The 72,089-nt window shown below is 38.0% G+C and overlaps 2 pseudogenes; both read right to left on the bottom strand.

Annotated features, from left to right (window-relative positions):
* Window positions 1–47,443: 47,443 nt before the first annotated feature.
* LOC137732560 (uncharacterized) lies at window positions 47,444–54,751 on the bottom strand (annotated as a pseudogene).
* A 7,587-nt stretch (window positions 54,752–62,338) lies between these two features.
* Window positions 62,339–65,543, bottom strand: LOC137732843 (uncharacterized; annotated as a pseudogene).
* Window positions 65,544–72,089: the final 6,546 nt, after the last annotated feature.

Genomic DNA, 72,089 nt, shown 5'->3' with positions numbered 1-72,089 from the left:
ATGAATGCATGTGCACGGCATGGGTATTTTCTGGAATGTTGAATGTGCATGTGAGGTGGCTGATTAGAATCTAGGGTGCATGTGGAGTGGCTTTGTGGCTGAAATGATGAAGTGAGATGCATGTGAATGCAAAGGGAGGCCACGGCAATGAGTGGTGTGAATGATTGAATGTGCATGTGGGTTGATTATTTAAAGGGAGTGCATGTGGATTAAAGGTTGGAATGAACATGAAATGCACGGTTTTGAGAGGATTTCTGGTGGTGAATGGGTGTATGTTTGAATGATTAAAGGGTGTGGAAGATGGCTGGAAAGTGTATGAATGGTGGAGGAAAGGTGGAAGTGCATGTGGAATGTGATGGGAATGCAAGAGGGGGGAGCTGGAAATGCATGTGTGATGCACGGCTTTTGGGCAGATTGTTGGTGAAAATGTGTTGATGGTTTATGGAGATGCATGTGCAATGGATAAAGAAAAGGTTTAAATGTCCTAGAACTAAAGAGAACAAGGTTCCAACACTTTGGTCTTCAATTAGGTCTTCAATTTCGTCCAACACTTTGGCTCCAAGCATAAGCTATCCATCCTTAGCCCAAAAGTGCTCCAAAAGTCTCCAAAATGCATCTTTTTGCTCCTTTAGCCCTTTGGACCTACAAACACACGAAAATAGCTTAAAGTACTAAAATAACTAAAGAAACATAACGTAAATGCACGAGAACAAGCCATTTAAGTCGCATGAATATGCTCCTATCAAATACCCCCACACTTATCTTTTGCTAGTCCTCGAGCAAAACAAAACAAGAAAAGAACACGAATCTAGACAAAACGAACAAAACACCACCTACACCTTCCAACAATCGTCTCACGGATTTCCAATGCACATGACAAGTTAAAAATCATTAGTCCCATAGATTTTAGTCATCTTCACACTTAAGTACATTCTTAATCATAGTCACCACATACTATTTCACAATTAAGCATTTAAAACCATGTTTTGAATGTAGTAACATGCCTTAGAGAATTTGCTCAAATCCTTACAAGATATGCACTCGTTTTTCACACAGATTTTCTGACTACACTCCCTACACTAGGTATATGTGAGAAGATTGATGTAAACATGTAGACGAATACTCACATATGTTATAACAAGGAAAGCATTTTCTGGAATTATTAACATGTATATATATGATCTCATGAATGGAATGCCACTACTTAGACGCAAGAACCAGGGATACCATAAGCTCATATCAATTCCAAACTCCACATTTTGAAACACATAACACTCAAGATAGAAGTCAAAGGGGTGTAACGGGGCTAAAGGTGTTTGGATACAAAGAAGGAATATGGAAAACAAAGGTTCTTAAAGCAATAGTGAGCAAAGTATTGAATTAGGCACTTAGAATTCCCTTTAGAACGCAGAAGTCAACTTTGATCACTCAAGGGGGAATCACACAAAACTTAGGGCCATATTCAACTTTTTGGACCCTTTCTTCAACCATCAACACTCGTGAGTTCATTCTTACTTATTTTCACTCCTTTTCTTTCTTTTTTTTTTTTCTTCTTTTTCTTTTGAATCTCAAAACATACATATAAACGTAAGAACAAACTTTTACTCCCCCCACACTCATTTTCTTGCATAATGTAACTCAAAAGGAATTCATTTAAGTCATGCTCACTATACTTCAAGAACAAGGGTATAGGAAAGTCCTATTCAAGGCTAGGTAAGGGGTGATGTGGTTAGCAAAGAAAATAGGCTAAACGAGGCTCAACGGGGTTAAAACTAATATATACGAAATATGGGAAGTAAGGCTATTTGGCTAAGGTGGCAACTACACAACTTCATCTTGATATATGTTATGCAATTCAATGTCATGCTTTGAATGAAACGGATATAAGTTCTAGCATTTAGTTCTATCATGATACAATTGCATTCTAAGTAGCAACCAAGCAAGGATAATGAGATCATGCAACAACTTTAGAAAATAAAGAATCACAGAAAATAACTCTCCAAAGAAAGTAATGGCTCGAGTCTCATAGGGATGTAGCGTTATTATGAGTTTCTTCCTTCAAGCATGTTACAAAAACGAATTTTTCTTTTATGATTGCATGTGAAGTCATACATTATAACCATAACCAAGCATATACCAAAAGTAAATCAAACTTTCCTCTATGTTTATAACTCTTTTTAACAGTCATGCAATTACAAACCAAATCCTTATCATTGTGTTGGAAGGTACCCAAAGACACAAACACACAAAAACGACTCAAAACACTCTTTTTAGGCTTTTTAAAACATGTTTTTCAACTTTTTATGTGATTTTCGAAGTTATAAAACAAAACATACTAAAAACACTCTAAAACAACTTAAAAACACCTTAAAACAGCAAGGAACAACATTTGAAGTAATGGGTGATAAAATCCCACGAATTTGCATTAAATATACTTAGTTACCCCCCCCCACACTTAAATCAAACATTGTCCTCAATGTTTTAAGCATAGATTCACACAAAACATAAGTAAACACACAAAAAGCAACTAAACATACTAAACATGGCAGAATGTCACTTAACAAAGAGAAGAGTTTAGGGACGCAAATCTGGTTATGGAGTGTAAATTCCATCTTCTCCTTGGTAATTGCATTGAGGCATTGATCTTGGTGATTCCACAGGCTTTCTCTTGAACTGGTTTCTGCCCATCGTTGATTTTCCTTTGTGCTACTCTTGAACTGGGCAGCAGGATTCTTTTGGGTCTCCTCCACTTGTTGATTTTCCTTTGTGCTACTGGGCTGGAAGATTCTTTTGGTCTTCCCCGAAGGTCTGAGCTTACCCCTTTGGTCTGTTTCTTTGTTCAATCTTTCCAATTCGTATTGAAAAGGGTTGGAGGATAACTCAGCCTATGTTTGTCTCCACATGCTTCAATGTATCATTTTCACTTGCCTTACTTGCTCCCCTTTGCAGAAGTGGTCCCTTCTCCGGAAGTGTATCAACCGTTGAAGATGACTACTCGAGAGCAACGCTAGGTAAGCAATCAGGAATAGATTCCAGGCAGTTGGCTCCAGATCGGAAAACTGACTCCAAGTGCCGGCTAATTGCTTCCTTTACTTTGCCATGCGAGTAAGAACAAGGACAAAGAAAAAGACAGGGAAAGAGCATGATATGAGATACTTTTGCTTTTGACCTTGATGATATGAGATACCTTTGCTTTTGAAGAAGCGGTGAATGAATCAGCACACTTCAATCCGCCGTTTCCTCCTGGGTCATCTGTACTCCAGGCATCTGGTATCATCTTTGGGGAAGAAGAAAGAATTGAGTATTTCGAAAGGCTTTGCTGGGAGTGCGCCCTCAGAGGTGAGGGAGAGTTGGGCATTTTCTTCAGGTTTTCCTTGCCATAAAAGACGAAGGTCGATATATATAGAGATAATATCAAGTGGTGGTACTGTTCTTTTACCCTTGTCGACAAATGTCTCTTCGATATCAGAACGACGCCTCTTCGATTTCTGAGCAGGCGCCCCTTCGATTTCTGAACGACGCCCCTTTGCTTTCTGAACGACACGTAGTAGTGCGGATGCGGCTCCTTTTGACAAAGCTGCACGCGTTTTCTGAAAAGCAGAGAAAGCGTCGCCGAACTTTGCGCTTGTCGGCTAAAGACGTGTAGTTGCGATGATGGCCTCCACGTGTTTTCAGCTTTGTCAGAAATCTTTTGACAAAGTTGAACGCGTTTTCTGAAAAGCCGAGAAAGCATCGCCTAACTTACGCCGGAAATTCCGGCTCTTTGAATCGGTGGACGCGTCACCTTGGCTTTTTATAGAGCTATCGATCACCGCCAACATACACACTCTGAAGATTTCCCATTCTTGAACATCGTCTCTGGCCCTTTGAAATTTTAACTCCATCCACCCCTTCTCTTTGAACACTTTCGAAAATGGCAAACTCATCGAACCTTAGCTTAGATTTGAGTCTCAGCAGCGATCCGGTTGCGCCCCGTCAAGGTAATGTATGGCGCCCTTCTTTTTTATCTTCTAACGGTCTTCTTACAGGTGAAGACTCCGTGATGCAGGACGCCACAACAGCTACAATAGTAGCTAGGAACCTCCTCACTCCAAAAGATAGTAGGCTGCTGTCAGGACGGTCCGACGAGTTGGCCGTTCAAGAGTCCCTCGCACTTAGTGTTCAGTGTGCGAGCTCTGTGTCCAACATGGGCCAACGCCTGCTTGCTCGGTCCCGTCAGGTGGAATCATTGATGGCAGAGGTGGAAGGTCTTAAGCAAGAGATCCAGCAGCTTAAGTACGAGAATAGAAGTTTGCATGTGCTTGTAAATAACTATTCGTCGGGCATGAAAAGGAAGCTTGATGAGCTGCAAGAATCTGAGGGTCGAATTCACAGTGACCGTCAAAGGCTTGCGTCTTATCTCCAGAGGCACCTTTTTCCTGGGTCATCAAGCGTTTGGCCAAGTATTGAGGCCTGGAATGCTCTAGCTCCGATGCCTCCCGCTCCGATGCCTCCCGCTCCGATGCCTTCCGCTCCGATGCTTTCCGCTTCGATGCCTCCCGCTCCGATGCCTTCTGCTTCGACGCCTCGTAGTGGGGCTTCACGTAAACATCCTCTGTGAAGGCTCCATCTTTCTCCATGTTTAGTATCTTTTCTTTTCTTTTTTTTTTCTTTTTTTTTTTTTACATAAATAAAATCAAACGGCATGGAATTGGTCCTTGAATGGAAGGTGATACTTGAAGTGAACCGGCATTGGTTTGAATTCTAGTGTAGGTGCCTGATTCATAAAAAACAGCAAGTTAGTATAAAATGTAATGGAATTTGGAAAAAAAAACTTACTTGTTTTGTCCGATAAGAACTCAATGACAAACACCACTCCTTTGAAAGTTTCAGGGATATTGGACTTGGCCAGATTGCAAGTGATGGTTATGACTTGTCCAATGTCATCAAATTTAACTTCTTTGGATTTTGTGGTTTCAAGAACGTCCTCTTTGATGAATTCATGACATTCCCTACTTTGCACCTTTGGAAGGGCTTCCAAGATGTCTTTTTCACTTTCTTCTTCCTTGGAATTCATGAACCCGCAAGGAATAGGGATATTTGTTGGAATGGGGTTAGAACTAATTGGAACAACCTTACTTGAATTAGATGGCGTAGGAGCAATAAGTGCTTCTGACAAAGGTGCTTCAAATCCTCCCTTCGGATTTACAATGGTTGAACTAGGGAGTTTGCCTTGGTCGCAAAATTGTCCTACGAACTCCGCTATCTGCCCAATTTGCTTTTCCAAGTGGTCCAACCTTTTGTCTTCTTGTCGAGCCTCATTGTCTTGATTTTGTGAGCCCTGCACCAAACAAATTAATTCGTTAAGCTTTTGATTATAATCTATTGACGAACTTAAATTTGGTTGGGCATATTGAATATGAGGTTGTGGTGGGTGTATAGGTCTTGAATAGAACTCCTCATATGGCTGCCAATATCCTTCTTCTTGAACATGTTGAGGTTCCCACCACATAGAGTTTGAATGATCACTCCAATCTGAACTGTAAGTATTGGAAAACACGTTATTCCTTGATTGAAGATCAAATATATCAACACTTTGCATTTGAGACCTTTCCATGAGCTGTGACAAAAGAGAAGCATTATCAAGTGCCATGTTGTTCTTCTCTAGTATTTGAATTCAACAAACAAAACAAAAATCAAAAACTAAAACTAAAATACATAACAGAAACAAACAATCCAAGAGATTAGCAAATTTGCTAATCCCCGGCAACGGCGCCAAAATTTGATGCGAGATTTATACGCACACAAATTAAACCCTCTTTTCGTCAAATTGTAGTATATTTATAAGTAGGGATCGTTCTAGACCGGGGATTAGGAGGGATTGTTAACCACTTGGATTTGACTCAAAAACGTAAAATAACAATATGAAACACTATACTAGACTCAAAGAATGCAAAACTAAACTTTAAAACACTAAAACAAACCAAAAGACTCAAAACAACACAAACACACTCAAATCTGCCTAAAAACCACTTTCTGGGCAGATTTGAGCACAAACACAAATTTGGACGAATTTGTGTAACAAAATGACTCAAAACTCTTATAAACACAAACTAAGACACTTTCTAACTAAATTAGACAATAAAGTAAAGGGGGATTTTAATTTGACGAATTTAAACTAAAAGAACAGATTGTAAGTAAAAGCAAAATGTAAATGTGAATGTGTGATAGAATTGAATGGAATGAAGGCTAGCTAAGGGGTTCATCTCCATACATGTTATACTTGCATAATAAAATGATTTCCAATTGCATTTCAATAAACTATGATACTCAACACCCCAAGTTAACCGTGATGCACTAATTAACCTTCAAATCTTCCTAACGTTATTGAATTGGATGATGCATGCGACAATTCAATACATTCCCCACAAATCCTCAACATGAATGCATAGAAGAGGTACAAGCAAGAATCATTACGCTCTATGAAAATTATAAGTGTTGACGAGGCATTCGTTACTATGATTGCATGAAACTTATGCCAAGAATTTGTTTAACACGATTGTTTATAAGCAACCTCCACTACTTGCGAATATAAGTTCGTAACTATTAGGTGAAACTCACTTATATTCTAGCGTCATATTCATGCATGAAAATTAAGCGCGCATTCTCAATAAACATACATAAATAAGTTATCAATCAAACGGTTAAACAAATTGAATCCACAACTTATGAAACGCAATTAGAAGTAATCAAATCAAAATGCAAGCATAAACATATATTTCGAATCCCCCCCCTAGCCAAGGGGGGTTTAGTTCTTCATAATATTGAAATCAAAGAAACATCTAAACATTCCAACAACTCAAACTTGAATTGTATGAACGTTTAGGCACTCTTCTCTTCCATTCCTCATACGTACAAAACAAAGAGTATTGAAATTAAACATTGAAATCAAAGAAACACCTAAACATTCCAACAACTCAAACTTGAATTGTATGAACGTTTAGGCACTCTTCTCTTCCTCTTCGTTGTAGCACAAGGTCTAAGGATAGTTTGATGGTGTGAATGGTTTGGGGAGTGATGGAAATGGAAGAGGAGTGGTGTTTGGATTTGTAGGGAATTGGTGGATTTGCACGGCAAAGGGGGAGGGGTTTTGGTGAATTTCTGAATATGGAAGAATGAATATGAGAATGAATGCAATGGATGCTTATTTATAGATGAAATGGGGGGAACATGACAGCTAGGAAAGCATGTGAAAGCTGGAATTGCATGTGTGTGCATGTGAAATCTGCCAAGATGCATGTGGTTTGGCTGAATTGAAAGGAGAATGTGCACGGTTTTGAGAAGTTTGAATATGCATGTGAATTAAAGCTAGAGTGATGATGATGAATGCATGTGCTTTGACAGGAAATGAAGGACATAATGCACGGTTTTGAGAGGAATTGTGCTGAAAATGAATTAAAGGATGCATGTGAATTATTTATGAAGGGAATGCATGTGCAAGGATGGAAATGGGATGCTGGAAAGTGGAGGGAGAGCCACGGCAATGATGATTTCTGGTGGTGTATGTTTGAATGGTGCATGTGGGTGAATGTGTGGCTGAAATGTAAAAGGGGGAAGCTGATGAATGCATGTGCACGGCATGGGTATTTTCTGGAATGTTGAATGTGCATGTGAAGTGGCTGATTAGAATCTAGGGTGCATGTGGAGTGGCTTTGTGGCTGAAATGATGAAGTGAGATGCATGTGAATGCAAAGGGAGGCCATGGCAATGAGTGGTGTGAATGATTGAATGTGCATGTGGGTTGATTATTTAAAGGGAGTGCATGTGGATTAAAGGTTGGAATGAACATGAAATGCACGGTTTTGAGAGGATTTCTGGTGGTGAATGGGTGTATGTTTGAATGATTAAAGGGTGTGGAAGATGGCTGGAAAGTGTATGAATGGTGGAGGAAAGGTGGAAGTGCATGTGGAATGTGATGGGAATGCAAGAGGGGGGAGCTGGAAATGCATGTGTGATGCACGGCTTTTGGGCAGATTGTTGGTGAAAATGTGTTGATGGTTTATGGAGATGCATGTGCAATGGATAAAGAAAAGGTTTAAATGTCCTAGAACTAAAGAGAACAAGGTTCCAACACTTTGGTCTTCAATTAGGTCTTCAATTTCGTCCAACACTTTGGCTCCAAGCATAAGCTATCCATCCTTAGCCCAAAAGTGCTCCAAAAGTCTCCAAAATGCATCTTTTTGCTCCTTTAGCCCTTTGGACCTACAAACACACGAAAATAGCTTAAAGTACTAAAATAACTAAAGAAACATAACGTAAATGCACGAGAACAAGCCATTTAAGTCGCATGAATATGCTCCTATCACTTGTCTTGATGTCACACACACTAATGACTCGAGACTAGTCACTCTCCCTGAGAGAAGACATGGCACGTACTGATCTTAACGGACTGTCAATGCCCAATTGACAATCCTATGACTAGGAACGTTTAGGATGTGTCAACGAAAGAATGGTCTCATGAATCTAACTTCTTTAGATCGCATTCTTCCAATCACATATTCCTTGGACTTATCGTTTAAGCATATAACATTTAAATGAGACGGCTCAAACAATAATCTTTGCCCTTTACATTTAAACTACATTAGTTTAACTTTGTGAAATGTCCGTAAAGTATCATCATATGATTGGTTTTAGGGCACATTTCCAACACCAACCAGTTTCTCTAGTCAAACAATTAAAAGAAGAAACTAATGTGCATCCAAGACTTGGTCTAAGTAAAGATTAAAAAATTAAAGCTTGACCAAGAACATAATACAAAAATGTGAAGACAATGCAACCTTGGTATACAACGATTTAAGTGTTAATGCATAAAAGTAGTTTTGTGGCTAGGCTAGCTAACAAGAACAAAAGAGGAAGCACTAAGCTCAAAAACATTATATTGAAAAATGCAAAATATCCTAGTCAAAAGAACAAGGGAGGCAGCTAAGGTTTTTAACGTGGGAGCTGCAAGTTTTGTGTCCACATAGGGACAAAAGACACTTGTCAATGCAGAACACGATCAGAGCAAATGTAAAGCTGAGTTTTCAACCTTGGACTGAAATTGTCAGTAAGCCCATGTGGGTTGACTTAAAATGTGTGTCCAGACAAGTGGACATCAGTGAGAATTTTTTACCAGACAACATAACTAGATAGAATGAACTCAAGTTTATGCATGAGGTGTATATGAATAAACAAACCTTTTGTGTTGATGATTGTTTTCAGCTAATTCCCATGGACACATAATCCAGCAAAATAAACCCATAACAGAGTTGTAGTGTCAAACTATCTAGGGGCATGTATGGTATCATTTACAAGTTTTGACAAAGAAAGCCAAACATTTAATTCTAGACTTTACAATAATCATGTTCAAATATTTCTTTATCAAATTCTTCTATTTTATTATGCTCATCATTTTCTTTTAAGTTCTCTATATAATAATGATCTTGACTACTCGATTCTTCTATTCCTATGCTTTTATATGCTTCTAAAGTATTACTTTGATCAATTATGGTTATACCGCTCTTAAAAAAATGTTACGTTACAGTTCATAAACAAAAAACTTTGCAAACTTTTCATAAAGTTTAAGCCTAAAATAAATGGGTATGATCCCACTGGTGAAACAAATGTTCATGGTAAATTAAATTGTTGTTTGTCTATTCTGAGAGACTCATTATTAATTCAATGTGTCAAATAAGCTAATCTCTCATCAAACTGTGTTATTATAACTGGTTTTGCTAATTTATGCCTACATTTTTTCGGTACTAATTATTCTCTTACAAGACTTCTAATACTTACTGTATCTATCATTGCAGTTGTTTGCATTTTGTAATCTTTTGCTCATTCTATTTCATAATTTAAGGTAATTAAAGAACTGTTGTTTGGTTTTCTATACTAGGAACAATATTTCCTAATATTTCAGTACTCTCCTCTACTGAATTAACTTTTAATAACCTATTATTATAACACTTTTTACATAATATTGAATATGTATTACAGTATTTATTTGCAACAGCTTATGTAACATCCCACATCGCCCAGCGGAGTGATCCTTAAATGTATATTCCCATCCCTACCTAGCATGAGGCCTTTTGGGAGCTCACTGGCTTCGGGTTCCGTAGGAACTCCGAAGTTAAGCGAGAAGGGGGCTAGAGCAATCCCATGATGGGTGACCCACTGGGAAGTTGCTCGTGAGTTCCCAAAAACAAAACCATGAGGGAATGGTAAGCCCAAAGCGGACAATATCGTGCTACGGTGGTGGAGCGGGCCCGGGGAGTGATCCGCCCCGGGCCAGGATGTGACAATTTGGTATCAGAGCCTAACCCTGGTCGTGGTGTGCCGACGAGGACGTCAGACCCCTAAGGGGGGTGGATTGTAACATCCCACATCGCCCAGGGGAGTGATCCTTAAATGTATATTCCCATCCCTACCTAGCACGAGGCCTTTTGGGAGCTCACTGGCTTCGGGTTCCGTAGGAACTCCGAAGTTAAGCGAGAAGGGGGCTAGAGCAATCCCATGATGGGTGACCCACTGGGAAGTTGCTCTTGAGTTCCCAAAAACAAAACCGTGAGGGAATGGTAAGCCCAAAGCGGACAATATCGTGCTACGATGGTGGAGCGGGCCCGGGGAGTGATCCGCCCCGGGCCGGGATGTGACAATTGGTTCCACATCACCCAGGGGAGTGATCCTTAAATGTATATTCTCATCCCTACCTAGCACGAGGCCTTTTGGGAGCTCACTGGCTTCAGAGTTCATCGGAACTTCGAAGTTAAGCGAGTAGTGCGCGAGAGCAATCCCATGATGGGTGACCCACTGGGAAGTTGCTCGTGAGTTCCCAAAAACAAAACCGTGAGGGAATGGTAAGCCCAAAGCGAACAATATCGTGCTACGGTGGTGGAGCGAGCCCGGGAAGTGATCCGCCTCGGGCCGGGATGTGACAATTTGGTATCAGAGCCTAACCCTGGTCGCGAGTGTGTCAACGAGGACGTCGGGCCCCTAAGGGGGGTGGATTGTGACATCCCACATCACCCAGGGGAGTGATCCTTAAATGTATATTCTCATCCCTACCTAGCACGAGGCCTTTTGGGAGCTCACTGGCTTCGGATTTCATCGGAACTTCGAAGTTAAGCGAGTAGTGCGCGAGAGCAATCCCATGATGGGTGACCCACTGGGAAGTTGCTCGTGAGTTCCCAAAAACAAAACCGTGAGGGAATGGTAAGCCCAAAGCGGACAATATCGTGCTACGGTGGTGGAGCGAGCCCAGGAAGTGATCCGCCCCGGGCCGGGATGTGACAACTTACTACACTTTTGACATTTTTCTGGCCAACCTAAATTAATGTATTTATACTCTTCTTCATGTTCTTCTTCTATAAATGCATACATATACTCTTTTAAATCACTATTTAAACTACTTAAATCTTCTGAATTTGAATTTGTCATATTAATACTTTCTATGTTGTATATACTCTCATTATCACTCAAATCATCTAAACTATATATTGATTGTATATCTTCATCTTCTTTTAATTTAAATAACTCTATGAAATTTACTTTATCACTTGGTTGTTTACCTAATTTTGGACACTTTGGTCTAATATGTCCAAAATAACACTTACGATTACTTTTATCTTTTGGTGCTTTATATTTTCCTATCCATGGTCTACCACTTATTTTCCTAAATTGTTTGGAAATTTATTTTCTCTTCTGATATGTTCTTGAAGGTCTTATGTTGAAATTCTTATGTTGTTTTTATGGTTTGTATGACTTATAGTTCTTTTTGTATATTTTCTTATGCTTATTCTTCTTATAACAACCATACTGTTGTGGTAAATCTATATTTTTACTAATCATGTAAAATAGTTTCCTAATCTGTCTCTTAACTTTTATTTGGCTATACTCTTGTCCAGGTATATCATATATATGTTGAATTCTAGATCATATTGCAATATCATTTTTCTATGGATGTTTTTGTCATTCATTCCAAATCTTTTCACCTATTGGTCCTTTTATTTTTGTCATACAAGTATCTAATAAATTAATATCACTAATTCTACATGTCGTTCCTAAATATTTAAAGAAATCTGATGACACACCCCGACCCAGAAAGTCCACTAGGACTCCGAATTGAGTTGTGCTGGCCGACACCTGGAAGGTGACGAAGCCATAAAGTGCAGTGATGTGGAAAATATGAATAAATTTGAACTTAAAAGTGCCTAAATATAAGAGTGCGCTGTGAGTAAGAATGAACCTATTTCACACATGATATCAGAGCATAAGTACAGTACAGTAAGATAAGGTGAGAATTATACCATCGAAGGAAATCGTCTACACCAAGATTTGCCAAGAATCCTCGTCGATACGAAAGCTCAACTATTAAAACCTAGAGGGGTGAAAAACAAGGGTGAGTAGGCCTGAAAATAAAGTTTTATAAAAACCTTTTTGAAAATGTTATAACCCCTCGCTATAAAACCAGTATAGTTTCCAAAATAAACATACTACGTATAGTAAGAAAATACTTACTGTAGCCTGCAAAATCTCAAGAATTCATTACGGCACAATATCTCCTAAATAAGGGCATGACATCCATAATCACAAAATCTCACATAAGTAACATATCATATCGGGTGCTCATCAACACATCCTGACACACGAGTTTATGCAGAGGTATTCTGACATGAACAGGACTGGGTGTAATAATAATATACGCTCTAGTACGTACTACAATCACGTGAAGACTGGCGATATGCGCATCACATACAAGTCGAAGTTGCCTATGGCAACCTGTACAACAAGACTAGTATCTACAATGAATCCAAAGTGAGCGTACGGTGCGATGTACACATACACGTGAAAAACTGGCCTTGGCCTGGACAAGTACCAACACCGGTGTAGCAAACGATGAGCAGATAATATCAATATAGTCATGGTACAGTGACAATTCTAATTAGCATCACATCATTCAAAGTCGTAAATTTAGCTAAAATAGCTCGTACGATTTATAATGACTTACTAAATCTCATTGCTACGTCATTTATCATAAATGTTAATTTAATTATGGCAATCATAAAGAAGGTTCATTATTAGATGTATATATGTAAACTAAACATATATATATATATATATATATATATATATAAATTAAAGAAAAGACCCTCTCACATGACCACAGCGTGCTCGCCCTCGATGAGCCTTGTCGTTTGTCAATCCAAACAAAAGCTTGTACCTATACCAAGTCACCTTGACTTTAGCAAAGTACTTAAACAGAAATCCTACACAAAATGGACAGATTAACTATAATCTGTCCAAATTTCACATTTTATTACAAATTCCATTACATACAAGTTTGGGGAGTCCAGGCAATACAGACGTAATGGTTAGCTCAAATTCGAAAAATCTAGATCTCGCTCATGCACGATTTTGGGCTTAAATATCAGTGGGTACATGCAAGCACCCAAGTACAGATTCAAGAGTATGCAGGTATTAAGATCATTCCATGGAGACATGCATAGAGATCAGATATGCAATGATTTTCTTTTAAGGTTTTCAAACTGCTGCACTTTCTGAACAAGAACAAAGATGAAAATCATGGGTTATACCTTGAGATTACGAATCTGAGCTGAGAGGAACTCCGTAGTTCCTTTCTTGCATTGCGATTTGGGGTTGGACTCGTAACTCCATCATCCAGTCTCTTTTTGGATCCCTAGTCCCCAAACAGACCAACACATGCATGAGGTTTCAAATATTTCCACCATTAATTGCCAATGGACCAGAAATTTTTTATACATAATGAGGATTCTTACCTTTCAATGAGGGTTGAGGCTGTGATTTAAGGGTTTCAGAGATGAGCCAAGCAGAAATGGGGAGTGCAGAGAGACAGAGCTACGAGAGGCAGAGAGTAAAGATGTGAGGAAGATGAGTGGAAAGAGAGAGTCTGGGATAGAGAGAAAATATAGAAGTTGGTGTGGTTGGTTCCAGGCCTTTTAGCCTCTCTGTTTTCAGAGAAGAAGATGGTGTTGAGGAGGGAAAAAGAGCTGACAAAGAGATGAGGGAGCTGGTGATGAGGAGGGAAAAAGAGCTGACAAAGAGATGAGGGAGCTGGAGGGAGTTAGGTGAGAGAAAGTGTTTGGAAAGAAATGAGAGAGAGTTGTCCGGGAGAATGGGAAGGAGAAGACACAGAAGAGAGGGATAAATAGGGTGTGGGCCCCACATGGGTCACATAACAAGTCACAAAATATCTCCCAAACATGAAATTATCAAATTGCCTTTTGTGTTCGTAAGTCCGGAAAATCTCCATTGTAACTCTAAATTCGATTCCGCTTGCGCTAACTCCAACTATGTACTATAAATCACAAATTTGTAATTGTTATAAATTTCTTATAGCTCTTATTTGTTCCTATTCACTTATGTCATCCAACCCGGTATGATTTAAAAAATTCTTGTTTAATTAATGTAACAAAACCATCAATATTAAAATGTGTTTTAGCTACCTGATGTTATTCTAGACTTTGAACTTTCCATGATTGAAAAGAATAAAAAACTAATCAATCTAACGTATACTCAAAATAACCTAACATATGTTGTGAATTACAAAAATCTAACATTAATGCTGCATATATACAACATTTTTCCTATCTTTCAATTGTCTTCTCCCAATCGTGTGGATCTACATTATCTACGTGTAATATATTTCTTGCTATATTAATTTATTCTAATCTTTTTAAATATAGAATCATATTTTTTCTAGGTGGTCTCATCATTATTTCATCCATATAATCTACTCATCCTTGTTCATTATATTATTCATTTGTCTAAAAATTGTTGATTTGTTCTAACTGTATATCCTGGATTATTTTCAACTCCTGATGTACTACTCTCTTCTATTGGATTATATTAAATTTTTACTTCTAATACAATAATGTATTCTTTTACTTCTGATAGATTAGTGTATTCTTTTGCCCCTAAAATGTGTTATACTCCTATGTCTAAAATTAATTTTTTTCATTTCCTCATCTGAAATCCTATGTAATCCTAAATCATATGTCTTATATTTTTTGAAAGTATTGTTCTTCATCTAAATTATCAGTATTTTCTATGAGTTTATCTATAATATGATTACAATTTTGTCCTATTATATTAACATCTAAATTACCAAAAGTCATATGAATACTTACATTTTCAATTTCTTTCTCATCATTTTCTAAATTTTCTAATTGCTTATAATTACTAAATCTAATTGCTGCTTCTCCTGTATTGTTTTCCTATATTTGTACACTATCTGGTTGTTTATTTCTTACTACTTGTAAATTAAGTAATATCAACTGAGTTCCTTCTAAATAACTATTATCTACGGGTTTTGCTTCTATCATATTTACATATTTACTACCAAATGTTTGAACTAAATTTTGAAATTCTAAATTAAACTTACAATTATACTTATCAGACACTTTTTTCCTATATACATTAAACTAATACATGAATTTTTATATTCTCTTTTCATATTATAATTTTTTTGTTCGCTTACTTTAATATATGAGTAAATTGTAGCAATGGTCCTTCAACTTTAATCAAATTGGAGCAATGGTCCCTCAACTAAAAATCCATTACCATTGGTCCCTCAACTCATCAAAATGTGTAGCTATGGTCATTTTCATCAACTTCGTCAAAATTTTGTCAAAATGAGTTATGTTGGAAAGACTGTTGCTACAAGTGGGGTCCCTCAACTCATCAAAACGTGTAGTTATGGTCCTTTTTATCAACTTCGTTAGAATTTTGTCAAAACGAGTTATGTTGGAAGGACTATTGCTACAATTGGGTTAAAGTTGAGGGATCATTTCTCCAGTTGGATTAAAGCTGAGGGACCAATAATAATGGATTTTTAGTTAAGGGACCATAGCTACATGTTTTGATGAGTTGAGGAACCAATGTTAATGGAATTTTCGTTGAGGGACCATTTCTCCAATAGAATTAAAGTTAAGGGACCATTGCTACAATTTACTCTTAATATATTTACTAAATTTATTAATTGTCATTACATAATTTGGAATACAACCTATAACTGCTAAATTTGAACTTAGTCCACTTCAGCTGTTGCTATTGTTTCTTGCTGCTGATTATCCCATCTATCATCATATATATGCACAAATACTTTTGTGCCTACTTGTGCTATAGTTAATCCTACTATTCCAATTAATATTATCCCTATGTGAATTTGACTAAAGTGTGATTTTCTCAAATGGGATTGCTTATTTACGAACTAAATTAAGTGTAACTTCTTTATCAATACAGCTAACTTCATGTTAACTGATGCTACTTACAATTCTACTTATATTTTTATATAAACCTAATTGGTACAAATTATATTTATATTTCTGTGTTTTCTCAAAACCTCTTTCAATAAATCCTTGTGCTTCTTCTTCATTTGGACAAATATTTTATGCTCTCTTAATTTTCTTCTAAAGAGTTCCATTTTCTATTATCAAAAGGATTGATTTTAGGTCTTCTAATATGGTTATTAGTACTTAAAGTTAGATTTTCTAATTTTTTTTTTAACAAAGGTGGTGGAAGTGATGAAGATGTTATGTAAAACTTGATTTATTTTTGCTATTTGTTTTTCAACTTGATATAATTTTTCAACTAAATTTAAAACTTAACTAAAAAAGTAAATGCTTGAGCTTGAGAAGTTTATGGTACAATGGGTCCATAAAACTCACTATGATAGGCGGTATTATTGAATCAAACAAAGCAACCAAAAATAGAACCAAACAAAGAGAACCGAACAAAGCAACAAACAATAAAACCAAATATGGATAAAGCAGCTAAACTATAAGACAAGTAGGCATCTCTAGATCATACAAGTGCATGGCGAGCTCATGCAAAGGGTTTGGCTAAGATATGCTAGAAATTGGAGAATTAAAGTATTTTGTCTAATAGGGATATTACTGCTAGCTACTTATGCTGAAAAATCTGTTAAATTTATTGGTTTTTTATCTAGCTTACTGATTTGACACACCCCGATCCGGAATGTCCACTAGGACTTTAAATCGAGCTATGCTGGTTGACACCTAGAAGGTGACTAAGCCATAAAGTATAGTGATGTGGAAAATGTGAATAAATTTAAACCTAAAGTGCCTACAGACAAGAGTGCGCTATGAGCGGGAATGTACCCATTTCACACGCGAAGTCAGAGCATAAGTAAAGTACAGTAGTTTGGGTAAGCATCATACCCTCAGAGGTAGCCACCTATACTGAGATTCACCAAGAATCCTCGTCGATAAGAACTTTCACAGGTAAAACCTGGAGGGGCGAAAAACAAGGGTGAGTGGACCTGAAAATAAAGTTTTAATAAAAACCTTTTGAAAACGTTATAACCGCTCGCTGTAAAACTTGTATAATTTCCCATAAAATAATAATACATACGTATATAGAAATCATGTTCGAGAGTAGAGAGAACCGAGTATATGCCATGTCAAGTGTCTCAGCAATAAAATAAGTAAGCTAGGTGAAATAAACCGATGTAAAATGATATACCAGCCGGAGTCACCTAACTGACCTGTACTGCTAAACCTATAGCTCATTAAATATGCCTACACACGAGTCAGAACCACCTATTGTGGTCTGTATGACAGGGTTGGATGTAAATAAGTACGCTCAAGTGCTACAATCACGTAAAGGCTATGCGAATAATCGCGAGTCACCTACGAGTCGAAACCACCTAATGTGGTCAGTACAATAGGGATGTGCACCAAACTTGGATTCAAGATGAGTGTGCGGTGCAGGAGATGAACTTCACGTGAAGGACTGTACCCTGGCCACGGGCAGGAGCACTAACATCGGGGTGCAAGATAATGAGCTCTACATGCCTCTATGTATAACCATAACCAATGCAACCACTAACATCATACAGTACTCACCTGAAACTTACCTGGCCTCTGCAGTGTCATACAATAGTATGCACATACATACCAATGCATATAATAAAATGAAATGCAAGCATGACATGGCACTTAAAACGTAAATCCATTTAAAACAATTTCTGGGAAAAATGGAAAACATATATATATGTATATATAGAAAACCAAAAGCCCACTCACCTGGAGTCCGCACTATAACTCCCTAACACAAACATCAAGGCGTCACGAACGATCGGTGTCTAGAACAATTATCAAATCATGTCTTAGAATTCTCATCAATAGAACATATAACTTACATATCCTATTCGGGAAGATCCATATGTCAAATTCCCAATCCATAAGTTTCTAATATCCTTAAATATTATGTATTATAACGTACCAAATTTTGATGACGATCAAACGGTCGAATTGTCGATTACTATAATAATCAAGCAGCAGACCTTAATGAAACTACATTCAAATGATGGAAATTCGTCAATCGGACTTCACCAATGGAATCAGGGTATTCAAATTTAGCCTAGGAAGGTCAGGGGACGTCTTGGCCCACGCACCGCCATAGGTGGCGGTCGGCCGCCCCGACTAGCTGGAAAATTCTACTATTTCTAAAAATTCTTAAACTTTACAAGAATGAAGATCTCAATGAGAAGAGCAACTTTCATACCTGTGACTAAGGCCAATTTGGTCGGGAAAAGCCTTAATTTCATGAAAACCCGTCGGAAACCCTTAAATTTGGTGTTCTTGATTCAACTGGCAAAACAACTCCGACGCCCCAACCAATGCATGGGATTTGTTCCAAGCCTCCAGGGAAGTCAATTGATGGTGGTGGTTGACTGAGGTTCCTTCGGATTTGGTGGATTGCAACTCCGTAGCCGTTGCACCCACCAGTGCAAAACCCCTCAATTCCAAACCCAATCCTCTCAAATTTGAAGTGTAAATGGTAGAGAATGAGTAGAATTGATGATTGGAAATGATGAATTGGCCCATTTCATTGGAAAAATGGTGAAATTCACCGGAGAACCCACCGGTTACAACCTGGGTCGCAGGTCGAAGGGGAACCTGACCAGTTCCTCTCCTTTCCCCCTCTCTCCTTTCCCCTCTTTGCTCTCTCTTCCCATTGGTCACTCTCTCTTTCTCTTCTTTCTCATTGGTCCGGTTCCTCCTTCCTTTCTCTCCTTTGTATTTCATCTCCACCACCCAACTTTCCTTTCTTTAAATCTGGGCCACACACGTGGCTGTCCAGATTAAGCTCCAAAAATCTGGAGCTTTCTAGAAAATAACCAATTTACTAAAATGCCCCTGACTTTAAACGTTAATATCTCATTCGTTATAACTCCAAATCACAATCGGTTTGCGCCCACGCGTTCGTAACAACGAGCACTACGAGGATACACCAAGAAAATGAATCTTACGTAACTTGACAAGGTAGTCCACAAAAGTCAATGCATTTTCCTTGATGGGCATTTTCATAAATTCACTTTATAAAATCGTAATAATTGGGGACGGGTTGTTACAATAATCATTTATGAAATCATAATAATTGGGGACGAGTTGTTATAGATTTCTTTCAAAACTTGTATATGTTTTCTATTAATTCTAGAATCGGTCATTAAAATAATAATCTAGCTATTTTGCTATGTAACTTATTTACTTGTTCACTCGAGTCTTTTTGTACTAATTGAATTTTTTGAACTTCTAATTTTAATTATTCAACTATTTCTAATGATCTAAGTTCTACTTGCTTAAGCTTACTATCTATAATATCAATAAGTTTTTTTATATTTCTCTTTTGCTAGGAAACCTTTGAATATTTTTATTATTAACTTTTAACTGGGATGTAATATAACTAAATTTTGCATAATTATTTTTATGAAATTTTTTCTGAAAATATATAACTGGTTTAATAAATAATTTTGCTTAATATTTTCGAATTTTATATGTTCTGAAATCTACAATACTATTTGCTTGTGGATTTTCTTCACTATGTAAAATGTGATCATACTTTCTCAATGGAAATAACAAACTAAACTACTTTGGTCTAGAGTGATTTTTCGCTTTTGTGATTTACTAATTTATAAATTAAGGTAATCTATCATAAACTACAATCTACATTTTTGTAAAGTTTTGGCTAACTGGTTTCTTAGAAACTCTCTTTCTTCTCTCAAATTCCCTAAAGTATGATTTGTTGCTCTTTTTTGCTTATAATACGTTATGATGTACTTCTATATTTTTATATTTGCTAATAAATGAAGGGTGCTCAAGCTAATCAAGATACAACTTCTGCTTTTTCAAAGTCTTGCTAACTCTCTTACTAATATATGCTAATCTTCTCTTAATGCTAGTTATAGTAAGGTGTCTAGGACAATAAATGTCTGGTGGTTGACAAGGTCTACAAAGACAATAATATATAGTGTTCTTAGAAAATTAAACAAGTGTGTGTTATCTGTTGTGTTGATGATTTTCGTCCTCAAAGTACTTTACTATTATATTTACTATTAAAATGCTAAACTTGGCTTTGATACCAAATTCCAAGGTGATGCTCAGTTAAATAGTCAAATGACCATTATAACAACTAGACATAAAATATTGCACATGGAACTCGACATGTTTCAGCTTGACGACCACTTACAATGCACGTATATGATCTTAAAGGCTGAACTCAGAGGTACGAAGAACTCAGAGGTATCCTGGTTAATATCTAGTTATTTGTATGGCATGCATTCAACTATAACAAAGTGCTTGAGCAAAGTATAATCGTCAATAATATAACTATAATAGTGTTTTCTCATTTTGGACTAGAAGTCTAATTGAAATAGCACACTAAAGAAAGAAAGAAAGAAAACTTATTTGAACTTTTATTGATATATAAAATGTTTACAAGGAAGTAGGCAAAGGGAACAGGAAGTGTTTACAAGGAAGTAGGCAAAGGAAGCAAGAAGGCTAAGAGAGCTAAAGGCTTCGACTGTAGGTGTGGTAGTTGTGTGTACATGTTGTGGTGTGTATGTGTCTTTACAATGAATGAAACTCTTTTTTATATATGTATGAGAGTGCTATAGTTTACAAAAGAAAAACTTTACGGATGGATGATGTAAAATATCTTCAACTTTTTTACACTATTTTTTAATTTGTCACTTTTGGATACTGTTTCTGAATCTGTCTCACTATTTCTAAAAGTGTTGGTGTGTCAATGTCGCTAGTTTTGAAACTTGTCATTTTCTTTCTTTTGTGGCTGCCATGATTTTGTCTTCTTCTCTTTTTTTGGATTTGCTTTAATGAAGACTACGTGAATTTTTCCGTATGCTTGTTGATAGGAGCATATTTATGCGACTTAATTGGCTTGTTCTCGTGCATTTACGTTGTGTTTCTTTAGTTATTTTAGTCCTTTATGCCATTTTCGTGTGTTTCTAGGTTCATATGGCTAAGGAAGCAAAAAGGTGCATTTTGGAGCATTTTGGAGCAAAATTGGGCTTGGAATGGATAGCTTATGTTTGGAGCCAAGGTGTTGGACGAAATTGAGGCACTTTAGGACACAAAACAATGGCCCTAGCCCAATTTCATAACCTTGCCATGGCTTATCCCTTCTCCCCTTACCTTGCCATGCAAACCACCCTATTTTAGGCCCATTCTATGTACTTAAACCCTAGCCCTTTAACCTTGCAGCCCTATCCCCTCTTTTATCCACATGCATTCATAATCATTCATAATCATTCACCACCAATTCAGCCACATGCACTTGTTCAATTCATCATTGCATATCAACACATTCCAGCATTTCCACATGCATTCCCCTTACAATTTCAGCCAAGCCACATGCATTTCCAACCCACATGCACCCTTTAATCATTCAACCATGCAGCACACATCACCCATTCACATCCATTTCAGCACACTCCACATGCATTTTGAGCTTTCCACCAAGTTCCTAGCTGTCATGTTCCCTCTTTTTCACCTATAAATAAGCATCCATTGCAGCCACAAATCATTCACTCTTCCATTCACAACAACAACCATTCACGCCAGAAATTCATTCCCTCTCTCTAACACAGCCATACTTCACCATTCTTCATATTTTCTGCCCAAAACACTTCTTGCCTTCCCCTACATCCATCCCTACCCTAAACACATCATTCTACATCATCCATAACCCCCAAAACTCACCAAAAAACCCTTGTGCCGCAACAACAAAGAGGAGGAGAAGAGGCCTAAACGTTCATACAATTCAAGTTTGAGTTGTTGGAATTTTTAGGTGTACTTCCTTTCCTTGTTTTCAATGTTTACTTTGTTATTACTCTCTAAGTTTGTTGTAATCATGAGGAACTAAACCCCCCCTTTGTTAGGGGGGGATTTGAAATACATGTTTATGCTTGCGTTATGATTTGATTACTTCTAATTGCGTTTCATAAGTTGTGAATTCAATTTACTTATCTATGTGAATTACACTTATTTATGTATGATTTATTGAGAGTGCACGCTTAATTTTCATGCATGAATATGACGCTAGAATATAAGTGAGTTTCACCTAATAGTTATGAACTTATATTCACAAGTAGTAAAGTTTGATGATCTCAATCGTGTTAAGTAAATTCTTGGCATAAGTTTCATGCAATTCATAGTAACGAGTGCTTCGTCAATGCTTATGGTTTTCAAAGAACTTAATGATTCTTGCTTGTATCTCTATTATGCAATTCATATAGGGAACTTGTGGGGAATGTTTTGGGTTGTCGTATGCAATCATCCAATTCAATAACGTTCGGAAAATCTGAGGATTAATTAGTGCAATTCACGGTTAATCTGGGGCGTTGAGAATTCATGGTTTATTGACAAGCAATTGGAAATCGTTTTATATGCAAGTATAACATGTATGGAGATGAACCCCTTAGCTAGCCTTCCCATCCATTCAATTCCATCAAATTCATCTTTACAATATGTTTTAATTAGAATCTGTGCATTTAGTTTAATTTCGTCCAAAAATCAATCCCCCTTTACTTTATTGTCCAATTTAGTTAGAAAGTGTCTTAGTTTATGTTTCTAAGTGTTTTGATTCAATTTATTTCACAAATTCGTCCAAATTCACCAAAGTGCTCAAAACTGCCCAGAAAGTGTTTTTAAGGCAGTTTTGAGTGTTTTGGGTGATGTTTGAGTCTTTTGGTTTGTTTTAGTGTTTTAAGCGTTTAGTTTCGCATTCTTTGAGTCTAGTTTAGTGTTTTAAACTTTATTTTACGTTTTTGAGTCAGTTTCCAAGTGATTTGCAATCCCTCCTAATCCCCGGTTAAGAACGATCCCTACTTACATACTTACTACAATTTGACAAAAAGAGGGTTTAATTTGTGTGCGTATAAATCTCCCATCAAATTTTGGCGCCGTTGCCGGGGATTAGCAAAATTGCTAATCCCTTGTGTTTTTGCCGTACGTTTTTAGTGTAATTTACCTAGTTTTCTTATTTTGTTTTGTTTTCTTGGTTTAGGTACTAGTGCATGACGCGGAGTTCTCAAACTGTGCATGCACATATCTTGGACTTTAACGACGATTTTGAACGTGATTTGAGAAGAAAGAGGAGGCATCCCGAACCTAGTGAACCTAGTTCAAGTTCAGAGGCCGAATCTGAGTTTGAAAGTGTGGAAGAAGAAGTAATGGCAGCGGACAATCGGACCATTAAAGAGCTTTCGGCCTCAGGGTTGGCCAATGCCGCACCATTATGCATTCAATACCCCGCGGCTGCCCAAGGCAAGACCGATGAATTCGAGTTGAAGTCAAGCTTGTTGCACCACATTCCGAAATACCATGGGCTTTCCATGGAAGATCCCAACAAGCATCTCAAGGAGTTCGAGGTTGTTTGTTCGAGCATGACACCCATAAATGTCGATGGGAACATTCTAATGATGAAAGCTTTTCCATTCTCTCTTGTGGAAAAGGCTAAGGATTGGCTTTATGAATTGGCACCCGGGACCGTTACTTCTTGGGAGAGCATGAAGAGAGCGTTCTTGGAGAAGTTCTTCCCTACTTCAAGAGTCATTCTCTTGAGGAAGAAAATTAGCGGAATCCAACAAAGTCAAGGAGAATCTTTTCCGGCATACTACGAGCGTTTTAAAGCCCTTGTTGCATCATGTCCTCAACATCAAATGAAGGAGGAGCTTCTCCTTCAATATTTCTATGAGGGCCTTCTTCCCATTGAAAGGAAAATGCTCGATGCTTCGGCAGGAGGTGCATTGGTAGACAAAACTCCTATGGCAGCCAAGACCCTAATCGCAAACCGTGCTCTAAATGCACAACAATATGAAGGACTTGGGCAAAGGGACCCCCCACGGCAACACTTGAATGAGGTAAGTTCTCAATCCGATATTCAATCTCAGATAGCTAATCTTACTTCTATTGTGTCTCAGATGGCCGAAGGAATGAAGATACAAGAACCGATTGTATGTGGTGTATGTTCTATCCAAGGACATCCTTCGGAAAGATGCCCTCAATTGATTGAGAATGGGGGATGGGAGAGTGCAAATGCCATTAGATTTCCAAGCCACAATCAACCAAGGAATGATCCATATTCCAACACATACAATCCGGGTTGGAGAGACCATCCAAACTTCAAGTGGAGGGAGCCTCAACAACCTCAACAACAAGGAGGCTTTAGACAACAACCCCCGGGGTTCTACACCAAGCCATTCGGCCCCAATCCAAACCAAGCACAACCTGCCCAAAACAATCAAGGTACGTCGTTGGACAATGAAACACTTCTTAAATTACTTACCAATTTGTCTCAGGGGCAAGAGAATCAAACCAAAGCCATGCAAAACCAAGACAAAAGGGTGGATCACTTGGAGAAACAAATTGGGCAGATTGCGGAGTTTGTAGGACAATTCCGAGACAAAGGCAAGCTCCCTAGCTCAACCATTGTCAATCCAAAGGGAGGATTCGAATCTGCCAAGGCAATCATGTTGAGAAGTGGTAAGGAGGTCGGAACCACCCCAAGCACGTCCAAAACAAGTCAAGAAGAGGACGTGTTGCTGCAAGAAGAGGAGGAAGAAGGAATAAATGCCACGGCAAAGGTGAAAGAATCTTTGCCGCAACCCCCTATTATGCCAAAACCGTCCAACATGCCTAAGGTAAGTCCAAATTCGACTTTGTCAAGTTCTATTCCACTAAACGTGCCCTTTCCTAGCAGGTTTAGGCAATCAAAGAAGGAGGAGAGTGAAAAGGACATTTTGGAAACCTTTAGGAAAGTTCAAGTCAACATTCCGCTCCTTGATGCAATCAAGCAAGTCCCTAAGTATGCCAAGTTCTTAAAAGAGCTTTGCACAACGAGGAAGAGGATTTCAAACAAGGAGGTGGTCCAGGTAAGTGAAAATGTCTCTGCTGTGTTACAAAGGAAATTACCCCCTAAATGCAAAGATCCAGGTAGTTTTACAATTCCGTGCGTTATTGGTAATACTAAGTTTGAACAATGCATGTTAGACTTAGGGGCTTCGATTAATGTTATGCCATACTCTATTTATGCATCTATGAACTTAGGTGAGCTTAAAAATGATGGTGTGATAATTCAATTAGCCGATCGTTCTAATGCATATCCAAAGGGTGTTTTGGAAGATGTTTTGGTACAGGTTGGTAACTTGATTTTTCCAGCGGATTTCTACGTGCTTGACATGGAGGATTCACCCCATTCCACCCCATTACCGATTCTATTAGGGAGGCCCTTCATGAAAACTGCCCGCACCAAGATAGATGTGTTTAAAGGAACTTTAACGATGGAATTTGATGGGGAAGTCATTGATTTCAATCTTTCTGAAAGTATTAAATTTCCTAAGGACGATCATTCTTGCTTTTCTATTGATATAATTGATGATTTGGCGCAGGAATTTCTCGATTCTTTGGAGAGGGATACACTTGAAACAACAATTGCACAAGGAATTGGGCAAAAATCTGGTTTTGCCGTGCCTAGAAGTGAAGATGAGGCCGAGATGGTTGCTGCACTTGAGTCATTGCCACAACACTTTGGTAAGCCTCCAAACCCGATTCCAATTCCTGTTTCGACTAACAAGTTGTTACCTTCAGTGATTCAGGCACCCATTCTTGAGCTTAAACCATTGCCGGATCATTTGAAGTATGTCTATTTGGGAGACAATGAGACGTTGCCCGTCATAGTTTCCTTATCCCTCACGGCAATGGAGGAGGAGAAATTGATTCGGGTGTTGAAAGAGCACAAGACGGCCATAGGATGGACCTTGGCCGACATAAAGGGTATTAGTCCTACAACTTGCATGCATCGCATACTTTTAGAGGAGGGGGCTAAACCAACTAGAGAGGCTCAACGCCGGCTCAACCCTCCAATGATGGAAGTTGTGAAAAAGGAGATTATCAAGCTTCTAGATTGTGGGGTGATCTATCCTATCTCGGATAGCCGTTGGGTTTCACCGGTTCAAGTTGTGCCAAAGAAATCTGGAGTGACTGTGGTTAAGAATGAAGAAGATGAACTTGTGCCTACACGCATTCAAACCGGTTGGAGGGTGTGCATTGACTATAGGAAGCTAAATGCCGCAACAAGGAAAGATCACTTCCCTTTGCCATTCATTAATCAAATGCTTGAAAGGTTAGCCGGTCATTCTTTTTATTGCTTTCTTGATGGTTATTCGGGTTATAATCAAATTGTCATAACGCCGGATGATCAAGAAAAGACAACATTTACTTGTCCATTTGGTACTTTTGCATATCGTCGTATGCCATTTGGTTTATGCAATGCACCGGCCACTTTCCAACGATGCATGGTAAGTATCTTCTCTGATTATGTTGAAAAGATAATTGAAGTATTTATGGACAATTTTAGTGTGTTTGGAGACTCATTTGATGCTTGTTTGCATAATCTCACTTTAATCTTGAAAAGATGCATGGAAACTAACCTTGTTTTGAATTGGGAAAAATGTCATTTTATGGTTAAACAAGGTATAGTTTTGGGTCATATCATCTCTGAAAAAGGAATTGAAGTTGATAAGTCTAAAATAGATCTTGTACGTCACTTACCCTCTCCTACTTCGGTTAGAGAGGTCCGTTCTTTTCTTGGCCATGCAGGATTCTATAGGCGATTTATCAAGGATTTTTCTAAGATTGCACAACCACTATGCCATCTCCTACAAAAAGAAGTGGCGTTTGAATTCACTAAGGAATGCACGGCATCATTCAACCAACTCAAGGAGTTGTTGACCACGACACCCATTATTGTTCCCCCGGATTGGAGCCTCTCGTTCGAGCTTATGTGTGATGCGTCCGATTATGCTTTAGGGGCTGTTTTGGGACAAAGAAAGGACAAGAGGCCGCATGTCATCTACTATGCCTCACGAACGTTGAACGATGCCCAGTTGAACTACTCCACTACGGAAAAAGAACTTCTTGCCGTTGTCTTTGCTTTAGATAAATTTCTATCATATCTAATTGGTACTAAAGTAATTGTTTTCACTGATCATGCAGCTCTAAAGTACTTGCTCACCAAAAAAGAGGCCAAGCCCCGGCTAATTCGGTGGATATTGTTACTTCAAGAGTTCGACATCGAGATTCGTGACAAGAAGGGAAGTGAAAACGTGGTGGCTGACCACCTAAGCCGAATGGTGCATAATGAGGAGTCCCTACCCATTGCAGAAACATTCCCCGATGAACAATTGCTGTCCATAAAGGTTAGTACACCTTGGTATGCCGATATAGTCAATTTTTTGGTGTCAAAACGTATTCCAAGTGAGTTCAATAGGCACCAACGTGACAAACTTAGGCATGATGCACGGTTTTATGTATGGGATGATCCATACTTATGGAAATTTTGTCCCGATCAGATTATACGTCGTTGTGTGCATGATTCTGAATGTCATTCAATTTTGAGTTTTTGTCACACATATGCATGTGGAGGGCACTTTGGTACACAACGCACAGCCCTCAAGGTGTTACAAAGTGGATTTTATTGGCCTAGTATTTTTAAGGATGCTAGAACGTTTTGCTTAACATGTGATAAATGCCAAAGAATGGGTGGTAATAGTGCAAAGGACCAAATGCCGCAGGTTTCTATCCTAAATGTTGAAATTTTTGATGTTTGGGGCATTGATTTTATGGGTCCTTTCCCTTCATCGTATGGTTTCATGTAAATTTTGCTTGCGGTGGATTATGTGTCAAAATGGGTGGAAGCCAAGGCCACCCGGACTAATGATTCTAAAGTGGTTGCAGATTTTATTAGAACTAACATTTTTGCAAGGTTTGGAATGCCACGAGTGATCATTAGTGATGGAGGGTCACACTTTTGCAATCGGACCATTGAAGCGTTATTGAGGAAATACCATGTCACCCATAAGGTTTCTACACCTTACCATCCTCAAACGAATGGCCAAGCCGAGGTTTCCAACCGAGAGATCAAGCAAATACTTGAGAAGACCGTTGGGCCAACAAGGAAGGATTGGAGCTTACGGTTAGATGATGCATTTTAGGCGTATCGTACGGCGTACAAAACCCCCATTGGGATGTCCCCCTTTCGACTTGTCTATGGCAAGGCGTGCCATCTTCCCGTTGAATTGGAGCACAAAGCACTTTGGGCCATCAAGAAGTTTAACATGAACCTCGATGAAGCAGGAAGTCAAAGGAGATTGCAATTAAATGAGCTTGATGAGATAAGGCACGAGGCGTACGATAATGCAAGCATTTACAAGCAAAAGACCAAAGCTTTCCATGACAACATGATCCGTGGGAAATCATTCTCAATTGGGCAGAAAGTGCTATTGTTCAATTTCCGTTTACGTTTGTTTCCCGGTAAGTTACGTTCTAAGTGGATTGGACCATTTGTTATTACTAATGTTTTTGTTCATGGTGCAGTCCAAATCCAAAGCTTGAAAACGGGACACGAATTCAAGGTGAACGGGCATCGTTTGAAGCCCTATTATGAGACCTTTGTGGAGCATGCCGTGGATGACATACCCTTGGAAGCCGTGGGCCCTAGTAAGGAGTGAATGAGGTCTTCGTCCGGCTGTACGACGTTAAAGCAAGCGCTACTTGGGAGGCAACCCATGCATTCAACAAAGGAAGACCTAGAAAGCACTCCAATTCCAGATTTGCGTTCCTAAACTCTTCTCTTTGTTGCTATTTCGTTTCTGCCATGTTAGGTTGTTTAGTTGTTGTTTTGTTTGTTTGTTTGTTTGTTAATTGTGTGAGTCTATGCTTGAAACATTGAGGACAATGTTTGATTTAAGTGTGGGGGGGTAACTAAAGTGTTTTGATGCAAATTCGTAGGGTTTTATCCACCATAACTTCTAATGTTGTTTCTTGCTGTTTTTAAACTGTTTTAGTGTGTTTTGACTTAAAAATTCGAAAATCCCATAAAAATTTGAAAAATTGTTTCAAAAAACCCAAAAAGAGTTGTTTTTGTGTCTTAGGGTACCTTCCAACACAATGATGAGGATTTGGTTTTAATTGCATGACTATTAAAGAATGTTGTAAACATGGCTGGAAGTTGATTTGTGCTTTGGTTTATGCTTGGTTATGGTTATAGCTTATGAATTCACATGTAATCACAAAAAGAGAAAATCAGTTTTTGTAACATGCTTGAAGGAAGAAACTCAAACTAAAGCTACATCCTTGTGAGACTTGAGCCTATAACGTTCTTTGGAGAGTATAAATCTGTGATTTCTTGTTTTCTAAAGGCGTTGCATGTTCTCATCATTCTTTGCTGAGTTGCTACTTGGAATGCATTTCATTATAGTTCCAAATACTAGAACTAATGCCAATTTCATTCAAAGCATGATATTGATTGCATAACATACAATAAGATGAAGTTGTTAGTCAAGCCAAAGCCAAAAAGCCTATCCCTTTTCACATGTATTGTAGGATTACCCCTTTTTGAGCCTTTTCAAGCTTATTTTCTTTGTTGGCCACATTATCCTTACCTAGCCTAGATTAGGACTTTCCATACCCTTGTTCTTAAAGGATAGTGAAGCATGACTTAGAATGAACTCCTTTTGATCAATATATTGCAGAAAATAAGTGTGGGGGAAGATAATAGGGCACGACCAAAGAATGAAATAAAGAAAAAAAGAAAAAAAAAATTCGTGGAAAAATAGAAAAGTGTTGAAAAGAAAGAAAAAGAGTTGAAAAATAAGTGAGAATGATCTCACAAGTATTGGTTGTTGAAGGAAGGGTCCAAAAGAGTGAATTTGACCCTAGTTGTTGCCTGAATCTTCCCTTGTGTTTAAAAGTTGATTTCTGCCATTAAAAGTGAGTTTAAGTGTCAATTTCATTACTTCGCTTCCTATTACTTTAAGAACCTTTGTTTTACTTTACCTTTCTTTGTTAAACCATTACCCTTAGCCCCGTTACAACCCTCAACTTCTATCTTGATGTTATGTGTTCAATTTGTGGGAGTTTGAATTTGGTATGAGCATATGGAATCACTGGTCCTCATTCTAAGTAGTAGCATTCCATTCATGAGATCATATTCATGTCATTGTCGTAAATCCAGAAAATGCTTTCTTTGATATAACATATGTGAGTGTTAGAATTCATATTTACATCAATCTCCTCACATATACCTAGTGTAGGGTGTGGAGTTAGAAAATCTGTGTGAAAATTAAGTGCATTCTAGTAAGGAATTGAGGGAATTCTCTAAGGCATGTTACTACATTCAAAATGTTGTTTTAATTGATTAAATGTAAAATAATAAGTGGTAACTATGATTAAGTGTTTGTTGAAGTGTAAAGTAAGCTAAATGTCGTAGGAATGATGTTCTATATTGAGTCATGTTCATTGGAAATCCCTGAGGTAACGTTGGAAGGTTTAGATTGTCTTTTGTTTGTTTTGTTTTGTTTCGTTTTGTTTAGTTTGTTTGTTTTGCTCGAGGACTAGCAAAAGCTAAGTGTGGGGGAATTTGATAGGAGCATATTTATGCGACTTAATTGGCTTGTTCTCGTGCATTTACGTTGTGTTTCTTTAGTTATTTTAGTCCTTTATGCCATTTTCGTGTGTTTCTAGGTTCATATGGCTAAGGAAGCAAAAAGGTGCATTTTGGAGCATTTTGGAGCATTTTGGAGCAAAATTGGGCTTGGAATGGATAGCTTATGTTTGGAGCCAAGGTCTTGGACGAAATTGAGGCACTTTAGGATACAAAACAATGACCCTAGCCCAATTTCATAACCTTGCCATGGCTTATCCCTTCTCCCCTTACCTTGCCATGCAAACCACCCTATTTTAGGCCCATTCTATGTACTTAAACCCTAGCCCTTTAACCTTGCAGCCGTATCCCCTCTTTTATCCACATGCATTCATAATCATTCATAATCATTCACCACCAATTCAGCCACATGCACTTGTTCAATTCATCATTGCACATCAACACATTCCAGCATTTCCACATGCATTCCCCTTACAATTTCAGCCAAGCCACATGCATTTCCAACCCACATGCACCCTTTAATCATTCAACCATGCAGCACACATCACCCATTCACATCCATTTCAGCACACTCCACATGCATTTTGAGCTTTCCACCAAGTTCCTAGCTGTCATGTTCCCTCTTTTTCACCTATAAATAAGCATCCATTGCAGCCACAATTCATTCACTCTTCCATTCACAACAACAACCATTCACGCCAGAAATTCATTCCCTCTCTCTAACACAGCCATACTTCACCATTCTTCATATTTTCTGCCCAAAAACACTTCTTGCCTTCCCCTACATCCATCCCTACCCTAAACACATCATTCTACATCATCCATAACCCCCAAAACTCACCAAAAAACCCTTGTGCCGCAACAACAAAGAGGAGGAGAAGAGGCCTAAACGTTCATACAATTCAAGTTTGAGTTGTTGGAATTTTTAGGTGTACTTCCTTTCCTTGTTTTCAATGTTTACTTTGTTATTACTCTCTAAGTTTGTTGTAATCATGAGGAACTAAACCCCCCCTTTGCTAGGGGGGGATTTGAAATACATGTTTATGCTTGCGTTATGATTTGATTACTTCTAATTGCGTTTCATAAGTTGTGAATTCAATTTACTTATCTATGTGAATTACACTTATTTATGTATGATTTATTGAGAGTGCACGCTTAATTTTCATGCATGAATATGACGCTAGAATATAAGTGAGTTTCACCTAATAGTTATGAACTTATATTCACAAGTAGTAAAGTTTGATGATATCAATCGCGTTAAGTAAATTCTTGGCATAAGTTTCATGCAATTCATAGTAACGAGTGCTTCGTCAATGCTTATGGTTTTCAAAGAACTTAATGATTCTTGCTTGTATCTCTATTATGCAATTCATATAGGGAACTTGTGGGGAATGTTTTGGGTTGTCGTATGCAATCATCCAATTCAATAACGTTCGGAAAATCTGAGGATTAATTAGTGCAATTCACGGTTAATCTGGGGCGTTGAGAATTCATGGTTTATTGACAAGCAATTGGAAATCGTTTTATATGCAAGTATAACATGTATGGAGATGAACCCCTTAGCTAGCCTTCCCATCCATTCAATTCCATCAAATTCATCTTTACAATCTGTTTTAATTAGAATCTGTGCATTTAGTTTAATTTCGTCCAAAAATCAATCCCCCTTTACTTTATTGTCCAATTTAGTTAGAAAGTGTCTTAGTTTATGTTTCTAAGTGTTTTGATTCAATTTATTTTACAAATTCGTCCAAATTCACCAAAGTGCTCAAAACTGCCCAGAAAGTGTTTTTAAGGCAGTTTTGAGTGTTTTGGGTGATGCTTGAGTCTTTTGGTTTGTTTTAGTGTTTTAAGCGTTTAGTTTCGCATTCTTTGAGTCTAGTTTAGTGTTTTAAACTTTATTTTACGTTTTTGAGTCAGTTTCCAAGTGATTTGCAATCCCTCCTAATCCCCGGTTAAGAACGATCCCTACTTATATACTTATTACAATTTGACAAAAAGAGGGTTTAATTTGTGTGCGTATAAATCTCGCATCACTTGTCTACTTGCTGCAACCACTTCTTTATAGCATTTATTTATTTCTGATATCTTTTGTTTCTGATTCTATAAGGGACCAAACTATCTGAATACTTAGAAGGATAGTGTAGGTACTTTTAAAAACTTTTGTCCTAAATGTTAAATGGAAGTTTTTAAGGACTTTTCATTAGTATTCCCACCCCACTACAAAAAAAACAAAAAGCAAACCAAAAATCATGAATTCGTTGCCACCATCAACGTCTTCATTTTTTTGCATTCAATAACCAATCAAAACCTTCAAATTTGCGAAAGCAAACCTCCAATTATTGATTGGTGCTTGCTCACTCAGCAAGCAGAAATTCCACACCTGATAGGAGCATATTCATGCGACTTAAATGGCTTGTTCTCGTGCATTTACGTTATGTTTCTCTCGTTATTTTAGTCCTTTATGCTTCTTTTGTGTGTTTTCAGGTTCTAAGGGCCTAGGGAGCAAGTAAGTGCATTTTGAGGCCATTTGGAGCATTTTTGGGCATGGATTGGATAGCTTATCCATGGAGCCAAGAGGATGGACGAATTTGAAGGCCTTGTATGCACTTGAAGACACAAAACAATGGCTCTAGCTCAATCAAACACATTATGCCATACAAACCAACCTATTTTAGGCCCATTCTATGTACTTAAACCCTAGCCCTTTAAACTAATTCATTTATCACTTATCAAACCATTCACTTATCACTCACCACATATCATTCACTTATCACTTAACATATCATTCATTTATTTCACTTCCATACTCCTCTTAATTCCACATGCATTCTCACACATGCACATCATTCACTCACATTTCCACCATTCATTCTTTATTCCTTTCCAAACATCTCACATGCATTTCCACCTTCCTACTTCATCATTTCACCACATTCTCCCTCTTTAACTCACATGCATTCATCATAATTCACAACACAAAACAACTTCATTGCCGTGGGTTCCCATTTCCTTTCCAAACATCTCACATGCATTTCTTCATTATTTCCTAACCCTACATGCATTATTTATTGCATCAACACATGCACTTCCACCTTTCATCCACAATGATTCATGATTCATTCACTTTGCATCCTTTAAATCACATACTTTTCCATCATTAATTAGCCACTTGCATCTTAAACAAACAACCATATGTTCCCTCCACTACTCCTATAAATACCCTTGCATTCATTCATTCAAGATCATCTCATTCACAACACAACACCCCTCAAACACTTCCATTCTTTCCTTAGCCGTGAGTCCCCCCTCCCTACTAATCCAAACACCAACCATCTTTCCATTTCCATCACTCCTCACTCCATTCCACACTTCCATTCCCCCAAACCAACTATCCTTAGACCTTATGCTACAACAACGAGGAAGAGAAGAGGACCTAAACGTTCATACAATTCAAGTTTGAGTTGTTGGAATGTTTAGGTGATTCTTTGATTTCAATGTTTCATTTTAATTCTCTTTGTTTTGTACGTATAAGGAATGGAAGAGAAGAGTGCCTAAACGTTCATACAATTCAAGTTTGAGTTGTTGGAATGTTTAGGTGTTTCTTTGATTTCAATGTTATGAAGAACTAATCCCCCTTTAGCTAGGGGGTAATTCGAAATAAATGTTTATGCTTGCATTTTGATTTGATTACTTCTAATTGCGTTTCATAAGTTGTGAATTCAATTTGTTTAACTATTTGATTGATAACCTATTTATGTATGTTTATTGAGAGTGCACGCTTAATTTTCATTCATGAATATGACGCTAGAATATAAGTGAGTTTCACCTAATCGTTATGAACTTATATTCACAAGTAGTGGAGGTTGCTTATAAACAATCGCGTTAAACGAATTCTTGGCATAAGTTTCATGCATATTCCATAGTAACGAATGCCTCGTCAACACTTATAGTTTTCAAAGAACTTAATGATTCTTGCTTGTACCTCTATTATGCAATTCATGTAGGGAACTTGTGGGGAATGCTTTGGGTTGTCGTATGCAATCATCCAATTCATTAACTTAAGGAAAACTTGACGGTTAATTTAAGCGGACCTAATTAACCCGGGGTGATGAGTTTCATAATTTATTGAAATGCAATTGGAAATCTTTTTATTATGCAAGTGTAACATGTGTGGAGAAGAACCCCTTAGCTAGCCATACCATCCATTCATTTCCGTCAATTTCATATTTACAATTTGTTTTCTTTACAATCTATCCATTTTAGTTTAAATTCGTCCAAAATCAATCCCCCCATATTTCGTTTAAAGTCTTAGTCTTAATCTTTCTTATTTTTAATTTTGAATTCTTCGAGTTTAGTATAGCATTTTAGTTTGTGTTTTTAAAAGCATTTTGAGTCTTTTGATTTGTTTTAGTGTTTTAAAGTTTAGTTTTACATTCTTTGAGTCTAGTTTAGTGTTTTATATTATGTTTTTACGTTTTTAAGTCAAATCCAAGTGATTAACAATCCCTCCTAATCCCCGGTCCAGAACGATCCCTACTTATACTTATACTACAATTGTCAAAAAAGGGTTTAATTTGTGTGCGTATAAATCTCGCATCAAATTTTGGCGCCGTTGCCGGGGATTAGAAAATTTGCTAATCCCTTGGATTGTTTCTCTGTATTGTCTTTTAGATTTAGTTTTTTTATTTTTTTTTATTTGTGTTTTGTTTGTTAAGAACAAGATGGCACTTGATAATGCTTCTCTTTTGTCACAACTCATGGAAAGGTCCCAAATGCAAAGAGTTGATATATTTAATCTTCAATCAAGGAATAACGTGTTTTCCAATACTTACAATTCGGATTGGAGTGATCATTCAAACTCTATGTGGTGGGAACCTCAAAATGCTCAACAAGGAGGATATTGGCAGCCACCACAACCTCATATTCAATATGCCCAACCAAATTTAAGTTCGTCAATAAATTATAACCAAAAGCTTGATGAATTAATTTGTTTGGTGCAGGGCTTACAAAATCAAGACAATGAGGCTCAACAAGAAGGATATTGGCAGCCGTATGAGGAGTTCTATTCAACACCTATGCAGCCACCACAACCTGCCCAAAGTAATGTAGGTAATTCAAATGATAATGATACGATTTTTCAATTACTTACTACTCTGGAAAAGCAAATTGGGCAGATAGCGGAGTTCGAAGGACAATTTTGCGACCAAGGCGAACTCCCTAGTTCAACCATTGCAAATCAGAAGGGAGAATTTGAAACTGCCAAGGAAATCATGTTGAGAAGTGACAAGGAGGTTGGAACGGACCCTCAACCATCAAAATCAAATCACAAGGAAGAGGAATACACCCAACCCACGGAAAGGGTGGAAACACCTTTACCGGAGGCTCCTATTGCTCCTATGCCATCTAATACAGGTATGGTTGTTCCAAATTTCATTATTTTTAACCCTATTCCTTGCAGATTCATGACTTCCAAGGAAGAAGAAGGTGAAAAAGACATCTTGGAAGCCCTTCCAAAGGTGACAAGTAGGGAATGTCATGAATCCATCAAAGAGGACGTTCTTGAAACCACAAAATCCAAAGAAGTTAAATTTGATGACATTGGACAAGTAATAACCATCACTTGCAATCTGGCCAAGTCCAATATCCCTGAAACTTTCAAAGGAGTGGTATTTGTCATTGAGTTATTGTCGGACAAAACAAGTAAGTATTTTTTTCCAAATTCCATTAGATTTTATACTAACTTGCTATTTTTTTTGAATCAGGCACCTACACTAGAATTCAAACCAATGCCGGTTCACTTCAATTATCACCTTCCATTCAAGGACCAATTCCATGCCGTTTGATTTTATTTATGTTAATAAAAAAAAAATAATAATAATAATAAAAAATAAAAAAAAAAAAAAAGAAAAAAAAAGAAAAAAAAGAAAGATACTAAACATGGAGAAAGGTGGAGCTTCACAAAGGTTGTTTGCGTGAAGTCCCACTACGAGGCGCAGAAGCGGAAGGCGCAGAAGCGGGAGGCATAGAAGCGGGAGGCATCGAAGCGGAAGGCATCGGAGCGGGAGGCATCGGAGCTAGAGCATTCCAAGCCTCAATACTTGGCCAAGCGCTGGATGACCCAGGAAAAAGGTGCCTCTGGAGATAAGACGCAAGCCTTTGACGGTCACTGTGAATTCGACCCTCAGATTCTTGCAGCTCATCAAGCTTCCTCTTCATCCCCGACGAATAGTTATTTGCAAGCACATGCAAACTTCTATTCTCGTACTTAAGCTGCTGGATCTCTTGCTTAAGTCTTTCCACCTCTGCCATCAACGATTCCACCTGACGGGAGCGGGCAAGCAGGCGTAGGCCCATGTTGGACACAGAGCTCGCACACTGAACACTAAGTGCGAGGGACTCTTGAACGGCCAACTCATCGGACCGTCCTGACAGCAGCCTACTATCTTTTGGAGTGAGGAGGTTTTTAGCTACTATTGTAGCTGTTGTGGCGTCCTGCATCACAGAGTCTTCACCTGAAAGAGGACCGTTAGAAGATAAAAAAGAAGGGCGCCATACATTACCTTGACGGGGCGCAACCGGATCGCTGCTGAGACTCAAATCTAAGCTAAGGTTCGATGAGTTTGCCATTTTTTTCAAAAGTGTTCAAAGAGAAGGGGTGGATGGAGTTAAAAATTTCACAAAGGGCCGGAGTCGAGTTTCAGGAATGGGAAATCTTCAGAGTGTGTTTGTTGTGGTGATCGATAGCTCAATAAAAAAGCCAAGGCGACGCGTCCACCGATTCAAAAAGCCGGAATTTCCGGCGTAATTTTGGCGACGCTTTCTCTGCTTTTCAGAAGACGCGTGCAGCTTTGTCAAAAGATTTCTTCTTTTCAGACAACACGTGGAGGCCATCACCGCAACTACATATCTTTAGCCGACAAGCGCAAAGTTCGGCGACGCTTTCTCTGCTTTTCAGAAGACGCGTGCAACTTTGTCAAAAGGAGTCGCATCTGCACTACCACGTGTCGTTCAGAAAGCGAAGGGGCGTCGTTCAGAAATCGAAGGGGCGCCTGCTCAGAAATCGAAGAGGCGTATTCAAAGATCGAAGAGGCGCCACTATTTCAAAAAGCCGGAATTGCGGGATCAAAACGTTTGTCGACAAGGGTAAAAAGTACCACCACTTGATATTATCTCTATATATGTCGACCTTCGTCTTTTATGGCAGGGCAAACCTGAAGAAAATGCCCAACTCTCCCTCACCTCTGAGGGCGCACTCCCAGCAAGGCCTTTCAAAATACTCAATTCTTTCTTCTTCCCCAAAGATGATACCAGATGCCTGGAGTACATATGACCCAGGAGGAAACAGCACAACAAATACATGTGCTGATTCATTCACCGCTTCTTCAAAAGCAAAGGTATCTCATATCATCAAGGTCAAAAGCAAAAGTATCTCATATCATGCTCTTTCCCTGTCTTTTTCTTTGTCCTTGTTCTTACTCGCATGGCAAAGTAAAAGAAGCAATCAGCCGGCACTTGGAGTCAGTCTTCCGTTCTGGAGCCAACTGCCTGGAATCTATTCCTGATTGCTTACCTAGCGTTGCTCTCGAGTAGTCATCTTCAACGGTTGATACACTTCCAGAGAAGGGACCACTTCTGCAAAGGGGAGCGAGTAAGGCAAGTGAAAATGATACATTGAAGCATGTGGAGACAAACATAGGCTGAGTTATCCTCCAACCCTTTTCAATACGAATTGGAAAGATTGAACAAAGAAACAGACCAAAAGGGTAAGCTCAGACCTTCGGGGGAGACCAAAAGAACCATCCTGCTGCCCAGTTCAAGAAGTAGCACAAAGGAAAATCAACGATGGGCAGAAACCAGTTCAAGAGTAAGCCTGTGGAATCACAAAGATCAAAAGCCTCAATGCAATTACCAAGGAGAAGATGGAATTTACACTCTATAACCAGATTTGCGTCTCTAAACTCTTCTCTTTGTTAATTACATTCTGCCATGTTTAGTATGTTTAAGTGCTTTTTGTGTATTTACTTATGCTTTGTGTGAATCTATGCTTAAAACATTGAGGACAATGTTTGATTTAAGTGTGGGGGGGTAACTAAGTATGTTGATGCAAATTCGTTGAATTTTATCACCCATAACTTCAAGTGTTGTTCCTTGCTGTTTTAAATGTTTTTAAGGTGTTTTTAAACTGTTTTAGCGTGTTTTGTTTTATAACTCCGAAAATCACTTAAAAATTTGAAAAACATTTTTTTGAAAAGCCTAAAAAGAGTGTTTTGAGTTGTTTTTTTGTGTCTTAGGGAACCTTCCAACGTTATGATGAGGATTTGGTTTGTAATTGCATGACTGTTAAAAAGAGTTATAAACATGGATGAAAGTTTGATTTACTCTTGGTATATGTTTAGTTATGGTTATAATGTATGACTTCACATGCAATCATAAAAGAAAAATTCGTTTTTGTAACATGCTTGAAGGAAGGAACTCATAATAACGCTACATCCCTGTGAGACTCGAGCCATTACCTTCTTTGGAGAGTTATATTCTGTGATTCTTTGTTTTCTAAAGTTGTTGCATGATCTCATTATTCCTTGCTTGGTTGCTACTTAGAATGCAATTGTATCATGATAGAACTAAATGCTAGAACTTATATCCGTTTCATTCAAAGCATGACATTGAATTGCATAACATATATCAAGATGAAGTTGTGTAGTTGCCACCATAGCCAAATAGCCTTACTTCCCATATTTCGTATATGTTGTAAGTTTTAACCCCGTTGAGCCTTGTTTAGCCCATGTTCTTTGTTAACCCATATCATCCTCACCTAGCCTAGATTAGGACCATCCGTACCCTTGTTCTTGAAGCATAGTAAGCATGACGGATAATGAATTCCTTTTGATTAATATGTTGCAGAAAATAAGTGTGGGGGAAGGGATTTTTTTTTTTGTGTATGTATGTGCCTAAGTCTTAAAGGAGGCACGGGAAAAAGAAAAAAAAAATGTGAGAAAAAGAAGAAGAAAAGAAAGAAAAAGAGTGAAAATAAGTGAGAATGGACTCACAAGTGTGATTGTTGAAGAAAGGGCCCAAAAAAGTTGAATATGGCCCTAAGTTTTGTGACTTCCCCTTGGGTGTTCAAAGTTGACTTCTGCGTTCTAAAGGGAATTCTAAGTACCTAATTCAATACTTTGCTCACTATTGCTTTAAGAAATGTTTGTTTATCCTTCACCTTTCATTGTTAGCCAATACCCTAGCCCCGTTACAACCCTTTGACTTCTATCTTGATTGTTATGTGTTTCAATTTGTGGAGTTTGAACTTGGTATAAGCTTATGGTGTCACTGGTTCTCGCTTCTAAGTAGTAGCATTCCATTCATGAGATCATACCTAAACATGCTTATTAACTCCAGAAATTGCTCTCTTTATGATACATATATGTGAGTGTTCGTTTTCATGTTTACATCAATCTTCTCACATATGACTAGATTAGGGTGTGTAGTTAGAAAATCTGAGTAAAAATTGAGTGGATATCTTGAAAGGAATTGAGCAAATTCTCTAAGGCATGTTACTACATTCAAAACATGGTTTTAAATGCTTAATTGTGAACTAGTATATGGTGACTATGATTAAGAATGTACTTAAATGTGAAGATGACTAAAATCTGTGAGAATGATGATTTTTAACTTGTCATGTGCATTGGAAATCCCTAAGACGGTTGTTGGAAGGTTTAGGTTGTGTTTTACGTGTTTAGTGTCGTTTTGTTTATTTGTTTTTATTCTGTTTTGCTCGAGGACTAGCAAAAGCTAAGTGTGGGGGTATTTGATAGGAGCATATTCATGCGACTTAAATGGCTTGTTCTCGTGCATTTACGTTATGTTTCTCTCGTTATTTTAGTCCTTTATGCTTCTTTTGTGTGTTTTCAGGTTCTAAGGGCCTAGGGAGCAAGTAAGTGCATTTTGAGGCCATTTGGAGCATTTTTGGGCATGGATTGGATAGCTTATCCATGGAGCCAAGAGGATGGACGAATTTGAAGGCCTTGTATGCACTTGAAGACACAAAACAATGGCTCTAGCTCAATCAAACACATTATGCCATACAAACCAACCTATTTTAGGCCCATTCTATGTACTTAAACCCTAGCCCTTTAAACTAATTCATTTATCACTTATCAAACCATTCACTTATCACTCACCACATATCATTCACTTATCACTTAACATATCATTCATTTATTTCACTTCCATACTCCTCTTAATTCCACATGCATTCTCACACATGCACATCATTCACTCACATTTCCACCATTCATTCTTTATTCCTTTCCAAACATCTCACATGCATTTCCACCTTCCTACTTCATCATTTCACCACATTCTCCCTCTTTAACTCACATGCATTCATCATAATTCACAACACAAAACAACTTCATTGCCGTGGGTTCCCATTTCCTTTCCAAACATCTCACATGCATTTCTTCATTATTTCCTAACCCTACATGCATTATTTATTGCATCAACACATGCACTTCCACCTTTCATCCACAATGATTCATGATTCATTCACTTTGCATCCTTTAAATCACATACTTTTCCATCATTAATTAGCCACTTGCATCTTAAACAAACAACCATATGTTCCCTCCACTACTCCTATAAATACCCTTGCATTCATTCATTCAAGATCATCTCATTCACAACACAACACCCCTCAAACACTTCCATTCTTTCCTTAGCCGTGAGTCCCCCCTCCCTACTAATCCAAACACCAACCATCTTTCCATTTCCATCACTCCTCACTCCATTCCACACTTCCATTCCCCCAAACCAACTATCCTTAGACCTTATGCTACAACAACGAGGAAGAGAAGAGGACCTAAACGTTCATACAATTCAAGTTTGAGTTGTTGGAATGTTTAGGTGATTCTTTGATTTCAATGTTTCATTTTAATTCTCTTTGTTTTGTACGTATAAGGAATGGAAGAGAAGAGTGCCTAAACGTTCATACAATTCAAGTTTGAGTTGTTGGAATGTTTAGGTGTTTCTTTGATTTCAATGTTATGAAGAACTAATCCCCCTTTAGCTAGGGGGTAATTCGAAATAAATGTTTATGCTTGCATTTTGATTTGATTACTTCTAATTGCGTTTCATAAGTTGTGAATTCAATTTGTTTAACTATTTGATTGATAACCTATTTATGTATGTTTATTGAGAGTGCACGCTTAATTTTCATTCATGAATATGACGCTAGAATATAAGTGAGTTTCACCTAATCGTTATGAACTTATATTCACAAGTAGTGGAGGTTGCTTATAAACAATCGCGTTAAACGAATTCTTGGCATAAGTTTCATGCATATTCCATAGTAACGAATGCCTCGTCAACACTTATAGTTTTCAAAGAACTTAATGATTCTTGCTTGTACCTCTATTATGCAATTCATGTAGGGAACTTGTGGGGAATGCTTTGGGTTGTCGTATGCAATCATCCAATTCATTAACTTAAGGAAAACTTGACGGTTAATTTAAGCGGACCTAATTAACCCGGGGTGATGAGTTTCATAATTTATTGAAATGCAATTGGAAATCTTTTTATTATGCAAGTGTAACATGTGTGGAGAAGAACCCCTTAGCTAGCCATACCATCCATTCATTTCCGTCAATTTCATATTTACAATTTGTTTTCTTTACAATCTATCCATTTTAGTTTAAATTCGTCCAAAATCAATCCCCCCATATTTCGTTTAAAGTCTTAGTCTTAATCTTTCTTATTTTTAATTTTGAATTCTTCGAGTTTAGTATAGCATTTTAGTTTGTGTTTTTAAAAGCATTTTGAGTCTTTTGATTTGTTTTAGTGTTTTAAAGTTTAGTTTTACATTCTTTGAGTCTAGTTTAGTGTTTTATATTATGTTTTTACGTTTTTAAGTCAAATCCAAGTGATTAACAATCCCTCCTAATCCCCGGTCCAGAACGATCCCTACTTATACTTATACTACAATTGTCAAAAAGAGGGTTTAATTTGTGTGCGTATAAATCTCGCATCAACACCTTGTAGGGGAATCGCTGCATCCAAAAAACCAGACAAAAAAAGCCAATTTTGAATATCTAATCTGATAAGTCAATATTTTACTACATATTTTACCCTAATCTTAGTAATAATTTATTGATTGTTGAAATTTTGATACTTTGAGTTATATTTCTAACGTAGGACATTCGACTTCCTCCTAAGCATAAAGTAACCAAATGAATAAATTTTGGAGTGATTCCAATTGGAGGATGTTTGTGAGTCTTTCAAGATGATTTTATCAAAGTTTTAGATTTTTCCACCAAGCCGTTTGGCCGTGGCAAATAAATAAATACCCGGCGTGCAGCTTTCCAGTTTGATGTTTTTGGATATTTTGGGTATTTTGGAGCTCAAGATGGCATATTTTGAGGAATATTCCTTCTAATGATTTGTAGGGGATGTCTTTAGCTTTTAAAAGAGACTTTTTGGGACCAAATCGAGGTTGACTTGGTCAGTCAAAAGTCTGATTTTCTGAGAAGTCTGAATTTTAATTCAAATAGGAAACCTTTTATTTTCTGTTGTAATATTTTATTATGTTTTCTAATTTTATTCTAAGACCTTTTAGGATTTTATTTTGTAGTAGTATAAATAAATATATTTAGCCATTAGGGTTTGAGAAGAAGACGAGGAGAACACGCGCACTACTTTAGAGAGCTTTTGAAGTTTATCTTCAAGGTGCTTTTCTTTCTATGTTCTTAATAATAGGGTAAATTACATTTTACCCCCTCAGGTTTGGGTTCGATTTTTAGAGAGCTTTTGAAGTTTATCTTCGAGGTGTTTTTCTTTCCATGTTCTTAATAATAGGGTAAATTACATTTTACCCCCTTAGGTTTGGGTTCGATTTCAATTCCTTACAACATATTTAAAACATTTCAATTTCATACCTCAAGTACTATTTTATTTCAATATAATACATCTGTTACATTTTCCATCCACTAGTCCGTTAAAAGCTGACGTGGCTGCCACATTTGTGCTGACGTGGCTGCTAAATTTATGCCACGTGGCATTTTTTTTATGCATTTAAAATATTATAATAATTTACCCTATTAAAAGAATAATAAATAAATAAACTTGAAACCATCTTCCCCGACCCTTTCTCTTTCTCCTCCGCTCTCTTCACCTCCCCTCCCATCCAAAAAACCCATCCCTTCCTTGCAACCCAAATCCCCATCCCACCCCACCCTTACCTCCCCGACCTCTCCGCAACCACCCCCCCCACCCCACCCCACCAAAAAAAACCCAGATTATTTGTATGAAACCTGCAAAAAAAAAAAAAAATCAACCGGTGCTTGGAGAGAAGGGCCGACATTCCCCAGTTGTTGACGGCGCAGACGGTGATAGTGGTGCGGTCATGATGTCGCGCGGCAAGGTGGGTGAAGGTGAGGTAGTGGTTGAAGGTCGAGAATTAGGGATTTTGGATATGGGAGTTTTGGGTTTTGGATCTGGGAATTTTGGGTTTTGGATCTGGGGATTTTGGGGGGTTTGGGGTTTGAGAGAGTGAGTGAGGAGAGTGGAGGGTCGGCGTGTGATGTTGTGCGCTTCGGTGAGGGTGGTGAGGAGGAAGGCGCCGGCAGTGAGGAGTGTGAGCGTGAGGGGGATTCTGGGTTGGGGGTGTGCTCGGGTAGGGAGAATGGGTGGAGAAGATGAACTGGGCTTTGGGTTTGTTTTTTTAAATCAATTAATTTAAATTTTTAATTTTTTTATTAAGTGTTTAGCCACATGGCACAAATGTGGCAGCCACATCAGCACAAATAAGGGCCCCTTATTTGCCACATCATCACTTAACGTTTTACTTAACAAATTTTCCAACGGATGTATGAAATTGAAATAAAATAGTACTTGAGGTATGAAAATGAAATGTTTTAAAGATGTTGTAAGGAATTGAAATCGACCCCAAACCTGATAATATTTTGTTTTATGATTGTTCGTAACTAATTTCTTTTTCTAGGGCGAAGCCTTGAGCCTTAGCAAGAATATGTAGTTTCTTTTCAATTTACTTATGATATTATGCATGCTTGTTTTGAATTATTAATCACCGTTTTAAACTAGGTAGTTTTAATGAAAAGCCCGCAGTACTATTCACTTTAACAAAAAACCACTTTTTTACACTAAAAAGTCAATCATGATAGTATTCACTTTACCCTTTATTTTGTCCTTTTCATTAAAACTCAAAGTTTTCCAACCCTTTTCATTAGTTTTCCTTTTAAACTATCTAAGTGGCTTAGTGATTCGCGGCCATTAAGATATTTAGAAAAGTAATTTGATGCAATTTTGGTTAGAAGGTTTCTTGAAATTGGAGCTGGCTTATTGTGGTTAATAATTGTAATTTCACTTAGGATGAACACCTTAAGGGGTTGCATGGTTTTTTAAAAGGTTTTCATAAAACTTAATGAGTCTTTTCATGTTCATATTTGATCCGAACTTCCGGATGGGTTGCATGTTAGATATACGTTCTCTGTTGGAGGTTCTAAGTAGGGCATATATTAGGAAAACCTAACTTTCGAAATATGCATAGATAATTCATAAGTAATTGAAAGAACTACGTAAGATTGTTAAGGTGACGGCGAAACCCTAGCGTATCTTTAAATTGATTTTCTTTAATTGTTTTTAATTTAAATTTGTTTTTATTATTTTAAATTCCAAAATCAATATTTTCCAAACTTTGTTTTAAATACTTAATTAAGAGTTGGTTTTAAACACAAATTATTCTTTCAATTCTTGTGGAAAACGACCTTACTTGAGCCGTTTATACTACAACTACCTTGTACTCTTACAAGTATTTTTAAGTGTTTTTATCCCTACTTTTGCACGTGGTAAAAATTCTATCATAATCCATTAAAACCAAAAAGCCAAATAAAACCTCTCCCGGTTTTGAGTTTAATCACCACACATCAACAAAATCAAGAAACAATTAGTAATTCGGTGTTTATTTAGTACAAAACTCACCAACCCGTGTCGTATGATATGGTACTATTCGATGTTTAAACATGGGAGAATGGAGCAAAAATGTAACAGATAAGGGGCAATTACAACGAAACTAGGAGATCGAATAATAATAGGAAGTTGCTATTGGCACTTTAAAACTCCTTTTTGAGTGTATAAATAAAAATAAAGAAGTGCAAAATAAATTTTTTCAATGCTAATAACACTTCCTAAAAAGTAACTCCATCATCTGTCAATAGACTCAATACTTTATGTTCCAACTGCAATATGGCCAAGATTCTCAAATTTTGACACATTCTATCAATCAATCGTAGAAACTGACATACCTAAAGAGCTCAAATGATATTATTACCATCATACTTGCAAGTATTGAATACAACATACAATATAACCAGAAAATAGAACTGAAAGAGCAAAGAATCAGAGTAACTAAAACTATAGGGATTAGAAGAATCAGAGTAACTAAAACTATAGGGATTAGAAGAATCAAAGTAACTTTTTACCCGACTTCAACTTGCTACATGTTGCCCTGAAATTCTACAATTACAAAACCGAGCGATCAAATCGATTTACCAATAGTCGTGGATCTTGGGTTCGCAAAATACAATTGCAATCGAATTTGACACCACAGAGAATGACCTTCGAAGACTACAGGAGACGACACTGAGTGCAGAGATTATTTCAACAAATATGACACTTGAGAATTTGGATATATATATTAGCTTGATTAGCGCTTATCGAACATCTAATTCATAGTTGGAAAACAAAACAGTGCTTACTTTCATTTCCGAAAAGTAGCACTTCCATGCTAGAGCTACATAGTAGTTCAATTACAAAGATACATATGAAGTAATCAAATGTTCAATGTGATAAATGAAACTTGGTAAATTTCGTTGATGGCCCCTAAACCTCGACTTGGTTCCCACTTTAAAGAAAAAGAAATGGTCCAAGGGTTTCGGTGGGGTTCGAAAGGGTGATAAACTAAAACTGTTAGCACTAAGAAACAGATAAAAACCATATAAACAAGCTAATCACACCCTTTATAAAATAATAATAAAACATCAGATAGCAACATGAATACCTGTAGAATTTTTTAGGTCGACGGGCCGAGGGTCCCCTCCAACAACACCGATAATGTCATTATGTTCGCAGATTCACATAAATTGCAATACAAAGGGAATCCAATTGTTCCATGAAAGCCTCAGGCATAGATGTCTTGCCAAAAAGAAGAAACAAATAAATAACATTGCACGGTTTAAAGTTGAAAAAGTCATGTATCAAATAACAAGTGAACAGAAGCTCTACACACACAACTTTTGATGGTTCTCAACTTACTCGCCATTTACAGCACCGAGTTTGTGAACATCACTGGTAAAGTCTAGGATTCTATCAGTCGAGTCTTAATGCTTCCTTGATCAGAATATCTCAGTTAAAGTATAAGGTTCATTCCAATGTGATTTTTTTGATTAATTATTGGCCAAGAAAGCTTGTTTCTATTATCATTGTATTTCAACCTACAATTTCACAAGGTAGTAAAATTAATAAACCAAGACGAGGAAAGAAAGCATGGAAGAGAAACTTGTATATCCCTTCACACAAATGAATAGCCAATACACAAAGACAGAGAGCTTTCAAATGGCCAATAAACTACGGTACAAGCTCATTATCAAAGAATGGTACAACAACATACAATCAACAGAAATCTCTCAAAATAAACAACAAAAAAGGAGACACAACCCCCAACAAGGCAACAGTGATTTCATCGTGGGTCAACTGCACATGTATACCCCGCTCTCGTACCTGCGATTAACCTCGTAAAAATCTATATTACCCTCGAAAGCTGGCCGCAAACAAACACCAGACAATGATTTAGTTCCTTGCCAAGAAAACTTCACATAAGCAACAACTTCAATCTCTTCACTGCCATCTCCTTCATTAGAATCCACAGGCATCCTTGCCCTCAACCGACCAGGAGATCCATTCAACGGAATCTCGGGGATATGCCATTTCAGTTCTTTGTCAAACCTACTTAATACAACTTTTGGTGATACCTTCAACAATGTAAGATCAAGTGGGAGTTTCAAACCAAATGTCACATCAGTTAAAGGTGCTGGCAACTCAGGGTTTCACACGTATTGTATCATCACAGATAGTAAGCTCCATGTATGCCGTTGCATAAGACGAACCCTCAAGGGCAATGGCATCAACTTAGGCACCAGACCATACTTCAAAATGGGTAAAGGCTCATCGGAGGCTGTGGTGCTCATATGAAACAACCTGTTCCCTAGACTACTAACTCGAGAATTCTGCATAATAAATCTCTTAACCGAGCTGGTTCCCTCAGCCTGGAAAGAAAACTCAGTTTCTTTATCATCACTAGTTATGGTTGGCAAAGTCTTCAAATAAACAACACCCACTAATCCTACTATAGCAAGCAATGTCTCTCTAAACTCAGCACTGATCTCTTCAACAATGTGCATCTCAAGACCCTTCATTTCACTTTTCACAAGGGTGTCAAGAGGAGTACCCGCTGCAGCACCACCGGCAGCGGCATCTGCAGTTTTCGGAGCATCAGGCCCGATCTGCAACAATTCAAGCCCGCTAAGCCCTTCTTTCTTCGCAACCTTCTTTGATCCAACAAACTCAGAAGCATCCAATCCACCGCCCCAGGCATCACTAAACCCATCAAAAGTCTCACCCAATGAAGCTTGGTCATTCCCAAACTCAATCCCACCATACTACCCTTCAAACCCTTCCACCGCAATATGGGTACTCTGGGTCGCCTCCGCCGGAGTCGCCAACGTCATCACTTCAAGTGTCGCCAACGCCATTGTTAAGTCTATGGCAGAAGGATTATTGTTCTTCTTGAACCCACTTATCAGCTTTTCAGGCTGATTGATCTTCTTGCTCGCCGCAAATGGATCATTCTCAGCTTGGCTCTCTTCCTCATTCTCTAACTTCTGATCCTCCTCCTCGATCTGTACCACCAGTGCCAAGCTTGCCGCCACCTCATATCCAGCAGTGATCGTCTCTAACGGAAATTCAAACCCTAAATTGTTGAACACCACAATGCCAGCCTCGTGTTCGACGGAAAACGCCTACACCGCCCTCAAATTCTCCGCCCCACAGATCTTGTTATCGGTGTCCAACGCCGAGTGCACCATTATTGGAAGGCACTTTCTTCCTTAATTCAAAGGATTAATCATCTCCCTTAATTCAAGGGGATGTTATTTTATTATTCCCTAAGCCAGACAACTTCCTTAATTCAAGGGATTAATCATCTCCCTTAATTCAAGGGGATGTTATTTTATTATTCCCTAAGCCAGACAACTTCCGTAATTCAAGAGTGCTTTCTTCCTTAATCAACTCCCTTAATTCAAGGGGATGTTATTTTATTTTTCCCTAAACCAGCTGTTGTGGTGTAAAGCAAGAGGTTAATCCTCTTATATATTGCTGTACAATTGTAAAAGAACACATAAGTGAAATATAATTCAATCTTTGAAAGTCAATATGGTATCAGAGCAGGAAAATTAACCTGCATCTGCTATACTGCTATCCGAGCGTGTTCAATCCTCAAAATGTCTGAAGACAATCCGCTGATATCCGAAGCTGAAAGCTCACAGGAGCCTTCCTCCATGAACGTGCATGAGGTGGACGTCAACCCAAATCAAAGATTAAGCTCAGTCGTGTTGAATGAGTTTAATTACTTGCCTTGGTCGAGAACTGTGTCTTTGGCGCTAGGTGGAAGGTCCAAGCTGGGGTTCATAAATGGAAGCTTCAAAATACCTGATGCTTCCTCACCAAACTATGAATCCTGGCTTAGCAAAGATCAGCTGGTTATGTCATGGCTTTTGAATTCCATGGATCGTAAATTAGCTGAAATATTCAGCTATTCAGAATCCTCGTACCAGCTATGGGAAGCGGTCAAGGAAATGTATGGCAGCCAAAACAATGATGCACGGGTCTTCCAATTAAAGAAGGACATCTCCGATCTGCAGCAAGATGGCAAATCGTTTGTGCAACTCCTAGGAAGCATGAAAAGCATGTGGAATGAGTTGGAAATCTATCGCCCTCACACAACTGACGCAGCACTGCTACGAAAGAGAGCAGAAGAAGACAAGATATTTCAACTCTTGTCTAGTCTTGATTCAACGTATGAAGATCTTCGATGTCATATACTCATGAACACTGAGCTTCCTTCTTTCACCAGTGTGTGTGCGACGATTCAACGGGAAGAAGTAAGAAGGAAAGTCATGAACATAGGTACAACGACCAGTGTACCTGAGGCTAGGGCATATATAACCAACGAAAAGAGGTACAAAGGAAAACATCCGAACTTGAAGTGTCAACACTGCAATAATATAGGTCACGTCAAAGACACATGCTGGATCTTACACCCAGAGTTAAAGCCTGAGTTCATGAAGGACAACAAGGGTGTGCAAAGGATGAACCGTGCTCCACATCGAGCGAATCATGCGTCTACCTCCACCTCCAATGGGCCAGATCCACTCAAGAACTTCACAGCGAATCCTGCTGAACTCATGAACGAGTTTATGTCGTATCTTCAAATCAAGAAAGGAGTTGCTGGAAGTGATCGTGCTGATAGCATAGAAGAAGGGAACTCGACGGCATTGCTCGGCAAGTTTGCAGGGTTCTTGGCAGACACGAGATCCATAACCCAAGAGGACATGCAAGGTATCATGAAAGCCTTTAAAACTGCTCTTAAAATAAATATGTTGCATGATTTTTGGGTTGTAGATTCGGGTGCCACAGATCATATGACCAACCATGTGTCTAAGTCTCAAAAATTTGAAAAATTTGCAAACCCTTCTCAAGTTTCAATTGCAAATGGTGAGAATGTAAAGGTCTTAGGGAAGGAAAAAATAAAATTAATGTCAGACAAAATTGAATCAATGGCTTTATATGTTCCTTCCTTCCCATTTCAACTTCTATCTGTGGGAAAGATCACAAATACCTTGAATTGCTTAGCCATTTTTTCTCCTCACAATGTTATCTTTCAGGATTGTGCCAACAAGAAGACGATTGGTGAAGGGTTTTATTTAGATGGTCTCTATTACATATCAAAGAGCAATCCGAGAGGGTTTCAAGCCAAGCTCAACCACATTCAAGATAATCAATTGTGGCATCAACGTTTAGCTCATCCTTCTTCACCCATTTTGTCAACTCTATTTCCAAACTTAGGAAAGGATGATATTTCATGTGAAACATGTCACTTGTCTAAATCCACTCGACTACCTTTTAAATCTTCCTTGTCTAGAACTAGTAAGTGTTTTGAACTAGTTCATTCAGATGTATGGGGACCAACTAGTGAATCATTTGATGGCTATAAGTATTTTGTGATTTTTGTGGATGACTTTTCTCGAGTCACATGGTTATATCTCTTAAAGTCTAAGAATGAAGTTATGAAAGTTTTTAAGGACTTTCATAACCTTGTTAAAAACCATTTCTCCTCCCAAATTCAAACCTTAAGGTCTGACAATGGCACCGAATATATGTCCCATATCATGAAACAATATTTGAGCACTCATGGCATCATGCGTCAAACAAGTTGTGTTGGAACACCTCAACAAAATGGTGTATCCGAACACAAAAACCGTGACCTACTTGAAAAAACAAGAGCACTAATGCTACAAATGAATGTACCAAAGAGATTTTGGTCTCAAGGTATTATGGCAGCTGCATATATCATCAATAGATTACCCAGCCGAGTCTTGGAATTCAAGTCTCCACTCGAGGTTATGAAAGGAAGGAAAATTGACCTCTCACATCTTAGAGTGTTTGGCTGCATCTGTTTTGTGCATATTCAATCTCTTGACAGAGATAAATTAGATCCTAGAGCTGCCAAATGTATTTTTCTTGGTTATTCCTCTACACAAAAGGGATATAAGTGTTATAATCCCCAATTAAGGAGATTGATTGTGTCCAAAGATGTGCGATTTCATGAAACTAACCCTTTTTTCAGCAAGTCAAGTGAACTCACAGCCCAAGGGGATGGCATCTTGGATGTGTTCCCACTACCAAGAATTGAACTGGATGAACCACATCAACACGAGCTCAGTTATGTCAACGTTGATGCTTCTCCCAATGAAGATAGCAATGAAGGGTCTCATTCTGAGGATACACTGCATGACAATTGTGATAATGAAGATGATGCGAACGAGTGTGAAACAACGCTTCCAGCTCCTCGACGCAATCCAATGCGAGTTAGAAAAACTCCCACAAGACTTCAGGATTTTGTTATGTACAAACCCACACATCCCATCTCCAATTGTGTGTCATACAAGAGAGTGACACCGAATCATGCTGCATTCCTAAGCACTATATCCAGTTACCAGGAGCCTCAGAATTTCCACGAGGCCAACAGCCAAGAGGTGTGGAAAGAGGCAATGCAAGAAGAACTTAAAGCTCTAGATCAACACAATACCTGGAGCATCACCAAACTTCCAACAGGCAAGAAAGCAGTAGGTTGCAAATGGATTTATAAACTCAAATTCAAGTCAGATGGTTCAATTGAGAGACATAAAGCAAGACTGGTGGCTCGGGGATTCACTCAAACATTTGAGGTGGACTACAAAGAAATGTTTGCACCTGTGGCCAAAATGAACACAGTAAGAGTGTTATTGTCTGTAGCTGTAAACAAGGGATGGTCCATGTACTAAATGGACGTAAAGAACGCATTCTTGCACGGTGATCTCAAAGAAGAAGTCTATATGAAATTGCCACCAGGGCATCCACAAAGCAATGCACCGAATGTGGTGTGCAGATTGCACAAAGCCATTTATGGCCTAAAGCAGTCCCCACGAGCTTGGTATGCCAAACTGAGCTCAGTTCTCACTAGTGTTGGTTTCAAAAGCAGCAACGCCGATTCCTCATTATTTGTTCGCACAGGAGCTGTGGGCACATTAGTTGTGCTTATTTATGTTGATGATCTGATAATTACGGGTGATAATACTGACGAGATCTCCACTCTCAAACAGTCTCTCAGACAAAGATTTGCAATTAAAGACCTTGGGATATTGAAGTACTTTCTTGGTATAGAAGTGGCAACCTCACACAAGGGACTGTTTCTTAACCCAAGAAAGTATGTCTTGGATTTGCTCAATGATGCCAACATGAGCGATGCTAAACCAGCCACCATTCCTCTTGACAGTAAGCAAAAACCTAGCTTGAAGGGCACGCCACTCATGGATATCACCCATTATCAGCGATTGGTTGGAAAATTGATCTACCTCACAATCACTAGACCCGACATCACCTATTCTGTAAGTCTTGTGAGCCAATTCATGCACTCCCCGACTATTGAACATTTGACTCTGGTTAAACGAATCTTACGCTACTTAAAAGGTTCAGTGGGTCGTGGTATCATCATGCAGAAGAATGACAACACTCAAGTCGTAGGGTATTGTGATGCTGATTGGGCAGGCAACGCAATCGATCGTAAGTCCACCCAGGCTACTGTACATTTGTCGGTGGAAACTTGGTCACCTGGAAAAGTAAAAAGCAAACTGTTATCGCCAGATCCAGTGCCGAAGCTGAGTATTGTGCAATGGCTTCCACTGCGTGTGAGTTGATATGGCTCAAGGGTCTTCTGTGTGATTTAGGGTTTCCTGCAACTCTTCCTATGTCCTTATTCTGTGACAATCAGACAGCAATGCATATAGCATCTAATCCCGTGTTTCACGAGAGAACGAAACACATTGAGGTTGATTGTCATTTCGTTCGGGCACAGGTGCAGTCGCAGGTAATTCAGACACGGTATACATGAAGCTTCGACCAATTGGCCGACATTTTCACCAAGCCCTTGGCTTCTCATCGGTTTCAATGGCTTCTGTCCAAGCTTGGATCCATAAACCTTCTGGATCCAGCTTGAGGGGGAGTATTGGAAGGCACTTTCTTCCTTAATTCAAGGGATTAATCATCTCCCTTAATTCAAGGGGATGTTATTTTATTATTCCCTAAGCCAGACAACTTCCTTAATTCAAGGGATTAATCATCTCCCTTAATTCAAGGGGATATTATTTTATTATTCCCTAAGCCAGACAACTTCCATAATTCAAGAGTGCTTTCTTCCTTAATCAACTCCCTTAATTCAAGGGGATGTTATTTTATTTTTCCCTAAACCAACTGTTGTGGTGTAAAGCAAGAGGTTAATCCTCTTATATATTGCTGTACAATTGTAAAAGAACACATAAGTGAAATATAATTCAATCCTTGAAAGTCAATAACCATCTTCGCAATGCCATCGCCGTGCATCGACGAAAGCATCACCGCCAATCAAATATTGCTGATACCTCTTAGAACAATATTGAGAGCAATGTAGATCTCAGCGTACTTTCGACTCAGCTTCTCTGGAGTAACATCGACGTTGCAGCAAATAGTGACGATGACGATGACAACCTGGTTGACGATGTGGATGCACTCGAAGACGTTGATCAAGTTGTCGTGATCGGTGATGGTGGCGTCGAGGACGTAGATGAAGTTGACTTGATGGTAGACGACCCAGTATATACCGAGATTCAACCCCCACGATGAGCTGGCCGCTTGAGGCGACAAGCGGGTAGTCGCTAAGGGAGGTGATGAAGTCGGCGGTGGCATCGGAGGAAGAGTCGGGGTGGATGTGGGAATTGTCTTTGGTGGTGTGGGGTGGCAAAAGCTAGGCGGGTCTGGTGGAAGGAGGAGACGGCGACGAGGGCCCGGGCGGGCAGAAACCATTCTCAGGTTTGGAGGAGAATGTCAGATCCATTGGCGGGTTGGAGAGAGAAAGCTAAACAGGACATGGTGGGATCGGATCAAGGTCGGATATGATCAAGGGTTTCGGTTTGTGACGGTTTATGCTGATGTGAAGTTGCGAGAGATGTTGACTCGGCGAGACTCCGATTGGGAAAGCCCAGCCGATGAGTAAGAAGACGGTTATGGGCCGGAAATGAATTTAACAGGCTGACCTCATGTAGATGCAAATGACGAGGCTTTCTCAACTGCAGTCCGCTGGCCTTTTAACTCAAGCATTGATTCAATTTCATGCATTATTTCAATTAATTTTTGTAATATCTCTAAATTAAGAGTGTTGTATAAATTTAAAGAGAGAATGAGAGAGGGAAAAAATTACGTTAAGGTCAAGTGAGTATACTTCACGATACCCCCTTAAGTTCAATAAAACTCCCCCCTGAGAATAGCAAGCATTGCAAATGAGATAGTTACACATATCAATTCCTAGAACAAGTTTTTGAAAGGTTGATTTCGACGACGACTTCGTGAAGAGGTCGGCAAGGTTTGTTGGAATCGAATTTGTTTGATTTCAATCTTCTAATGCTTTGAAGATGTGAGGTAGACACAATAAGCTTGGCGTTGAGTTTGTTGATGCATCATTTCTTGATTTATCGGATACATGTGGTGTATTATGGATGGTTGTTGGGACTCAACGATGGAAGAAGAACCATAAGTGCTGCGAATATGCTAAATAACAGCTTTGACGTGCAAGTTTGGCTTCATGCATGGTGGTGATTCAGCATGGTTTGAAGATGTTGCCACTAAGATATTACAATGTTTCTAACGGTAAAGACATAATCCGTCTGGGAACATACCTTTCCTGGTTAGACAAGTAACCAACGCTAGCAAACTAACAAGGAAAGCATCATTTTGAAGACCAAAGGTGTAATCTATTCTGATATTCGTTGGAATAGAATAAGCCAAAACCTGTACTAAGGAAAACATCTTTTATTACCAATTCAGCGGTGGAATGTAGACGCAGTGCTACATCGTACCAAAAAATTATGAGCGAAAAAGATGTCTGATCTAGTTCACTGAGTTAAGTACAATAAATGCCAATCGCATTTAGATATGGAACTTCAAGCTCCATAACCTCTTTAGGAGTGTCATTTTACATCTAGTGTACGGACGACCATGGGCATACTCAAGGATAACACCTTCTAGGTGTAGTTAGACTGGTAGACTAAAATATTGTCTGAACTATGTTCAAACTTTAGGCTGAGAATAAAACGAGTTTTTCCAAGATCTTTAATCTCAAATTCTGACTTCAGATGCATAGCAGTTTTCTCAATCTCTTCAGGAGTCTAATTGAGATTCATATCATTGATATAAACCACAACTCTAGCAAATTTGGAGTATGACTTCAACGCACAAGGACATACTTTATTTACATAGTCTAGGCTGATCAAATAGTCACTTAGATGGGTGCACCAAATCCACTTGGATTGTTTCAATTTTTAAAGTGAACACCTCAATCGAATCGAAAGGCTGTTCTGTGATCTAGAACTATTTAAACAATCTATGTAGGTTCTTCCAAAACTTTCATGTAGATGTACATTTCATGATCCCTATAGAGACATGTTGTAGCCACTTTCAAAAGCTACATAGTCAGATCTTCAAAAACTACCAAACTCACAAGGTAGCTAAATGCTATGACGTTCGTTATGGAGGAATACATCACCTCGTAATCAATCATAGGGTGTTTGAGAGAAGCCTTGCACCAAAAAGGCATGTTTTGCACTATTTTATTCATCTCATTATTCTTTTCCACTTACACGACAAGGTTTCATTGGGTGGTGTAGGAGGTCCAAACACTCTTTGGTAAGGAATCTAATTCGACCTGGATTGTTTCTTTCAAGTTGTTCAATCAGTTCTACATTAACTACATCAACAAAATGTGTTTTTATATTGTTGCTTTTCACTATTTCAAATAGCTACCATATTCTTGAATATCATTGATGACAATTATCATTTCAATTCTGTAACTAATCTATGCATGCATAATGGAACAAGAACTTCAAGTCTCGGGATAATCCGAATTAATTTCATAAGGTGGAATGGTTGAGACAACAATCGAGAAGGGATTTGTTTTATGCCATGTTTCTCTACTTCCAAAGAGTTGAATCATTCGAACCGAATAAATTGTCGAGCTTTAGGTGGAGGATAGATGATGGCTAGCCGCCAGTGCACTAGGCTGGGCCAAGTATGCAGTGAATTGACCTTTGTACCGAACTTTGATGAAGAGTTTTTACCTTATGCCATACTTTTAGTTAAATACAAGTTTTTTTTTATTATTATTTTTTAATCATGTTGAGATTTATGAAATTATGATGCATGATCATACATACTTTATATGCTCATCATGCATGCTGATACCGGCGTCTATAATACTTGTTCGGGCTAAGACGAGCTTCATGTGTATGCTCATGTCACATCGTTACGCTCATATTGGATCCCATTGTAGGGTTTAGATGGAGGGAGTGGTGGTAGCGACGGTTGTGATGGAGGCAAATGATTGTTGTGTTAACAATGGTTATGCTGGATGGTTGTGAAAATGGTGGTTGAGATACGGTGGAAATGGCGGGGTCCATGATGAAGGTAATGGGATGGAGAATGTGATGATGGCGGTGATGGTGGGAGGTGGTGGTGGTGTTAGTGGTGGTGGTGGTAGTAATGATGGTGAGATAGTGACGAATATTGTGGTGGTGATGGTGGCGATAGTGATTATAGCGGTGGCATATATAATTACACTTTTTATTAAAATTCTAACTTAGTTTCATAATGTATATTTTGTTTTCTTTGATTTTGAAAAACAGAGAAAACTTCAATTTGATGCTTACGTTGAATATTATTTTGTGCAATTTTTTTTTTTTAAGTTTATTTTCCTGATAGTCTACCAAACGCATTTTCACCAATTTTTTTTTTTCATCAGTTGAAAATTATAACAAACATGCCATTCGTAATTAGGGATTAGTTTTGGAAACAAAATAAATTAAATTCGAGAAAGATACCAAACATGCTCTAAAATTTTTATCAAGTGCGATGTAACTATTACATAATGTGAGTAAAAGAAAAACCTAGCTTCAACAAAATATGAACAAAAGTTGCATGAAATTCCCATGGAAAAATATTCAAAACCCCAACCCATTCCTACCCTTACTTTGGTTATTACTTATTAACCAATCATCGTCCAGCGTTTTTCCTAAAAGGAAAATTTATCCATGACATATCACCGTTCCAAAAATCTCTGGCTAGACGCTATGCGGCTGGTTACTATCTCGATTAATGCCTAGGCCTTTGAAAATTATGAAAGGGCACCTAGACTAGCTGAGACGCTCATCTAGACTGCCTAGACACCCTCCTACACCTGCCTAGGCACTTGCCTAGGTTGCAACTTACTTAGACAGAAAATAGATAACTTTCAATTTGCATTTAATTTTTTTAATAAATTGTAAGAGATTTGTTGAATACTTAAATGAGCACACACTATATGTTTGTTCTCCATGTTTTCATTATGTTGTAATACTTCATAATACATAAGTCATTCTATTTTGTAGTTTATGATGAAATTATATATATTTTAAGTATATAAGCAGACATTTATTTACACGAAATATAATGGATTTACTTAAATTCGTCTGGTCCGCCTAGGCGCCCGCCTAAACCTTGCCTAGCCGCCTAGGCGCTGGGCCCTACCCCGCTACCTGATTAGCTCCTAGCGTCTTTTAGAACCTTGCTAAAGATTCGAGCTAGGAGTGCTTTTTTTTTTTTTTCGTCAATGAAGTGATAATTGGATCTGGAGACCGCATCGAACATTGGTAAAAGAAGTTTCACTAGGATAACTAGTTGGCTAGGAAAAATGCTATAGAATCATCTTTTTCAGTCCATATAGCTCTTCCACAAAATAAAATTTATACAAGTCCCATATCAATCCCAGAATACCGAGATTCTCATCCCATGCGGGAGCTGAATTGTAAGGTAATTCCCACAACATCTCACCATCATCCCACTCTCTCACCAGAATCCTTTCATCATTTGTTCCGTGTGAATCAAGCACCCCTAAAAAGCACTTTACAAGTAAAAGCAAATGGGGATGTACGACTTCAAATGAGTATCCTATTCGGATCCTCTTTGTGAGTATCCTATGAATCAATTCATCATATCTGTTTATCAGTCATCCTGCGGCTATAAATTATATTGAATTTTTATTTAAAATTGAACACAAACAGTGTCTAATAAAAGCTGACCACACGATGTACGACAAATAACTAAGATGAATTGATCGTCAGATTCTCACAAAGAGAATCCGGAGAGGATCCTCATCCTACAACTTCGACATGGATTTTGAGTCTTCACCCCTAACATTGTCACCATTGACATCATAATTTAAGTTTCAAACTTAATGGGGGCTGTAGAATGTCTACATTTCCAAATATTTTTCTTATGTTTTAAAAGCTATCTGAATGCACATACAAGTTTAATGCTCGAAAAAGGGGTAGCTTGGCATATTCGTTGATGCGAAATATATAAGCACACAAATTAAAACTCTCTTTTGACAATTGTAGTATATGTATAAGTAGGGATCGTTCTAAACCGGGGATTAGGAGGGATTGCTAAATCACTTGAAAACTGACTCAAAAACGTAAAACAAAGGTTAAAACACTAAACTAGACTCAAAGAATGCAAAGCTAAACACTTAAAACACTAAAACCAACCAAAAGACTCAAAACAGCACCAAAACACTCAAAACTGCCTTAAAAACACAATCTGGGCAGTTTTGAGCACTTACACTAATTTGGACGAATTTGGGTGATAGATTGAATCAAAACACTTAGAAACACAAACTAAGACACTTTCTAACTAAATTGAACACTAAAGTAAAGGGGGATTTAGTTTTTGACGAAATTAAACAAAGTGCACAGATTGTAATAAAAACAGATTGTAAAGATGAATTTGATGAAAATATGGATGGAATGCTAGCTAGAAGGTTCCTCTCCACACATGTCACACTTGCATACAAGATGATTTTCAGTTGGTCTTTCGATGAATCATGAAACTCAACACCCCGGGTTAATTAGGTTCGCTTAAATTAACCTTCAAGTTCTCCTTAAGTTAATGAATTGGATGGGACAGCGCATACACAATTCAAAACATTCTCCAAAAGTCCTTTACGTGAAAAGCACAATAAAGATACAATCAAAGATCATTAAGCAACATGAAAACTATAAGTGTTGACGAGGCATTCGTTACTATGATGAGCATGAAACTAGTGCCAAGAATTCATTTAACGCGATCGTTTATAAGCGACCTCCACTACTTGTGAATATAAGTTTGTAACTATTAGGTGAAACTCACTTATATTCTAGCGTCATATTCATGCATGAAAACTAAGCGTGCACTCTCAATAAACATACACAAATAAGTTATCAATCAAGCAGTTAAACAAATTGAATTCACAACTCATGAAATTCCAACCAAAGGTAATCAATTTATATTGCAAGCATAAACATGGTTTTGAATCACCCCCTAGCTAACTAGGGGTTTAGCCTCTCATGTTCACAGAAAGAGAAACAAAATTGAAATTAAACATAGAGAACAAAAGATTGATTACACCTAGAACGCCCAACGAATCCACTTTGAATTTCTGCACATTTCAAGCTCCTCTTTCTTCTTCTTCTTGCTGCGGCAGAGAGGGTTTTAGGGTGAGTTTGGATGATTTTCTGGGTTGTAGATGGTTTTAGGGAGGTGAAGGGTTGCGGCAAGGGTTGTGGAAGGTGTATGGAGGTTTGAATGGTGGCTGGAAGGGTGGGGATGGTTGCGGTAGAGATGTAATTAGGGTGATGGTGGATGCGGCTTAGATGTTTTTTGGCTGAAATATCAAAAGAATGAATGAAAAGAGAGACTTGGGTGCGGCTAAGTGGTGGAATATATAGGGTTTCAGAAAATAAAACCCTAGCTTATTTTGGTTAATTAAAATTAAATCAAAGGCTTCTAGAATTAGGAAATTAAATCAGAAATTAAGAGGGAAGTGGCTGCAAGGTGCGGCTAGGGTTTAGTTTAGGCAGGAGCATGTGTTTTAATTGCATAACCTAGGACAAAATTGCCCCCCCTTGCACGGCAAGGGAAGGGGAGAAGGGAAAAGGCCACGGCAAGGTGTGAAAGTGGGCTAGGGCCTTTGTTTTGTGTCCTAAAGTGCATATAAGGCCTTCAAAGTGGCTGGAAAATACGGACGTTTAAGATTAGGAAAGGTTACCAAAATGGGAAACCTAGGGTTAACTTTCCTACTTCAAGTAGGAATCCTCGTTGAAGTAGGAATCGTCGTTGAAGTAGGAATCCATCGTTCTTCAAGTCTTCAACTCATTCATTCCTCTTTTGCTCCAAAAGACTCCAATTTGCATCTTCTTGCACACTTTGGCTTTATAATCTGAAAATACACAAAACTGACTTTAAACACTAAAATAACTAAGGAAACACAACATAAATGCACGAGAACAAGCTAATTAAGTCGCATGAATATGCTCCTATCATTCGTCCAAAGCCCTAAAAGCCATCGACGTGACGCTAGTAAAAGCCATCGACGTGACGTGATGCTAGTAACAAGCATTCCCTTTTTCGGCTCATCACCTTAGAAACAGCTTCAATACCTACAGACAAAAAACCATGGAAATGTTTAGTAGTTGACCCAAGTGACGTCATTCCAACAAAATAAAAGGCTCGAGCTACGATTTTTATTTACTAGTAACATGTGTGGGATGAGGGGAAGTGTTGGAATCTAAAGGTTTTTGCCTAAATATGTTAAAGGTAGAGTATATGGTGGGCAAGTTTAGTGCGAATAGAGGTCCAAATGAGAAAGGAGTGAGGATTGGATATAATGAAGTACCAAAGAGTGAACACTTTCGCTATGTTGGATCTACCTTGCACGGAGCATTAGATGAAGTATCAACCATAGAATACAAGTTGGATGGATGAAGTGGAATCGTGCATCGGGCGTGTTGTGCAATTGTCGGTCCCACTAAAGCTCTGGGAAAATTTTATAGAACAGCAATAAGGCCAAGAATGCTTTATGGCATGAAATGTTGGGTGGTAAAAATTAACACGTGCAAAAAATGAGTGTAACATAAATGAGAATGCTTCATTGGATGTGTGGGCACACAAGAAGATAGGATTAAGAACGAGGATGTCTGAGGTAAATTAGGAGTGGCCGCAATTGAAGATAAGATGAAAACAAATTGGTTAAGGTAGTTTGGACACATAAATAGAAGACTACAAATGCTCTGGTTACGAGATGGACGCTAAGTGTAAAAGGCGTACAGGAAGACCTAGGAATGCTTGGAAAGAGACTTTAAGAAAAGATATGGAGTATTTGGAGCTAATGGAATTATGGAAGACATTGCGTAAAACCGTGCAGTGGTATTCTAGAATTCATACAACCGACCCCACTTGTTCTTGTCCATGCGTGGGATGAGGGACGTGAATGTTTTACAAAGAAGAAGCCAAAGGAGGGTGGCTGAAATCTCCTTCATCCTCTTTGGGCCAACGATGATCAAATCCAAACACCAACTTTACCGTCACTGGATAGACAACAATCGGAATGATTTCAAAGTTCCAACTAATTATCAAACTAATAATCGTGAAGCAAATCCAACGAATTTCCAAAATTTATAAAATAAATATTAGTGTCAAAGCAATAAAACTACCTTTCGGTCTTCATTCTGATCAGGTGCAATGTATTTACCACTTTTTCTTAACTTGAATAAAATACAATCGGTACTGCAAAAAGAGAACCTTTCATAAGCACAGTTTTATACATCTACAAGTATTAGCATTTCCAGAAAGTAATATTTAAATAATTGCAAGCCCATATCCTCTATGATTAACTGCAATAACAGATGCAAGAATGCAAGTGAAGCAGGCATGGTGTCAGCATGCGTTGTTAATTGCAAACGTACGTAGGCGCTAGATGTCATAAAATCTTATTATGTGTCAACATAAGCTAGGCCAGAAACAATATTCTAGCCGCTGTTAAAAGACTTTCCGACTAAAATTGCCGGCAGATTCAAATTACGATAATCCCCAAACTCTGATCTGTTTGAAACTTAGGAGGACTGCACACTTCATGGAATGAAATCTCACAAGTTTGAAACATGAATACTATCCCCTAAGGGCTGGTTTGGTATTGCTGTGCTTTGAAAAAAAACTGCTTCTGCTATGCTGTAAGAATAAGCAGCTGTGAAATAAAGCAGCAGAGTGTTTGGTAAACTTTTCTGTAAAAGTGCTTTTGGAAAAAAAAGCAGTATGATAGTGTTTGGTAAACTTTTATGTAAAATAACTATGACTATGTGAAATGACCAAAAAGGGTATAATACTATATTATTATTATGATATTTTATTTAATATTACTATTTTCATGTGAGGATTTTGTGTGGCCGTGGGGCCCACACCCCATTTCCCTTATCCCCGTGTCTTCCTTTCCCTCCCCCAATTCTATTTTTCCCCTCCTTGCACCAAGTTTGATACTCACCTTCACCATTCCCAAATTTCCTTTTTCATCCTTGCCCATCTCTTTTCTCCGCTTGTTTCTCATCTCTCTCTCCAACCACCAATCTGCTTCTCATCTCTCTCTAACCACATAGCCACCATAGTAGTGGATCCACCACCACGCAGCTTCAATTTCAGATGCCAGAGTGCCATTTTAATGTCAGATGTAGCACCGAATGGGTTTTAGATCCGGTGTTCGCCAACAACAACCCATTCTTCAACAACTCCGACTTCAAACCCATCATGGCACAAAATCATCTCCAACCATGTAACTTGAAGCCAGTTATTGGACGATGTGCAAGCGATGAAAACCCAGATGCCCACACCACACCACAGAAGGCAAGAATCAGGACAAAATCAGTCATTTCCCTTCTACCCATTTCCCCCCTCTCTCAGATTTCTCAGTCCCCAAACACCAAAACAAACCCACCTCTTGGATCTCATCGCCCCTCCCTCCTGACATATCTAGCGAAATAAGAATATCAACTATGAAGATTCGATCTTCAACCCAGCAAGAAGGAGAAACAGAGGAGGGTATTTTTGAGATTGTGAAAGTTTCATTAAATTCTACAGTTCACCCGTCTCTTGAAAAAAAAAAAAAGTTGGTTTTGAGAAGCAGCATTTTGCTGCTTCAGCTTTTTGCCACTTTTCAGCTTAAAATGACAGTGACTTTGAAAATAAGCAGAGTTACCAAACACAAATTTTACTCCAGCTTTTTTTCATCCCTGCTTTTTTTTTTTAATCACCTCAATGTCAAACCAGGCCTTTGATATGGCTTCCACAAATGTTTACGGCAGTTGACTCAGTTTATAGCTAATATCTTAAACTATTTCATTTAAATACAGCCTGAGAGACTACATTGTGAAGCAATTGATTAAAATGGTGTGGAAAGTACTGAAGACCATTTTCAGTTTGGCATACAGCATATTGACCTCTCGATGTTTGAAATACGTTCAAGCAAATCAAAAGCTTACCAAGCAGAAAAACAGTGAGCATTAAACCAAGGGTAATTTGAACTGAACAACGATTGTTCAGGCGTGGAGGTGTTTGCCATTGCTTCCGTGGGCTTTGCAATTGCTTCTGAGATGCACCAACTCTGCAGAAGACAATCTTTAAGTTAATTTTTCAAAAATCAAAATAATAATAAACAAATGCAAAAATCTATCAGCTGAAAGAAAGCAGAGGAGAGAGGATGAAGCTTGTTCTTTTCTTTCTCTTTGCATGTGAAATATTTATTGCCTTATAATCAATTGTTATAATCAAATCTGGCTTTCAAGTACGTAATAAACTGACCTGGTTGAACAAATTAATTGCTCCAGTTGCCTGATGCAACCTTTGCTTCCCGAAGACAAGTTTGAATCCTTTTTCTTTGGGTGTATCGGAATTAGATTTTTTCTCTGTTCAACTTCATCCGCTATTACGATCCTTAGCTCACTATAATTTGGTGAACATCATGTCTTCCTTGTATAAATTATATCATCCTTCATTTCTGCGACTTCTTTTCCTTTCAATTCCATGAAAAATTTGGATCCTTGGAAATAGTAATAACATCTTTAACACCCTTTATTTCATCAGAAATGTCTCCATTGCAGGCAGCACTATATTTAAGGTTCCTGTCTTTTCTTGTAGTGTCACTTTCCTCGGAGCTTTTCACCCCATGCCTGAGTTCTACACATTCATTTTTGGCAGTTTGCTTACTTTGGGATGTCCCGGAGAGAAATGCACCAAAATCATCGTGTTCGTCTTCATCCATGTGTAACCATTGAAGGGGTTTCTTTCCTTCCATACTAAACGATTCCCTTAGTGCTGTTTCAACACGAGAAATTTGGTTTTCAATAGCAGCAACAAATTGTCCATGTCTAGCTGCGGTATGATCATCACCACATTGTCTATAGCTCAACCTGACAGCCTTCTCAAACTCTTCCAACTAAAACACATTGACCATTCAACATGACAGATACAGTTAGAAAAAGTGCAATAGGGCTGCCTAAACCATTTACATAAAAATTAAAAAATTAAAAAATTAAAATTTCTCTGATTTCAATTGGTATTAATATCTAACAATCCAAATCAGGATTGAAATGCTAACAGAGATTGACGTTAAAGCTGAGATGAGTTTTTTTACTTTCTTTTGGAATCGATGGAAATTTTTTCTAAATTGGATTCTTCCTTGCTCAACTTTATTAACAAACACCAGGATAGTATTGATACACTCATAAATTCTGATAAGATTTGTGTACAGTGAATAAACAAGAGAGGAAGAAAGGGAGATAGCTAAAGTGGGACAAGAGACGTACCTGCCATTTGGCAGTACCAAAAGCGGTTTGCAGCTCCCTACAGAGTTCATCCAAATGTTCTTGTGCTAGCCTTTCACTCCTCTGTCGAACCCATGCCTTGTATATAGATTCCATTCTGGAAAAGAAAATAAACGGAAAATAAAAGGGGGAGGTAGAGAATAAATTATTCTGAGTACCAATTTTATTGAGCTTTCTAAAAAGAAACAAATATGTCACTCTATATAACGGTTTGGTGGTATTCCTCTTCACTTTGAAGTGAGAGGTCTTATTCGAAAACGAGAATCAGCTCCCTTCACTACTACAAAATATGACTTTCATGACACTTGGTAAATTTTTTAATGACATTCTTTTACTGAAAATGTCATTAAAATGATATTATGACGCAACTTAAAAAGAAAAAAGAAAAATGGGAAATAAAAAACAAGTTATTGAAGAAGCTACGAAAGAAAAAGAAAAAAAGGAGACTTGAGTGAAAAACATAAACGTGGTGTTCATCATTGTCACTCAGTGTGAATTCCCCACTTTCTCAATAACCTCCTACAACTACGCCGACTGCCAAATTCAGTTCTCCCTCTCCAGCATCCAAACGCATTCTCTCTCTCTCTCCCCTCTTGCCGTCAAGGTCCGTCCCCTCACTTCCATTGTCTGTAAATCTTTATCTTTCAGGTTTTCTTGTTCAATTGTTCGTACTTTCTTTTTATGAAACCCTAAATTAGTGTAGTGGCTTTGATCTGTTCAAACATGGAGTAGAAAATGCACTCAAATTTACAAATTTAAATTGTGGAGTAGGAAGGCACCTGTCAATTGTCAAAAATCAGTAGAAAATATGCGCTTATGTTTATCCCTCTCCCTCCTCCAAAGAAAGGTCCACCAATCTTTCAATCTCGGATTAATTTTGTTTACTATCATAAGGTCTGTGCTTGCTTGCCATTCTATTTTGCTACGTTTGTCTCTCTCTCTCTCTCTCTCTCTCTCTCTCTCTCTCTCTCTCTCTATATATATATATATGTGTGTGTGTGTGTGTGTGTGTGTGTGTGCTTGCTTGCCATTCTATTTTGCTACGTTTGTCTCTCTCTCTCTCTCTCTCTCTCTCTCTCTCTATATATATATGTGTGTGTGTGTGTGTGTGTGTGTATGTATACTGGTGTGCTTTTATGAACTAAGAAAGTGACTTCAAATGGTAATGCAGCATTCCATCAAGCAAGAAGTCCATTCAGGTTCGTGTTGTACTTCTCATTCGTTTCTCTTAATTTAGGGCCTCAGATGAATATGAGCAGATATTATAGATGACAAAAGTGAACTAACCAAATAAAAATTAGAGTGAACGAACAGAAAAGTTATATTCTACATTAATCAGAATATCATGCTTGATTATATATATATTTTTTTGGATGGTGATTGAAATATGACCACAAATTAGTATGTGGAATCAGTAACTAGCTTCAATTAGGCTGCTTTTTTGGGATTATTTTTCTTTTCGATTGTGGGTTTTTTATCGTTATTGTTCAATTTATTGGAAGTTAGAAAAACTCATGTCTTGCTTTTGCAAGATATAATGAGTTTGATTAGTAGTGAATCTAGTGATTACCTTTGATTTTGATGCTATCAGTATGTTGGTTCTTTTATGATTGCATGTATTTCCCCTTATGGTCTTTCATTCATGTTTTATGGTTCTCCATCATGTGTTTTTGTATCAACTCTAGAATGTAGACTCTAAACACGATAGCACCTCAATCCAGTAAGATTGGGTATTAAATATAATTGTGAGAAGACATTTATTGGATGAGTTCTTTGAAGTTATAAATCTATAGCCTTCAATTATGAAATAAGTGGAAAATGAATTTAAGGATAGCAGTAGATTATTCAGTACATTTGATACATATTACATGCATTCGGAATCCAAGATAACTGAAGAAGTGGAACCATACTATGGTCGCATCTTTCTAACTTATGTCATTTTTATGTATCTTCTTCCTTGCTTTCAGATTTAGGACTTAACTTCCGTGCTTTGAAAGAAGAGGAATGGATTGGTATTGAGGAAAAGGGGTTTGATTGGTTCAATAGTTTTGTTTGTTTATTTGGGAGTTCGTGTTTGGTTGCCGAAGATTTGATGGATTTTTACATTTGTTTGTGGTTTGGTAGCAATCATTGTTGAATGGATATGGGGAACATGTAGATGGTGACTATGATTCCCTCATAGCACTGGTATTGGGACACTGGTGTAAGTTAGTATAGAATATTGTTTTGCTGTGTCGAATTTTTTCATATGGTTATGAAGTTTCATGTCTGATTATATTTTGGATTAGCCGAATGACAACTGAGACCGGGCAAATTTGCTCGTCGAAAAGCTGGGGAACGGTTTGTAAATGGGAACAATAACGAAATTGGTATCTCACTTTTCTCTCTGTGTTTCTAATAAATTCTTGGGTGCTTTAGATTTAGCCCTTTACAACTGTTGAACTCTAGACATAAACCCACCTATATTAAAACATCTAAATAAAACCCAAATTTTGAATTTGATGCCATGTAAGATAAAAGATGTCCATACATTTAAATTTATTTACAACACCATGCCACCAACATTAATATGGCTATTATGTGAAATCGCCTAATCCAAATCTAATTTGTTCAATATACATTCTATTGAAAAAGTAGATACATTAACTTGTGAAAATTAAAAAAAAAAAAAAAAAGAAGGTAAAAATAAACTAGTAGATACATTGTTTCTTGTAAAAACTAAACAATATTTACATTATTTTTATAAAAAGAAATAAACAATATGTAATTTTTTTTTTAAATTACACAATAGGTACACAATTTTTGTAAAAATTAAATAACAAGTACTTTAATTTTTGGAAAAAAAAAAAAAAAAAAAAAAACTAGTAGAAACATTGTTTCTTTTCAAAATTAAACAATGAATTTATAAGGTAAATTAGTTTTTATGTATTTTTCATATATGGGCTTGTTATTATGTAGGTAAATTATTTTTCATGTATTTTACATATATTGGGTATATGCTTTTTCTTTTTTTAAGCAATCTAACATTTTAAAATTTTAATAGTAGGTGCACTATTTGAATCAAATGTTTTTTTTTTTGTAGGTAAATTATTTTGCATGAATTTCACATATATTAGGCATTTATATATATATATATATATATATATATATATATATATATATGTGTTTGTGTGTGACACACCCCGACCGAGATCGGAGCGTGCTGGCCATCACTCAAAGGTGACGTAGCCATGTGCACGTGCGGAAGCTAATAAAGTAGTAATAAAAAGTACGAATAATTCAAAACTAGCATACTAGTACAAGAATAAGTGCTAGTAAGTGCGATACAAATTCAGAGTAGGTCTATAGCAGCCCAAATAAAACGACAACAGTAGTACGCCCGAAGGCGACCCTACAATGTGGAGTGTCTGTCAGAACGCCGGAAAGCCCTCAAAGGAAACCACCGCAACGGCTAAGCAACTAGAACCTGGAGGGGCGCAAAACAAAAGCGTGAGTGGGCAAAAACAAATCTTTCTAAAACCATTTATAAAATACTTTCTAACCCCTCGCCGTAAAACCTGTATACTTCCCAGAAAATAAACATATATACGTATGTATAAATATGCCAATCATGCTCAAGGGTATGCCAATCATGCTCAACAATGTGCCATGTCAAAGCCTCATAATGATATGCAAGTGCTCAGGTATAAATCACATCAATAGCATAACATCTGGCAGCCGGAGTCACCTAACGTGACCTGTACGGCTGCATATAGAGCTCAAATCTCAAACTCAATAACTGAACCTGCCCACGATTCGGAACCACCTAAAGGGGTCTGTACGACAGGCCTGGGTGTAACATGTATATACGCTCTAGTGCTACGATCACGTGAAGGCTGTGCGAATAATCGCGGGTCACCTACGAGTCGGAACCACCTACTGTGGTCTGTACGACAGGCCTATGCACCTAGCTTGGATCCAAGCTGAGCATATGGTGCGGGAGGTGAACAACACGTGAAGGACTGTGCCCTACTCTGGGCGGGAGCACTAACACCGGGGGTGCAGGTTATGAGCTCTCTAAGCATCTCTACCCACTATTTAATGCAATCGTTAAATAACGCTTACCTGGCACTTACCTATGCCTCCACAGCACCAACATATAAATATATATGACATATGCATAATTGAATATATAATTAAACGTATATGTCACTACTCATGCATAACCACCAATTATATATAAAAGAAATGGCATATAACGAAGCATTTATACTAATTTCTGGGAATTAATATGTATATAGGTATATACGGAAAACAAAAGCCCACTCACTGGTATGTAGAAGGGTCGTAGCCTCCCTGCCTCGCATGTGCACGCTCGTCCTCGGGGTACGTGTCACCTAAATGCGAAACAACTATAAAAACGTTAACTTTAAAGCACATAACCAACTTCTCGTAATAACTTCTCATACATTGCTCAAAATGGACAATTGAATATACCAACGTGCTCTACACAACCTCAGGATCACAACCATATTTTTAGAAAAATTTTTGGACCCCACACGCGCCCCCACGCGCCAGCACAGGCACGGACCTACGCGCCCCCCACGCGCGGCCACGTGCCAGGCATACTGACGGTGTCAACAGACGCCGTCAGGAATATTCCGTTAAACTGACGGAATATTCCGTTAAATCCAACTGTTACCGTTAACTGCCGTTAGGAATATTCCGTTAAACTTAACGGAATATTCCCCTTTCTTCTCCGGCGAGACGCCGGCGCCGGCGACGGCACCGGAAAACTGGGAAAACTTCCAACCGTGTTTTCTCCTTCGTTTTTCAACCAATTTTTACGATCTTTATACCAAAATGAAGCTTAGGACTAGTAGAATCACGATAGACTAGTTTTAAGGCCTAAAAACCATGGAATCTCACCTGCAACAACGATCCAAGTTCGGCCAACTTCAAACCTAGCCTTCCCGACGTCAAAACTCGTCCAACGAACTACTCCCAAGCTCCTGGGAACCTCACAAACACAACTACAAGCTTAGAATCTCCTAAAACAAGCTAGATTAGGTTTGCATGAACAGTGCAATATTCGGCCATTGTTGAATCGACGTGAAAACCAAGGATTCCTCACCTGAAAATGGTATGGCTGTGCTCGCCTCGACCTCACGAGTTGAATGGTGTAGTTGGTTCCCTCGATCCGTGATGGTTTTGGTGGTTTTGGTGCTTGTCCGTACGTCGAAGAAAGAAGAAGAAGAAGAAGAAAGGGAGAGAGAGACATGGGACAGAGACAGAGGGAGAGGGAGAGTGAGTCAGTGTGTGTGAGTGTGTGTGTGTGTGGTCCAACACCTGCCACACCACACAAAACAACCCACAACGTGACAAAAACGAACTAGGGGCAATAAGGTAATTTCACACGTGCGTTTTAAATAACCCCGGGACGGGATGTCACAGTGTGTGTGTGAAATAATTTACGTACATTAATATGTAAAATATAATTTTATTGACTTGATTAAGCATGTATAATAACATATATTACACATGTTTTATGTTATTATATATTAGGCAATGAATTTATAACATTATTGTTTTTCCTTTTTTTTTTTTTTTTTTTTTGTAAAATCATTAATTCTCCCTTACCATCCATCCACATGGCATTAATTATGTACATCAAACATTCAAATAGGGTTTATAAAAAAAAAAAAAAATTCAAATATGGGTATTTTAGGCATCCGAATTTTTTTTAATGTGTGATGTCAAACATAATTAATGAATTTGCTAATGTGGAATCTAGTCAATGGGTTTTATTCAAGAAAAAAACTTATGTCGGGTTTATGTTGAGAAACTTAAGCTTTACGGGTTAAAGTCATATTTTCAGTAAATTCTTCAGTTTCTTTGTGTTTTCTTCCTATTGTGTATAAAAACTTAATTATGCATGCCCATGCTCTTTATTTTGGGTTCAAGTTGCTATATTGGTATCTCACTACTATTTGTTTATGCGTTATGCAGTTCATAATACGAAAGAAACAATTTTGAAGTGGTTCTCTTTTTTCTTTTCATTGAAATTCTTGTTTTCCTTTTCAGGTAATATGACATCACTAATAATGCCAGCAGCTACCTTGGGAGTAGTGGGTTATGGTTACATGTGGTGGAAGGTGTGCAGATTATGTTCTTTGTGGGTAATTTATAGTTCAGGCAAATTAATTTACAGCTAACGGTGATTTTTTTTAAAGTATTATCGTCTTCTTATTAATTAATGACTAAAATTAGTTTTTGTCGTCACATATTTCATTTGGTTGTGATTTGTTGCAGTTCAAAGAAAAAGCTACTTACATTTAATAGGAAATTGATGCATTAAGAATAGAGTGGGCTGAGTATGTTGATGACTTCATCCCAATAGATAAAACACTAGACTAGCTAGCTTGTGAAATTTTAAATTCAGTGGTTTTATTTTAGTAGAAAATCTCTACACATTTTATTAAATGTGTTGATTGTGAGATTGTTTTTTGTAAACTTGGGTTTACAAATCTATGAAGCAATACTGGTTTATTTAAGGTAAATATCTTGCTTTCTGGATGAATTATGTAGGTCTTGCTTTCAAATTAAAAATACATTAGATATGTCATCAAACATATTTCAGGACATGTATTAAACGGCTTATGA

This window comes from Pyrus communis, chromosome 16 (genome assembly GCF_041283825.1).
Source record: "Pyrus communis isolate YQ-2024b chromosome 16, ASM4128382v1, whole genome shotgun sequence".
Lineage (NCBI taxonomy): Eukaryota > Viridiplantae > Streptophyta > Magnoliopsida > Rosales > Rosaceae > Pyrus > Pyrus communis.
This window is presented reverse-complemented; position numbering and strand designations above follow the sequence as displayed.